Here is a 72089-nt window from a genome sequence, read left to right on the forward strand (position 1 = left end):
GGCTCTGTGTTCCTGTCTGGCCTGCCCCGAGAAGATGTTTACTCTGAGATGTGCCTCTGTCAGGATGGCTGAGTATCCCCATACTTGCTCGAAATGTGTGTACTGGACCGTGCTGAACCTTAAGATGTGTGACCTCACAGTCAAGACTGGCCCATGTCTCTGCTGCCCATCCACGGGCTTGTTTCAAAGAGGGCGTCGAGGCTATAAGTAGGTTCATGGAGGTTATAAATAGTGCCCTGGGCTTAGGCCAGCTCAGCCTGTTTATGTTTTTTGAGTTGCGCTGCAACCACTGTTGTAATTATAGATGCGTGGGCGAGGATGGGTTCTGACTGACAGTTCCTCCCCCTGCTTCCTTCTTTATTCAGGCCAGCACTTGGGGGTATCTGAACTCAAAATCCCCATCATAAAGTCCCTCCTGCCCAATCACTACTATACTTCCTGGTTAAACTGAAGAAACAAAAGCAACTGGAAGACTTCACTAAATTTCCTTGATCATTCGGATTGCCTCTTATGTAGTCTGTATGGCCTTTAAAAGACATTCTCTTATGGGACACTTAAAAAAAATGTTGCTCTTTGCTGGAGAGATGGCTCAGTCACTAAAGTGATTGTCTCACCGGTACTAGGACCAATGTTTGATTCCCAGAACCCACTTTTAAAAAGCCAGGTGTGGCGGCAGGTGTTTTTAACCCCTATACCGGGGAAGCACAGACAGGCAGACCACTGGGGCTTTCTGGTCAGCCAGTCAGGCCTACTTTGTAAGTTCCAGGCCAGTAAGACTTTGTCACAGGAAAAGGCAGACAGCACCTGAGAAACAACATGAACACACACACACACACACACACACACACACACATACACACAGACACACACATATACACACACTCAGACACACTCAGACACACACAGACACACAGACACGTACACACACACAGACACAGACACACACATAAACACACAGACAGAGAGACAGACAGAGAAGAGAGAGAGAGACAGAGAGAGACATAGAGACAGAGACAGAGATGCTCCTATTCCTCCTACCTGTACAGAGAACAAGAAAGATTTTCTACCCCCATGGCAAAGCACACGTCCCATGATCTTTTTAAACAGGTTTAAACAGGATTCATGGATCTGACCACAGCAATGGTTCCCTTACTCCATAAGGTGTGACATGTATATTGTCTGTACATGAATCTAGTACATTGCTGTGCTCAGAGATGCAAGCTTAGGAAGGGTTATTATGGTCTACATTAGTACTTCCAATGTGCCTGCCATCTTTCACCAGTGAGCAGGGTGGGGTCCCCTCTTCCTACTATGGTCCATAGGAGCCAAAGGACTGACCACAGCCTAAGAATATTTCCTGGCTAGGCAGATCCAGCTACCAGAACAACCAGGAAGATCCCAGCCTCTACCATTGAGACACCAGGGGACTAGATACAGTTGGAAGACATCAGGAGGAATCTGCTGTCTGTGGGCTTAAAGGTACATACATACTCCTGAGGGCAATTTCTCCACTCCAACCACACTCTACCCATGCCTTTTGACATCAGTAAAAGTGAAATAGAAGGAAAGAGACACTGAAGGTGTCTGAGGGGGGCTAGCCCATGCTACCGTCCTGTCTTCCTTTACTTTTGTTATCTAGTTCCAGGGCTATGATGACTTAAGTTACTTGGGGTTTGGGCTGCCTTGAGGGTGGGAACAGTCCAGTACAAATGATTTAAGCTTATCCTGGACTGTCTTACAAATAAAAGATACTCAGACTATGGTTATTTTACATGTTTTTGACAAATTACTGGGGAATAATCCTTAATCTACTCTTCTAACTGCTGGCCTGGCTGCCTCCCCAGCGGTGTACCCCAGATACTTGCTGTTTCTCCTGGCCATGTTCTCATGGTCTCTCTCCCCTCATGGTAGCTCCTCCACCTCCCTCCTCCTTTCTTCTCCTCTTCTCCCCCAACCAGGTCACTCCCAACTCACGTATCTCTAATCCCCCCAGTAATTAATTGGCTGTAGCCAATTTTATTTAACCAATACTTTAAATTAAGGAACAAGGTTTGCACCACAAAAATCTGTAAACAGAAGTCACTTGTAGGCCTAGGCCTTCCTTCCAGTATAGAATTTAGCAGTACAATACACAGCAGCAGACCAAACCTCGACAGAACAGCACAGTGCAGGAAGTCAAAAGAGAAAATAATCCAGTGGTATCCACAGACATGGACCTGAGGTGACATAAACTTGTGACGGACCATTCACAAAAACTACAGATTGGTGCAGCTGCTACAGTGTTGGCCATAGAAGCACGAAGACCTAATTCGGATCCCCTACAAATCCTCATACAGAAAGTGGGGCACAGCATTCATGACCCTCTGATCATGCCTCAGGATGTCACGTGACTACTTCCTTCAAACTCATAGCTCCATGACTTCCCTGCAGTAACTGACAATGATCTGGAACTGTATGCGAAAATAAACCCTTCCTCCCCAAATTGCTTTAGAAAAAAACAAAACAAAACAAAACACAGGATATCCTCTCACAGGAGCAGAAATGCAAGGATGGATATGGAGGTTTTCTGTATTTCCATTTGAGGAGGTTCCCAATCAAAGGCAGAGTCAGCTAGCTACTGGAGCAGGGGGATAGTTCTATTAGGAAGAGTACCAATGTTGCCCTGTGTTTCTGCAATCGAGAATGAGTGTCGGCCAGGTCCAGATCTAGACGCGATGATTTTAGACCCCACCCAGCATTTCAGCGTGATCTGGGTTCCCTGTTGCGCTCTACCCCAGGCTCTCAGCCCAGGTCCCACCCTTGGCCACACTGGAGCTTGTCTGCTGGGATTGATGGAATCATCCGTTTCCTTTCACCACACGTAGCTAACTCCTACTCCTCAGTCGTCTGTTCACAAGCTTTCTACAAGTTTTCGGGCCACTCTGAAATTCTCCCAGCGTTCCCTTGATCCTTTATTTATACTTGGCTAATCCATTCCACACCCTGTATGGGATTTTCTAGTCTGTGTCCACTGGTCTAGGTGCTCCTTCGGACTTATTAGCATGTCTCACCACTCAGCTAGCTCCCAGCTCCTGATGCATTGTGAACAGAGGGGAACTGAAGCTCTTCCCCGTGAAGAAGAACAACAAAAAATATTGGTGCTGACTGTATTGACCCAAACACTATTCCAGTGACTTGGCTAGCCCAGTAGGGATCAGGCGGTAAAGGGCTAATTTTGCTTTCCCCAAGGCTGAGCACACACTGGGTATCCTTAAATGCTTCCTAGACTGACCAACTTGTGATCCTCGACTTTCATGTTTGTCTTAACTGCCCAAACTTCTAATGCTGTATGCCTTCCTACCTCTAAGTTGTCTTCCTGTACACGGAGACCAGAAGTTCATTCATCCGTTGCTCAAAGAACACTGAAAGCTCGGCATCATGAAACTTTCTCCACGGCAGTGCTGTTCTGTCTTGGGATCAGGGAGCTGTCTGAATATTTGACTGCATTTTAGTGAGGTATAGAAATAAAAGAAAAAAGTGCCAGTGTAGACAAAGTGCCACATCACAGTAGAAAGGCTAACGTAAGTCAGAGAGCACTGGTTGTGCAAAAGTGGGCGGGTCTTTATGCCCAGTCTGATACCCAGTTAGGGCTGGGATGGTGTGTGTTCATTAACAAAGAACAAAAAACAAATTAAGAGATGTTGAGAAATTCTGAGAATATACGGTCAATTATAGTATACAAAAGCCATGGTTAATGTTTGTTTGTTTGTTTGTTTTAAAGCTTAGCTTGGGACTGGAGACATGGCCCAGTGATTAAGAACATTTTAACGCTCTTCTGAAGGTCCTGAGTTCAAATCCCAGCAACCACATGGTGGCTTCACAACCATCTGTAATGGGAGCTGATGCCCTCTTCTGGTTTGTTTGAATACAGCTAAAGTGTACTCATATTTATTTCTTAAAAAAAAAAAAAGCATAGCTACCATTTTGCCATGTGTGTAGATGCATATGTTCCTCTGTGTGTGTGTGCGCACACACACATACACACGCATGTGCGCACGTTCAAGCATGTGTATGCATGGGAACATGTGCATTTGTGAGTTTCAGTATATGGAAGCTCAGGGCTAGCCTCAGCTGTGTGATTGGATGGGTGGGGCTTTGTAACAGAGCACAGAACTTGCTGATTTGGCTAGATGGGCTGGCCTGCAAGGCCCAGGAATCCTCCGGGCTCTTCCTTCTCAGTGTTGGGAATATCTATAGATATTGCTTCCTTGCCAGATTTTAAGTGGGTTCTGAGGAATCAAACTGGGATCCTCAGATTTGCACGGCAAACACTTTACCGAAGACCAAGCCCCATTCTTAACCTCCACGATTAACATCTTTACAATTATTTATAAAATTCTTGGAAGTCTCCCTACCCCTCAAATAGAAAATGTCTCAGTGTGTAGCTTGATGTTCCTACCGTTGGTTTTCATGTTGGCTGAGGTTTGGGTTCAGTTGTCATGGCTGCTCCTGGTCTCTGGTGTGTTTAGCGAAGGATGGAGAACCACTTAAGAGAGGCGAGGCCTGTGAGAGACAACTAGGTTCTGGGATTGCTACCCTTGGAAGGGACTTGTGCAGTTCCGCAAAGTGATCAATGTTTATAAAACATGTCAGTCCACATGCTCATCTCTTTCTGCCCAAAGCTGTTCACTTCTCTCCCATGTCATGGAATTCGTTAGAGGTCAAGTGGATAGAGTCACGTGATCTTGAACTTCCAGCCTTCCACAACTGTGAACAAAGGAAACCTCTTTATAACGTACCCCACACCAGTCATTCTGTCACATCAACACGGGACCAATATCACGTGTACACGAATCTAACATTCAAGTCAAAAAAGAAAACGGTGTGTGTGTTATTAGAGTCTTAAAACATTTTCTAGCCTTCTTTCCTAAATGTCTTTGGGAGGAATAGCACTTTAGAAGAAATAAGAGGTCACAGCCTTTTTGTCTCTGCGTCTTCAGCATCCCTGGCATGGGGCTCTGAGCATGGAGTACGGAAAGAGCTTTGTGTCGATGAAGGCAGTTAATGTGGAGATTCCTATCTGGCCAAAGACCTAAAGTAAGTACTGATGAGCCACCTGGCCTTAAGCTGGGCATCCGTACCCCCTCCCCCCATCCCTGTCAGACCCGGAGATCATGAAGGACCAGGAGGAAAGAATATGACTGTAGATGTTTTAGATCCGACATTACCTTTGCAACCACGAGGGTAGGGCAGCTATGGATGCCTGAACACTACCCTCTAAGGTCCCCATCTTTGAATCATGGGTAAAGAAGGTGCCTAGGGTGTGCTATCCTTTCCAGAGAGGCTCCTGACTGTTAACGGCTGCTCGAAGAAAGGGTGTCATTTTCCCTCATGGTGCAGGCACTGGGGGATGGAGTTGGGGGCTAGATTGGGAGGAGAGATGAGAAGGGAAGAAACAGGGTCCCAGAGTGTAATGGGGCATGAATCAAATCACAATCTGCTAAATATTTGTGCGAAACTGTCCAATGTATAGGAGAAAGAGCAAAACTATTAGGCCGTGTCATTTGCCTGCTGCCTGTTGCCTGTTGCCTGTTGCCTGTTGCCTGTTGCCTGTTGCCTGTTGCCTGTTGCCTGTTGCCTGTTGCCTGTTGCCTGTTGCCTGTTGCCTGTTGCCTGTTGCCGATTGACTCGGAACACACGGGTGACATAGGGACAGCTAGATAGACATTGTGGGGTTTTTTTGCCATTTCCTTGCGGTGCCTCTCGATGAAGTTATTCACCAATTTCACCTTCTTCCTCTGGGAAATGAAGACCTAGCAAGATCCATCCCAGAGGCTGGCCAAAGAGTGCGGGAGGGAGAGGGAGGATGCTTCTGCATTTCATCCGCAGGGCATGCTACTCTGCACTCGTGATGCAGAAGCAGGTTTTCTAGGAACCACGGACACAGAAGAGCTTGGAGGGATAAGGTAGCTGTGACTCCACCTGCTGTCCGAGATCCCGCCGGATCCCGAGCGCTATTAAAAATCTCAATTCGGAAATACCTACCGCTTCTGTGACTCTACCCCTGACCTGCCCACCGGGTCATTCCAGCTGTTGCTGTGGTGAGTGGGTGAGCTCTATTTGCTCACCTCACGACTCCTCCCAAGTTAGAGAAGTTGGAAACGCTGACTACCGTCCCGTCCGCTGCGACCTTCATGTCACCCACTCTGTGCTCAGCCAGGCGTGTCTCCTGTGAAGCTGTCACTTCTGCACATGCAGAGTCTTCAGTTGCCTCGGCCTCCTCACCCTTTGAAGTCGGGGCTCATGACTTGGCAACCCGACGATCAGAAGAGGCTGCGTTTGGAATGCGCTGTCGCCAATGGCATGGGGTCGGACTACTACGGCCACCAAAGCGCACGGATGACCCAGGACCACCCCAAGCCTCTGGAAGTGAGTTTGTTCCTCTTGGTGTGGCTCTAATTCTATCCCATTTCCACGTGACAGTGCACTTGTGTAGGCTTTTCAGAGGCTCTCGGGGGTTTCATGGCATTACCTGCTGCTGACTAACATTTGTTTGTGAGTGCCAGCTTTGAGTCTACAAGACCCTCAAGAGCCTCGCATCTCTGTGACTGTGGGCAGACGACCTCGAGGCTGTAAGTCCAGCTAGGCAGGAGACAATAGTCTGAACGGGGAGGGGAGAATAAAAGCAAGACCAAGGAGACAGCACCAGAAGGACACAAAGGCGACTCATCTGAGCCTAGCACGGACAAGTCTCAAGAGGAGAATTCTACCCAGGTTCTATCAAGCCACTCTCGCCTCTTCCGTGGTTAAAAAGAAAGCCAAAACAAACAAGCAAACAAACAAAACCCCAAACAAACCAAACAAAAAAAGACTAAACAACAACAACAAAGACAAAGACAACAAACAAAACCCCCACAAAACCAAAAATCCTTTCGGAAGGAGTCACCATTCTACATATTTGCAGACTTCTAAATGATGCCTGACATCTCCCGCGTCCTTGAATCTGAGCTTTCTACCCAGCGTCCCTCTCTGACGGTCCTCCTTCAAGGTCACCGGCTGCTTCACCACTGCCTTTCTGCGAATCTCCACCTCACTAGTCCCCACCCAGAACGATGCCAGGGACAAGCCTCTCCATACTGAACCCCGTGTCTCTACTTTCCTCAGCTCAGTTTTCTCCCCTTTGTTCCCCTCGTGGGTTCCCTCTCGAGCCTCTCTCTCTTTGTTTTAAGTTAGTGAGATAAGAGGTGTGTCTTTGGACTTCCATCCTCTCGGGCCATGGCTGCCTTCTGCCCTGGAGCGAAATACCACTACACACATCTCCCACCATCTTTGTAGATCTTTACGGGCTCAGCCACATAGTTTCATATAACAACTATCTCTGATTATGGCTTCCAGGTTCTCAGTTTCTGGTAATACAGCGTCTTAAATAGTACATGGTCAAAGCAGGATGCAATCGTGTGTTGCCCTGCTCCCCCCACCCCCAGACTGTCAATCACTCTTGCTCAAACTGAGACCACCACTGAGCCACCCTACCCCCTGAGCCAGGCAGACTGGCCTGCACACTCAGAACAGCTGCTCAAGCCCATGCCAGGTCAGAAACCATCCAACCCACAGAACAACTGTCATTTGCGGCTTGGAAGTCAACAGAGAACCTGCCGGTAGGGTAACCTTTGTCTTTGCCCTCATCCCCGCCCCCTCCAAACTGTGCCACTTAAAGGTCATGGTCATGGGCAGTCCTTATCAATCAAAGCATCAGGAAGAAAGAGAAAGAAAAAAAAAATCCCACTTTGGGATATGGCTAGACGTGTGGGTTTCAAAACACTACAGATTGTTAAATGAGTAATGCGAGTGTGATCTTGGCACGGTAAACACACCCCCGAAACGGTAATAATACTGGTAAGCAGGCAGGAAAGGTAATGTTTGCCTGCAAGGACTTTGGGGGAGAAGTCCAGGCTGTAACTTGTCCTACCGGAGCAGGTAAACTGAGTTACCCCCTCTTCCTCCCCCAGGACAGCATGCCATGCCCACTCTGGGGGAAGGGTGTTCGAGCTGGGGGAAGTAAAGAGAAGACTGAACATAGAGGAAGAAAACAAAGGCCTTCATTTTCTAGTCCAGTCACTGACTCTGGTTGGGCAAGAGTTTCTCAAGAAGAGTGAGTGTCTCTCTCAGGAAGTCGGCTTCATCATTGGGAGGATACTCGGCTGCAGGCTTGCCCTGGATTGGTTTTTCCCTTCTGTGGTGAGGAGATAACTCTGACCAGGCATGGCACCTTTCCCAACAACCAGAGAATCATCTGGATGTACCCAGCGTCCACCTAAGCCTGCCCACCATCCTCCTTGCACGGTGTAAAACTGAAGATGGGTTATGGCAAATGGGAGAAGTCTGCAGCTTCTAAGTGTGTATAGAGGCTAGTCAATGTCTGCCACCTGAGATGGTGTTAGGCCAAACTGAAGCAGCCTTCATGGCCCAGAATATTCTCATCCCATTAAATAACAAGTTTTCCTTTTCGCCCATGGCTTGCTTGACTTCACCTCTTCTTTCTCTGAGGTCTGGTGCCTTGTCTAAGACCTTTTCCCATCATAAGGGCCTCTTCTCCTCATTGGAAAACAATTAGGCCAATGGATTCATTCTAGGATATTGGGTTCTTTTCATTTTTATTGACATTGCATACACATTTGGGAGAGAAGTAAACAGTTTATCTGGAAGATGTATTCTCTAACGGTGACGTGTCTGTCTTGTCCAGATGAGATTCTTTTTACTTTCTAGTGCCCAGAACTCCTACTTGGTGACCACCCATGATGTTTATGCCCAAGCGCAGTGAGTGCCTAGACCCAGGTCACTGTTCAGCCACAGGAAGCGACAGGCAACTTTTGTCAAACGTAACAGGTTGCTTTGGTTCAGTGGCCACTTCAATGTTCAAAAGCATTACTCAATAAATTGAGTGTGATGGCGTGTCTTTGCCCCTGGCCCAAGATGTTTAGCATCTCCCAGCCCTACCCAGGCCCAGGCTGAGAAGGAGTGAGACCATGAAGCCTCGAGTAACATGGGGTAACTTGACAAAGGATGCTCGGAGGCCCTGGGTCCCCCCCATGAGCTCATGCAGATGCATGCAGATGTATTAAGCTCTACAGATGCACCAAGGGACTCAACAGCCAGAGGCCCTGCAGAGATAGAGCAGAAAACTGGAAATGGTTCAGGTTACTTCTGTTTATCTGTAGAAAGCAGAACTGGGGCCTGTGGGCAGCGGACCCAGGAAAGCGCATTTCTGTTCCAGATGACATACAACCAAATATGGAATGCTCGAGGAGCTCGCTTTCCCCGCAGGAGCCGCATCCAGATCTGCATTTGAGCAACTGCCTGAATGCTTGCTGCAGAAGATGCGTGCATGGGACCGGACCAGAACTGCTGCTCTCTGTGACTCTTCGCAGCTACGGGGACAGATGTTCAAACCAAACTAAAATCTCACGTGCACTCCAATATAGAAAGGAGTGGGGCCTCTGCAGCCAAAGGGGGAGTTTTCTTATATCATCCTTCCAAACCCTGGATACCCAGAGCACCTGGATAAGGTGACCAAGAAGTTTCCTCCCATCCCAATGTCCTCTGGGTCTGTGACTAAGCAGGATGATATAGGATATCCTCAGATTCCTTCTCCTCCTTCCTCTCCTTCTGTCTTTTCCCATGACACAGCCTAGATCAGTGGCTCTCAACTTTCCTAATGCTGCAACCCTTAATATAGTTCTTCATGTGGTGACCCCTAACCATAAATCTACCGTTTTGCTGCTACTTCACAGCTGTAATTCTGCTCCGCTATGAATTGTAAATACCTGACATGTGACCCCTGGGAAAGAGTTGCTTGACCCCCCTAAAGGGACTCCACCTACAGGTTGAGAAACAGTGTTCCAAAAGCAAGCAGAGGAAGGAGGCAGAGGCTGTGGCCTGTACAAAGACACGTCAAGATCCTTAGCCGGTTATGTCGGGATAAATCAAAGGCAGCATCACTCTGATGTACCTGGAAGTCAGAAAGGCTCCTTCCGTTCCAAATGTTTCAAGGATCCTGGACTGTAAGAAAAAGCGAAGAGATCAAAAAGGCCATAAGGACCTCAGAGGAGGAAGAGGTAAGACCACAGAGCGAGGAGGAGAGGATGCTCGCAGGTCCCGAGCAGTCAGGTACAAACATGGATCGTTACCAGAGAGCCCAAGCGTATGTACGGGCTTTGTTGCTGGTTTATTGGGGGAGGTTGGATCGTGTTGGTTTGTTAGCGCTGGGGATCTAATGCAGAGCCTCAGCCACACTGTGGAAATGCTTTCTTTGCCACGAGGCTGCACCCTGCACTATCAAGCTTACTTGAAAACAGCGGACTCTCTCCTTACAACGAAGATGTAACAGCGGTGAGCGTAGGATCACGGCTCGTTCTCCTGTCTGCAGCACGGAACTGCAGAAGTGGTTTCCCATGAGGCTCTGCGTCACCCGAGTCCCGCCCTCGCCGGGCACATTGTACTTGGAGAGAGGACAAGGCTTCAGCAGCCCTGAGTCCTTAGAGCTGGAAGCTGCTCACTAGCTTGGAACTGGTAAGAGGAAGGAAGACAAGACTGGGAAGCCCAAGATCTCTCAAAGTAAGGAGAAGTCATACAGTTCTCCAAACCGCCCGCCATGACCTTGCAGCCATACTGACCTTCAGATTGCCCGCCATGACCTTGGTGTCACCCTGAACCAAAATGATAGGGGGTCTTCCCTCCTTTCCTTTTCTTTCTTCCTTCCTTCCTTCCTTCCTTCCTCCCTCCCTCCCTCCCTCCCTCCCTCCCTCCCTCCCTCCCTCCTTTCTTTCTTTCTTTCTTTCTTTCTTTCTTTCTCTCTTTCTTTCATTATACATCCCGAATGTTCCCCCTTCTCCCCCAACATGTCCCCTCCCCATCTCCTTCTCCTCTAAGCGGGTGAGGGCCCTCCCTGGTACACCAAGTCTCTGCAGTGTTAGGTACACCTTTTCCCACTGCCACCCCAGATAAGCCAACCCAGTTGGAGAATGGCAGGTAATAGCTTTAGGGACAGCCCCTGCTCCAGTTGTTGGAGGACCCACATGGAGACTAAGTATGTGCCGGGGGTCTCGGTCCAGTCTGTACTCTTTGGTTGGTGGCTCAGTTTCTGAGAGCCCCCAAGGGTCCAGATTAGTTGACTCTGCTGATCTTCCCATGAAGTTCCCATCCCCTTCCGAGCCCTCAACCCTTCTCCCAACTCTCCCATAAGAGTTCCCAGGCTCTGTCTAATGTTTAGCTGTGGGTCTCGGTATCCGTTTCAGTCGGCTGCTGGGTGGAACCTCTCAGAGGACAGTCCTGCTAGGCTCCTGTCTGCAAGCAGAACAGAGTATTATTAATCATCAGGGGTTGTTTGCTTGCCCTGAAACAATGTTTCAAAGGTTCCAGACAAGTGATGACTGCCAGGCTCAAACTTTCTAGTTCCATGGTCCCTAGAGTTATAAACCGAAATGGGAGAATAAGTTGAGTCTGCTGAAAGCCATGGTTTCTTTTAGCATCTGATGAATGTGAAATTGCAAGGTTACATGATGGTTGAACTCTGACTGGTACAACTCTGAGTAAGTCTGGTTTAAAATAAATTAAGATGATCTTCTTCTGCAACACTTTTCAGAGGCTTCAAAATACTACGGCCATCTAAGAAAGGTCTAAGGAATGGAACGTTTCTTAATTTTATCTGATTCTTTAATTTTATCAAACAAAACAAAACAAAAAAACCAACCACTTTGAACATGTTTTCTCATCGGACAAAGCTTTTTCCTAAATTGCACTTTGGAAGATGCTGTTATAAGTCAAACATGACTTAGGGGACGGATGGGATAGTAAAATGCTTGCCCTGCAACCCAGGGGGCCTAAGCTTTACCCCTGGGTAGAGGTAGGGAGATTGAAGCCGTATGTAATGTGTGTACTTGGAATCCCAACACTGGGGCATGGAGACAGGGAGATCTTACCAGATCAGCAGCAAGCCAGCCTCTTCTAGATTCTGTTTTCCAAGCCGGTGAAAGGTCCTGTGTCAAAAAAAAGCAAAAGTGGACGGTCCCTGAGGAGGCATGCTTGAGGGTTTTCCTGAACTGTACGTGTGCATGCATACATACGAACTTACTTAGGCACGAATCCACCTGAACACTAATGTACACACACATAAATACATGCACAGGCATACAAAATAAATGAATAAGACAAGCATAAAACCAACTCCTATGAACTGAGGAATTTATCAGTGCCCACGATAGTGGGACAAAGTGTTCCGTGGAGGTGAGATGTCACACGCCGTGGGGCTTTATTCACGTTAAGACAATGAAATTGCTTTATGCCAAGCGTCTTCCAGAAGAACGTCACACGTTTACACGTTTTATTTGGATGTTCTATTCTAAATGCTTACATTAAGAATGAAGCAATAGTGGGCTGGTGAGGTGACCCTGCGGATAAAGGTGCTCGCTAAAATGCCTGATAACCTGAGTTACCCGTTTGACCCCCAGAGCCACTCCTTCAGATTGACCTTTGACCTTCACATACAGACTGTGGCCCACATTCAACCCCTGCCAGGTATACAAAATAATAAAAAAAATGAAATAAGTGAGCAGAGGAAATAATATACTCCTGAGTCTAAATATGCTTACTTTTCAAACCTTGAAGATTGCTTGAGATTGGGTTTTGACAATTGTATTATAATCTATAACAATAAATGTCAGTCAGTCATTACATACATGAGATAAACTTGGTGAATTCATCTTATTAGCAAAAGAGAGCATCTCTTTTCTTTTCTTTCTTTCTTTTCTTTTCTTTTTTTTTTTTCTAAAATAATTGTTTCTCTTTGAAACTTCATAGCCAGTTAAATGATTAAAGTTTCTTAGAAATCTTCCCAGTGGACAGTCTAAAAGTGAGCTGGGTAAGATAAAGTATAGGAAGTTTCTGGACTCTTGATCTATGTTACAAAATTCCCTTCCAGAAGGTTTGTAGTTCACATGGTGATAATTTTTTTAATGTATCTATATGCTCATTTGATAATTGCCATCTCGTATTTTCTTTTTTTCTCTTCCTGTGCATTGGTGTTTTGCCTGCGTGTATGTCTATGTGAGGATTTTGGATCCCCTGGAGCTGGAGTTTCAGAGAGTTGCGAGCTGTCATGTGGGTGCTGGGAATTGAACCTGAGTCCTCTGGAAGAGCAGCCAGTGCTCTTAACCACTGAGCCACCTCCCCAGCCCCAACACTTCATTTTTGATTGCCAGTGAGTTTGATTATTTACTGAGATAAATTCGTTAGCAATAATTTAGCTATCAATAAACTATATATGTAAATATTGAGGCCCTCTGCTGAAGCCTTAAGATTTTCCTCACTGATTTCAATGCACTCTGACAAGCCTAATGGGTGACTTATGTCAATAACTCCTAAAACTTAATATTTACCAGTGTTTTTGTTTCACAATCTTCTGCTTTATCGCACCACACTCCACCAGTGAGCTAACACTCCAACCTCTTTTTCACTTTCAGTTTTGAGACAGAGTTTTGTGAAACTGTCCAAGCTGGCCGTGAACTTGGCTCTGTAATCTAAACAAGGCCTCAAATAGAGTGACCCTCCCTCCCCAGTCTTCTGAGTAGCTGGGATTACAGGCTGGGGCTACCAGAGCCAGTTTTTAAGATAAACTATCATATCTACAGACACACACACACACACACACACACACACACACACACACACACAAAGGTTTTCCTTTTTAAAATTGTGTTGCTGTTTCAGATGTCAGGCCCACCAGAGTTTTCTCAAGATGTGTTTTAGTTTCATTTTAAAAACTGTTTTTAAAAAAATGATATGTTGCTCTATTTTTAGCTGAACTAAATGAGTTGTTAATGCCTTGGGGAGGGTCATGGGTTTCAACAGTGTTTAATGTCCTGTGCCATGCCCAGGAGCCACTGAACAGGGCAGGGGTAATTTCCCCATTCTGTGCCCTTCATTCTTCTGTGATTTGCCAAGCGCCCCAGCTGGCCTGGACTTCTTAACACTGAACCTGTATTTTAGGTTGAGCTCCTAATTCTCATTTCCTATCTGGACATTGACTTGCCACTCAGGAATTCTTGCTTTTCCTCACTTCACATAGCACACAGGCAAACTCATACTCTTAAAGAATGTGTTAGCTGAGCCTGGATGGGGAAGCCCATCAGTGCATCCTCTCGAAGACGCTCCCTCGGAAGAGATCTCTAACATGACTGAGGCTGCTATCAGCTGACCTTGAGATGTGGAGATGCATCGAGATTATCCCATGAGCCCAATGTCATAACAAGGGTCCTTACAAGTGAAAGAGGAACACAAGAGAGAATCAATGTCACTGTGTTCTGACATGACTAGTCATTGAGGCTTTTGAGATGGGAGACCACAAACCAAGACATACAGACGGCCTCCACCACAGGCTGGAAGGCATCCTGAGGTAGGAGACTCTTCCTTGGTCCCCTGGCTGCCCTCAGTGAAAGACTATCAGTCAAGCATTCAGCAGAACCACCCTCATGCTGGCACCAGCCCTTGTGACACTCAAGCTACCGGACAACCTAGCTGCTTGCTGCTGAGGCACAAAATCCAGCTCCTCAGGGTACTGTCTTGATTGGGAGCTTTCCAAGTAGCCTGTGATGAATGCTCTATCCTCCCAGCCCTCCTTAAACACTAGAAGACATTGGCCCCTTGGACTAACCAGAGGGCAAGCATCTCTTGGTGGCCCAGTAGAAGGTCTATGACGGATGTAAACGCAGTCCTTCGTCTACATGACTCAGTAAAAAGGCTTCTCTCCAGTGGTCTTCTCTTGCCTACTTTTGACTTTTGTCAGCCACACATTCGTCTGAGATGATAACATGAAATGGGGAAAAGAGGAAGGCAGAAGGTAGCTATGCAACACTGAGGCAATGGCAGACGTGCCCTTGTGTTATGTCCATGGCAATAAAGACAGGAAGCCACCCAAGGAGCTCTAGACTCCTGGGTGGCAGTGGTTCTCAACCTTCCTAGTCCTGTGACCCTTTAATAAAGTTTGTAGTATTGGGCTTACCCCAAATCATAAAACTATTTTCATTGCTACTGTAATGAAACTACTATTTTGCTACTATTATGAATCAGAATGTAAATATCTGATATGCAGGATATCTGATATGCCACCCCTATGAAAGGGGTCACAAGGGTTGAGAACTCTTGCTATGGTGTCTAGAAAGTCTTCAGGGCAGAAACACCAAGGAGCCAGGCAGCCTCTAGACACTGGAAGTTGAGAGAAAGCAAGAGCGGGAAGAAGGATGAAGCTGAAGAAAAGCAGAAGGCTGTTACCTGAGACAGGAAGACCCCACCTAAACGTGGGCAGCATTCCTCTCTGACTTGAGTCACAAACTGAGTAGAAGAGAAAAGGAGCCAAGGACCAACGTTCACCTCTCTTTGCTTCCTGACTGTAGATGCCCCGTGACATGCCGTTTAAAGGTCCCGTGGCCACACCTTCCCTGCAGTGGTGGAGGGTACCCTCAAATTGTGAGCCAAGGTAAGCCCTTCCTTTCTTTAGTTTCTTTTTTTCTCTTCATTCAGGTGTTTTGTCACAGCGGTGAGGAAAAATAACCAACACACACACTTTACATCTCTGCTCCCGGAACCTAAGTGAAAACCGCAGGGGCTGCTAGGTCCCAGGGCTCATGATGACTAAACGCCCAGGATAGTGAACCCAAACTGAGCATGGAACTCTGAAGTCTCTGACCCCTAAAAGATTTGGAGCTGGAACTCCCAAGTCTGCCAGGGGAGTTCCCAGGGGCTGTGCTCTTTCTCCATATTGCCAGCCCTGGAAGAGCTTCTCTTCGTGGGTCATTACAGCCCGTGATTGAAAGCCACAGCAAGCTGGTTAGTGACCGTTCTAGACACCTTGATGAGTGCTCTTCTGGCTGCACGGCTTTGCTTCCTCCAACACCCAGATATTTCCGAAGTGTCTGGAAACACAGCCTACGTCTAGAGCTGAGTCTAAGTAAGATGCGAGATTATAGGAATCTCCCCCAGCAAATCAAGTGGCAAAGACTCGGGCAAAGGGTGAGATAGAAGGAAGCTGGGGAGACGTTCTACTGAAACTTTTTTTTTTTTCAAAGAAATCACAAGGCTGGACCTTCTGCCCAGTGTGAAAAGGAGATAATACAGGGCCTTGACCCCTGGGTTGGGTGAGACTATTTAACTGCTGTCTGCACTGGGACAGATAACCGTCATTGGCTCTTGGGTACCTGCCCCCCTCAACCACATCTCTAAAAGACTGAATAGTTCAAGAGTGTGAACTGAAACCACTCTTAGCTGGAGTTATTGAGCGTTGGGATGGCAAACTACTCCCGGATAAGATATTGTGCTGCCCAAACCAGTCAAAGCTGCTTTAGCCCTTGTCTTAGTTAGGGTTTCACTGTGTGAATGGACACCATGACCAAGTCAAGTCTTAGAAAGGACAACATTTAATTGGAGCTGGCTTCCAGGTTCAGAGGTTCAGTCCATTATCATCAAGGCAGGATCATGGCAGCATCCAGGCAGGCATGGTACAGGAGGAGCTGAGAGCTCTACATCTTCATCTGAAGGCTCCTAGCAGAATACTCACTTCTAGGCAGCTAGGACTAGGGTATTAAAGCCCACTCCCACATTGACACGCCCACTCCAACAAGGCCACACCTACTCCAACAAGGCCACACCTACTCCAACAAGGCCACACCTACTCCAACAAGGCCACACCTACTCCAACAAGGCCACACCTACTCCAACAAGGCCACACCTACTCCAACAAGGCCACACCTACTCCAACAAGGCCACGCCTACTCTAACAAGGCCATGCCTCCAAATAGTGCCACTCCCTGGGCCAGACATATTCAACCACGACAGTCCTCAAGAACTGTGTTCAAGTAAGACACTGAGTGTCAGGAAGAAGTTGTCAGCTCTAGTCAGGGGAATCTGCCTCAGAAAATGCCCTGGGCCTTTGTTCATTGGCTTGAGAGGATCCTCCTTTCTGCATGTCATGACTCTTCAGAGGGGACTCTGAAGAGAAGGTTCTCCCTGTCTTTAATGCCTGTCACACTGCATGGACTACATAAGAGGTGATCATTGCTCTGAGAATGAATATTCCAGGATCTGCTGTTATTACTAAAGTCTACTAGGTACCTAGCAATATAAACGCAATATTCATACTTTTCCAGCTTTTACTGAGATGATGAATTCCCTAGCTCTAGGTCAAGTTCATGCAAAAAAAATCAAAGGGAGTCTTTTTCAGCAAGAATAGTTTTCTTTTTTGCAAATAATATATATATATGTATATGACTGTTCTATATGTTTTATATATATGGTTTTATATATATGGCACTGGAAATTGAATGCCAGTGTTCTAAGTTGTTGAGCCATTTCTGTAGCGCCTCCCACTCCATGCCAGAAAGTATCTTTTTCACCTTAAAAAAAAATTGGCAGGGTTGGGGATTAAATCCAAATCCTGAGGATTCTGTGTGTGTGTGTTATGTGTGTGTGTGTGTACACATGTGAACATGTGTGTAAGGACCAGAGATGGACATCAGATATCTACCTCCATTACTTTCCATTTCTCTCTCTCTCTCTCTCTCTCTCTCTCTCTCTCTCTCTCTCTCTCTCCATCACCTCATTTTAAACCCAGCATCCACTCCACCTATTGGCTAGGCTTGCTGACCAGTGATCCACCTGCCCCCACCCTCCTTCTACACCGTACTTTGTCCCGGATACTGGAGATCCAAATTTAGATCTGCACCCTTACGTGGCAGACATTTTGAAGACTGAGCCATATTACCAATGCCATGATGTATTTTACTAATGCATTAGAACGTTTTCTCCTAAGAGAGAGAAAACACTGTGTTCTCTGAATTGTAAGATTTGAGGTGGTGTTTGAGGAAGAAAAGCAGAGCAATTAAAGGTAAAATAGGTTAAAAGTTATATCGCAATGCCATAATTGAGTCCATGGTTTTAATAACAGTGTGCACAGGGCGTTGTGTGAGTAGAGCCTCGTGGAAACACACTCAAGATCTACTTCCTGGCGTCCCTGTTACTCTGCATGGCTGTCCGTTCTTCAGTGATGGCGATGCCGTGCTTAGAAGGGCTGGGGAGATGGCTCATCAGTGAAGAACACACACTGCTCTTCCTGAGAACCCAAGTTCAACTCTCTTTAGGTGGCTCCCAACCACCCCAATAACACACACCCCCGGGGGGGATCTGACGTAGCCGGCCTCTGTGAACACTTGCAATCATGCGCTTATCTCCACACGATAGACACATAACTACACATGATGCAAATGGAAATGGAAAACCAGATAATACATCCTGCGAACACACTCAGAGGAGATCATAGTTTTTAACACCCTAATAGGGTATTTGGTTTGATAGCGCAGAACAAAAGAGGGTGGTGGATGAACTGATTCTGCGCAAAGAGCAGCACACTTTCGCAGAGAGGGAGTTCCTCCTAACGGAGCTATTCTGAGTTTTAAAATGGTTTTATTTATTTACATTCCAAATACTGCCTCCCCTTCCTGGTCCCCCCTCCAAAGGCTTTTCATCCTATCCCTCTTCCCCTTTGCCTCCGAGAGGGTGCTCTTCAGACCACCCACCCCCTTCATCTACCCACCCCCACCTCCCCATCCTCCCTTTTTAGGCATAGCCTCTCCCACCAAGGCCAGACCAGACAGTCCTTTGGTGCATATATGCAGGGGCCACCAACCAGCCTGTGCATGTTCTTTGGTTGATGGCTGAGTCTCTGGGAGCCCCCAGAGGTCCAGATTAGTTAACATTGTCGGTCTTCCTATGGGGTTGCCATCTCTTTGAAGGCCTTCAATCCTTCCCTTACTCTTCCATAGGGGTCCCCAACCTCGGTCCAATGGCTGTCTGTAAGTATCTGTCTCAGTCAGCTGCCAGTAGAGCCTCTCAGTGGACAGCCATGTTGGGCCTAAGGAGCTATTCTGAATCCCCCCACACACACCATTAAAGCATAGTTCCTCCAGTTGACATTCATATTCACTTCTGATTTGTAGCACTGTCTATTTATCGTGGCCCATGTAACTAAGTCTGGATCAATAAGCTCGATTAAGGTGCTTGCACAAGGCCCGGAACCATGAACATGATAGGACAAGGTGGCGAAGAGATTGGGTATGTTACACAGCATCGACCAGGCCAACTCCCAAGAGCGTACAGAGTGTGCTGTCAGAGAAACTGCGCTGGTAGAGCATTACAACTGATGGGCAGCTCTCCAAATGGACAAGTGAGTAATAGACTGATGAGAAGGGAACTTCTCGTATCCCTGTCTCAACGCAGTGTGGTCTGGTCTGACTCCTATAAGTTTGTGTGAAGCATGGTTGAGATAATCACCCAGCCCGTTCGTTACCCATTGGGAAGTGTTGCAACTGTTTTTGTAACCCCCAAAAGATGAGAACAGAGTGTCCTTGGATGCATCAGGGGTTTAACTGTTCCTCAAACCTACAAAAGAAGCTTCGAGAAGCATACGCAGACATTGGTCCGCATGCACAACCTACTCAACTGTGCCCAAAGCAAAGTGCCCAAGTGATGAATAGGTAACCACTCTAGTATGACCTCCCCTGCAAAACGGTTGCCTTGGTTGGGTTTCTTAGAGGCTCTCCCAGGGTTCCAGTGTTTCTTGCTTGGTAGTCTGGTATCTTTGTGAGCTTCAGAGTAGGAGAGAAATTTTCCTTGTCTACATTCTGGCTAGATCTAGCTTTGACCTCTTTATAGGGGCTAAGTGAGGGCAAGAAGATCCTAGAGGCCTGAGAAAGAGAGCAGGGCTCTGTTGTCAACCAGACGAAGATTCATTCAGACTTCTGTCACCTGCCACCTAAACAAGGGGTTTATATACAAGAGGGCTCTCCGCCTCCATGGCCACACCTTAATAGGTGAGAATAGACTAAGATGGTCCATGTAAAGGGCTTACATGGTACATGGGTGCTCTACCGATGCCAAATGTAACTAGTAACAATTTGCCAGCCAAATTTCCAAGATTATAATTTCCTGGGCTTGCAGCTAAATCATCTTCCATCAATGGCACATTGTATTTATTACTTTTGTTATATTGTGACAAAAATAACCTGGGAACAATTTGCCTCGTAGGTGGAGGACAGTCCACCTTGGTGGACCAGGCAACGATGCTGGAAATCATCATTTCATGGTGGGCGGGAACCCATAGTGGAGACTCCTCATATGACGGCCAAATATGATTGAGAGTCAGGAGTGGGTGTGGCCTATAAATGCCCCTCCCCTAGTCACCTACACCCACGCTCCTTAGGCCCCGCCAACCAAAGAATCTATAGCTTCCAAAATAGTGCCATCAGTTGGGAGGAGCAGGTGTCCAAAAACATGAAACAGGCACCGGGTCCTTCCCTGCTCAAACCTGTTCTTTCCATCACTGTCCAAACCTTCTCTTGCACACACGAGACTCCAGAGGTTCGCCAAGTCGCCTAGCTGAAAAGGACCAGATATAAACAAGGCAGTGGCAAATGTACTTGCCCTGAGGATTCCCCAGATGCTTTTTAAATGGTTAATATAGAGAGTAGAGAGAGGTTTGGCCTTTTAAAAAATACTCTACAGACAGACATTTTGAAACTGCGAGGGAGGGGGAAATAACACCACCCACACTCCCCATTATCTGAACATTGTACCATTAGCCAAAGGAAAAGCCAGACAAACACATCCATTGCCTGTCGGCCTCCCCTTGGCTGTGCTTACGCTACCCTGGCTACCTTATTTAAAGCTACAGCGACACAATTATTTCTTTTCCCTTCGTCATCTTCCTGTACCTTTAGAACCTCCTCACCTTCTACCAGTGTGGCTACTGATTAAGCCCACCGTAGCTCTTCCTTCCTCCCTACAGTGTAAGCTTCTCTCAGGAAGTGAATCTTAAGTGTTTACTTTTATACCCATCTGTCTAAACAGCCTGGGATCCACTGACAAGGATGAATGAGTCAAGGAATAATGTCTCTTAAAGTCTAGATGGGTGTCTTTCGTGAATGTCAAAAGTGACTATTATTCACATAGTAAATATATATTCTCAATTTTTATGTATGTGTATATGTTTCTATATCTGTGTATGTGTCTGCCTGGGATGTGAAGACACCTTTGGAGGCCGGAAGAGGGCATCAGGACCCCTGGAGCTTGAGTTAGAAGCTGTTGTGAATTGCCCAACAAAGGTGCTGAGGACCAAACTTGGGTCCTGTGCAAGAGCAGCAAACACCCTACCCATCTCTCTAGCCCCTTGTTTTACAATTATATGCATGATTTGTATGATAGATTTTAGGGTGTAGCCTCCGTTGCCCAGGTAGTAATGATCTGGAGCTGAAGTGTAGGCAAAGATAAGATAGAGTTCTCTTCTTTTTTTTTTTTGGAGCTGAGGACCGAACCCAGGGCTTTGAGCATGCTAAGCAAGCGCTCTACCACTGAGCTAAATCCCCAACCCCAGTTCTCTTCTTGAAGGCAAGTGTGTTGGGGTTTTTTTGCTGGACTCTTGAATGTGTTCAGTGCCCTGGGACCTCTTGAATGACATCATGGCGTCATTTGACTTTGAGTCAGGTCAAGAGACTGGGATGTTTCTCTCCCACTTTGGGCTTTCAGAGCTAGGTCATGGCAGTTGACTGTGTCTTTTTCTGGACAAAGCCTCTCTGTCTTTCTCAGGACCCCTACTCTTGCTGGGTTGTGTTGTTGTTGTTGTTGTCGTCGTCGTCCTTGTCATCCTTGTTAGTGGTTTGGGTTTTGTTTTAAGCTGCTTCTATACTTATCCCCTGGAGTAGAGTGAGGGCTAACAGCTCCCCAGTTATTTTGCAGGACCCAGAACCCTTCACTTCCTTGGTGGCTCTTCCTTTCCCTGCCCACACCTTTTTTAAAAATCTCTCTCTCTCTCTCTCTCTCTCTCTCTCTCTCTCTCTCTCTCTCTCTCTTATCTTTATTAACTTGGGTATTTCTTATTTACATTTCGATTGTTATTCCCCTTCCCGGTTTCCCAGCCAACATCTCCCTAACCCCTCCCCCTCCCCTTCTTTATGGGTGTTCCCCTCCCCATCCTCCCCCCACTACCGCCCTCCCCCCAACAATCACGTTCACTGGGGGTTCAGTCTTAGCAGGACCAAGGGCTTCCCCTTCCACTGGTGCTCTTACTAGGCTATTCATTGCTACCTATGAGGTCAGAGCCCAGGGTCAGTCCATGCATAGTCTTTAGGTAGTGGCTTAGTCCCTGGAAGCTCTGGTTGCTTGGCATTGTTGTTCATATGGGGTCTCGAGCTCCTTCAAGCTCTTCCAGTTCTTTCTCTGATTCCTTCAACGGGGGTCCCGTTCTCAGTTCAGTGGTTTGCTGCTGGCATTTGCCTCTGTATTTGCTGTATTCTGGCTGTGTCTCTCAGGAGCGATCTACATCCGGCTCCTGTCGGCCTGCACTTCTTTGCTTCATCCATCTTATCTAGTTTGGTGCCCTGCCCACACCTTTAATAAATATCCTTCCGTGACTCGACTGAGCATGCACTAGGCTCCTTTCCAGGTCTCTAATACAATGGAGAAATACGCTGCAAACCCGAAAAACCTGGACTCTAATGCCAGTCTCATCTATGACTTAGGCAAAGCTGGGCACCCACTGGGCTCCATGTCTTCATCAGAAATGTAAGAAAATTGAGCAGGGTGACCTCTGTCATCATGTGATCTGAAAAAGGCCTTTTCTGTTTAGGGGAGAAGTAAACCTTTGGTCTACTTCCCCCCATTGGCTAGAAAGTACCAATTTGATCCATGTTCTCAAAAATCCTTGTCTTCCAGGAACTCAAGCCCTCTGCACCCCATTCCCCTAGAAGCTGCTTAGCGGACTCACTTCAAAGCTGATGTCAGCAGTGACTGAAGGGACAGGCACCAGCTCCGTGTTTGCCTTCCCTTCAGTTTCCAGTCAGCAACTTCCTAGAAGTCCCAGGTTGCATTGAAAAACTATTATTAGAATGTGAAAACATTTTTATGATAGGAAAACAAGAGCACACCACTACTTATCCAAAGAGATGCTCATTTAACTCTAGAATTTACAATCGATGTCTCTAAACTACTCAGTCTTTTGCTGAGCCATTCCTCCCATAGATACTTAGTGAGTACCTATGTGTACCAGACTTTTCCAGGCATGCAGACACAGGGATAGACTTTCAGTGTTGTGACATGTTTAGTCAGAACTCTGGATACCACCTTAGCTGTTCCCTTTGGCCAAGTATGTTAAAAATTCCTAGAGAGTTACATATTCTCTTCTCTTCTGTGAGGAATTCAGAAATAGGATTCCTTGGGTCTTAGAGGAGTAAGTTTTGTCCAATCTGTTAAAAACAAACCAGACCCTACCTTTGACTTAGCTTTTCTATCTCTGGGTGTGAATTACCAACCCAAAACAACAACTGTGAAATCTGCTAGAAGATAAAGGACATTTCTTGTGAAATGGGAAGTGTCTGACCAAATAACACCATAGTTTGTAAGGTAGGTGTGTGTGTGTGACTTACAATCGCAGCACTGGGAAACCAGAGACAGGTGCATGCCTGGGGTTCACTGGTTGCCAGCCTAGGCTAAGCTGTGAGCCTTGGGTCCCGTGAGAGACTGTGTCTCAAAAATGAAGTTGTGTGGTTTTACACACACACACACACACACACACACACACCACAATTTATATATGTAGTATATGATATGTGCATGTCTATATGTGTATATTACACATATATGTATATATTACATATGTGTATACATTACATACACATGTAATATATACAAACACACACATACATGCATATACATATGTGGTGTTTTGAAAGAGAATTCCCTTCCCCACTTTGGTAGGCTCCGGTATTCAAATACTGAGTCACCAGTTGGTGGCGCCATTTGGGGAAGTTTAGGAGGAAATACGTCACTGGAGGTGGGCTTTGAGGACTTACGCCATTTCCGCCATTTCCGGTTTCTCTGCTTTGTGTTTGTGGTTGAAGAAGTGAGCTCTCAGCTTCTGAAGTATTCTAGCTGCTGTTCCAGTAGCTTGTTGGTTGCCGTGCCTCCCTGCTGTGATGGTGATGGACTCTTAGCACTGTGTAACCATAAGCCAAAATAAACTCTTTCTTCTTTACGTTGCCTTGGTCATGGTGTTGTACCATTGCAGCCACGGGGAGCGGGGGTGGGGGGGGCAGAGAGAGAGACAAAGAGAGAGAGACAGAGAGACAGAGAGAGAGCAGCACTGTGAGCCTCATATATTTGACACTAGGAGCCTCTAAGGTTGTGAATTTACTAGTTCTACTTTGTTGAAAGCTGTAGACCTTTGTAAATATTTAGTCTATGATAACACTCATATAATCTATAGATAGATACATGGATAAACACACACACACACACACACACACACACACACACACACACTCTTACTTGATATTTACCTCATCTTAAAAAGAAATTTCCATGCAAAAGTAGAAGAGAATGAAGTGGAAATCCTCCCTCAGATTATAATGACTTTTTGTTTGCTTTCTGTTTTAATTTTGCGGTAAGGGGTTTTTTGAGTTGAAAATTAAAAATAATTATAAGCCTTATTGTAAACAAAATTGCAAATAAAAAACATCCCATGTGAAAATGAACCAGACCAAAAGTCTCTACATCTCAAATAACTTCTACACGGTAGAGTAGCCATTCTGAAGACACAGGGCTTCACGATGGATTCTAAACTTTTACTATCAGGTGCATTTTTCATACACTTAACTACCACCACAAATGAAAAGCCTTTAAAATTACATGCGCATGCATGTCTCTGTGGTGGTGAGATGTGAGTGCAGGCCTTTGAAGGCCAGAAGAGGGTGTGGGATCCCCCAGGATCAGTGTTCGAGGCAGTTGTGAGTTAGCCATTGTGACTGCTGGGAACTGAACTTTGGTTCTCTACGAGAGCAGAGCTTGTTCCTAACGTTTGAAACATCTTCACATCTGGAGATTTTAAAAAAAATTATTTTTATTTAGTGTTTAATGCATTCATGCATACATTGGTGCACATATACCCAGACAAACAGGTGGGAAGACAGTGTCAGGTCCTTTGTAGCTGAAATTAACAAATGAATCAACAAAGGTTGGTTCTGGGAACCAAACTCTGGTGATCTGGAAGAGTTCTTAACTTGGCAGGGGGAGGCACGGGGGTTGAGGTTGGGGGGAGCTGGGAGGCATGGTTAAACATAGAAGGTGACATGGACTTGGGGAGTGCACACAAGGGAAGCTCTGTGGACCCGCAGTGACAGGAGAGACTTTTTTAATGAGTGCTCAAGCAGAGAATGTGGTCCGTCACTGAGCCTGCCAAATGGAACAAATTGCTATAAGACAGTTACCTTGAACTCAGGAACTGCGGCTTTGTCCGGGGGGGTTTGTTCATGAGAACTATGATTCAAGCTTAGTTTGTCACATTTCCTGCCTTTACACAGATAGCCCCCTGTCATTTCGAACACACAGAGTGACTGCGACCCCAACACCTGCTCCTTAACATTCTCACCCAGATCAAACCGTCCCCATCGTATATAGCTAATTCTTCAGCAACCCTGGGCTGAAGGGGCTGGGGTGCAGTCATCAGAAGACAGAGCAGGAGCGCAATGGGCCTCATGCATTTGACACTGGACATTGTTGAAGTTACCTTTTCAACTGCGCTTAAAGCCATACAGCACCGCACTGAGAAGGCCTTAGACAAGGATAATGAGAGGTCCACAGATTCTAACCAGTTCAATCAAAGCCGAAGCTCAAGGTGACAAGGCTTCAGTTTAGTTACCACACCGGCATCTGTGTGACTGGCCTTGCTAGATGTCTGCGGAGCGTGATCCACTCATGGCGAGGAAGAGGCATACACTAAATGAGCCAGTTGTTGGCAGTTACACTGACCAAGGGAAAAGAACTGGTGGTTGTAGGTAAAGCATGTCATGAAGAAATAATGACATCTGTTTCATGTCTGAGGGATGCCAGGTGGAAGATGGAGATGTTCCTCTGAGTTGTGCCTCTGTTTTTGCCCACGAGCATGTTACACTGGCGGGCCACTGTAGGACCTGGACGACTCCTCAGTATCTCACGAGGTCATCTTCCGAAAAGGTCAACAGTGTGATAACCCACCCACAGTCTCTTCTGAGGGGCTCCACCCTGCCCACACTAACGGGGCAGGCCTTGAGGTTACCTAGTGCCTAGCCCTCTCTAGTGACAGGGTTGGCCCTAGCTGAGCAGCCCAAGCACATGGTAGGCAAGCCACAGACTGCTCAGAGAGTTACAACCTACGCTGAGAGATGGCCTGGCCATGTTCTACCTTGGGGCTCTGAACAAACAAGGCGTCAGTTAGTTACAGAAGATGGGATGTGTTGCTTAATCCTAGCAGAAACAACAACAACAACAACAAAATACCCAAACAAGCACACAAACAACACACACACACACACACACACACACACACCCCACATAAGTTTCTCCTGAGGAAGGCATAGAAGTTACTTGGGATATGGAGTTATCTGTCTTGAGGCCAAGATTTAATATGCTTCCTGCTCTTGGGGAGGAATAATAACTCCTTTTCATATATATATATATATATATATATATATATATATGATGTACATTTATATTCATACATATCATATATATGCATATATATCCAATAGAGACACATCATATACAATACACATATACATATATAGTCAGACATAAGATCCATGGTTTTCAGTTGCCCTGAATAGACTTTGTAAGTGTCAAGAAAACAAGCCCACTGAAACCCATGGGACATTGAAGTCGGCTCCCAGCTGAACTGCTGGGCCATAGGCCTTCTGAGGAAACCAAAGGAAGCACACCGGTAAACTGGTAAAGTCTTGACCATTACTAGGAAGACAATGGTACCCAAAAAAAGAAAAGGGGGAAGTGAAAGTCTTTCAAGATGATTTGAAAAGTTGGTGTGTGCACCTCCCTATTAACGGTGCAGCCTTCATTGAGCCACGACTTTCGGAAGATGGTGTGGCAGATGAGTGATTTCCCACACACTAACAAACACCTTTAAGATAGAGCCCAGATAGATGGACTGACTCCTGCTTGTAAGACAGGCTAGGCACACTGTAAGCACAAGGGACCAATGCCGACTTAGAAGAAAACAACGATACCCAACAATGAGTCAAAAAAGCAGGTGCTAAACTCAGGGTATGCCTGTAGGGTCTATATTTATTATTTTCATTCAGATTTATGGAAAACATTACTCTCTATTTTAAAGTGTATATCCTTGTATGTGTGCATGCTAAGCGTGACTAAATAAAACATCCTTTCTAAAGCTTCTCAAATGGTGCTACTCTTGGTCAAAAATACTTCACGGTTCAAAGCTCAACACAAGGTGGCCTCTGTAGAAACATCTGAGTTTAGAAGTGGAATTACCCTCCTGTTCAGTGCAGAAAAACATCCTACTGGTTTGAGAACTAGAACTGGTCATTTACCGCTCACAGGAACTTTCCCGTGACGGTGGGATGATGAAGAGATGGGCTTTGGAAACAGGTGGGTCTGAATTCAAATCCTGATCCCAGTTGCTCCATTGTCATGGAGCCTCAAGCAAGGCCTTCCCACATCATCATCATCACCACCATCGTCAGCAACACCACCATCACCATCACCATTATATTCTAATACTTTTAATGTTGAGATTATAATACAGTTAAAACATTGCCCTTTTCCCTTTTCTTCTTTCAAAGTCTCCTACATATACCTCCCCGATCTTCAAATTCACAGTGTCGTCTCTCATCGCTACTGCACACATATATGTAAAACATCCCTGTACCCAACATCTCAGGCAATCACTGTGGAAGATGGGGCAGAAAGATCGAAAAAAATGAAAGCGTCAGGGACTTGCAGTGAGATGGTGTCTCCTAGCTATATTGCAGGTTGTACTCATAAAGTATCACCAGCATGGCCACCCAAAGACAAACTGAGTAAGGTCAACCCCAGAATATGCCTAAGGGATTGGGGACAAGCCCAGAGTCTTCAACCCTACCTACACAAAGAACTATAGGCAACTGAGAAAAGCTAGCAGCTGGAGAGGCGGCCCTCCCCAGGGAAGGGCACGCAAATCATTTGTCTGGTGCCCCATGGTCAGCCTTGAAAACACACATACAAGAAGTAGACCAAGTAAGATGTAGAGCAAATGGGTTACATACCGCGTCTTTATTCTTAAAGAGTGGTGCTGAATAGCTCACGGCCCACAGGGCACTGTAAGGATTCAATAGTTTAAGATATCAATGGCTGTGTAACAGAATACAGTGGGTTCACATTAAGGGGGTACACGAAGAAAAATTCCAAGCAAACCCAAGAGATAAGAGTAGAGAAAGATGTATTTCCTGCAGCAGGGAAGGAGTGTGTGGGAGTTCTTCCCAAAGCAATGCTCTGCTGCAACAGAGGAAGCATGGAGATTCGATAAAGGGAACCGATTTATAATCAGAAGAGAGAGCAAGGGTAGGCCTATTCCTGAGCATGCTCAGTCGGGGAGGGGCCCATTCCTGAGCATGCTCAGTCGGGGAGGGGCCCATTCCTGAGCATGCTCAGTCGGGGAGAGCATTTCTGGGTGTGCTCCTAGTTGAAGAAGAAAAACTGTCAGACCAGACAGGCTCTTCTGCCTGTTTATCTCAAGGACATTAGAGTCTATTAGTCAAAAGGGCAAAATGGCTGACAGGAACACCGTTGGCCGTGCTTAGCTTACATTATAAAGATTAGTGAATAGGGCATCTTCTGGGCATGCTCAGTTTTTTCAAAACAAAACAAAACAAAAACTTGTACTGAAGCAAAAGGCACTACACTTTGAAAATCGTGTTAATATAGGAGTGTTCCCCTAAAGCTGTCCGGCTCTTTAACTACTAACAATGCAATGCTAGACCTGGATGATATAGTCTACAAATGTTTGCTGTTAATGTGCAATTTCTTTCATTGGACTTGCAAAGTGTTAAGGCAGACTGAGTCAATATTCTGCAGAGCATGCCTTCCTGTTATCTTGTTGGAGAACCACACCAGAAAAGTATCAATTATTCCGATTTTTACAGTGGCAGAAGTGAGGCCAAAAGTAAAAATTTTTAGGTTAAAATTCTTATTTTTATTAACAAATTAATATCAATAAATTAATAACAAATTAAATTTTATTATATTTATTTCTTTATTCACTTTATATCCCAACACCAGCCTCCTTCTCCTCCCAGTACCCCCTCACCCAGATCCTCCCCTGTTCCTCCCTTCCCTTCTCCTTTAAAAAGGGGAAGCCCTCCTCTAGGTATTAGCACCACCCCTCTACTCTCCACCTTCCTCCTCTTCCAACCCTCGCTGCCAGCACATAAGTCACTGCGGGACTAGGTGCTTCCTCTCTCGCTGAGGCTGGACAATGCAGTTAAGGGAACAGGATCCACAAGCAGGGGACAGAGTCAGGGACTCTAATTTGTGCCCTGATCAATAAAGCGTGGAGCTGGGATTCATTCATCCATTTTGTGCGTTTTTATTGAGTACTGGTTCTGACATTGGAGTTAGGTGTCAGAATACTCTATGGTCCCAAATCTTTACCTCCACAAAGGATATCCTCAGTCAGGGGGACAGACAAAAAGCCAAGCTGAGTCAGTAAAATGTCGAGCAGTTTGCAAGATGGGCGCGCTAAAGACAAAACTAAGTAGGGAAGGGAACCAGAGAGATGTAGAGAGGAGAAGGAGTCAGATCATTGTTTCCAGAAGGGACGTTTGGGGAGCAGTATAAGAAAACGGGAAGACTCCAGACAGAGCGGGTAGAGAGAACATGACTACCGCGTTCCGGCATCAGCAGAGGAAACAATAACGAACTGGGTCAAGGGGACCAGGCCCTGACTGGACGGTGTGTGTGAGAGCCCCTCCTCATGTTCTTAATGCCTCGGGCCAGCACATCTAAAAAGACTGCAGACAAGAAAAACACCCCACTTCCCTACCTTTCTCTCTTCCAGGGAAGAAAGCCCAGCCCTTGGCAGAGGTATTTTGTCAGAATCGGACTCTACCTAAGTAACAAAGGCGTCTGAGGGCAGCCATGATGTGTGAGGCAGTCCCTCCCAGCGCCCCTCTGTGGTCCCCCTGAGCTCATCACCACCCCTTCTTATAGAGGAGCTTCAATTCAAGGCCACTTTAGGTTCCTCTTTAGCAAACTTAGAACAAGACCTACTCAGGGGTAAGAGTTGTCAGACCCCATGGGACATTTATTTTCCGCTTGGTGTTTCTTTCCTCATCTACACTCAGTGTGGTAAAGGTGAGCTTGTGTGGCATTTCCAGCTGACACTTTAAGGAAGGTGACATGAGCATATGAAGCTTGTCACCCTGTGTTGAAACCTCCTCTTGCACCCAGGTTGGTCTAAGCACATGAGAGTCAGGTTACCTGGCTTCGAGTGCCCATCCCATCCAGTAGAATCTCTGTGACCTGAGTCAAAACATCCCAGCCGTCTGAACCTCCCTCTTTAGATTTTTCCCCAACGGGGATGGTGTCCGCGTTGTGCACAGACCGCAGGACTAAATGTGTCTCTGGATATGAACACATGGATTAGCTCCTCCCATTCTGGGTGGAGTTTGCTTGCTCGCTTGTTTTAGTTCTACAAATGAGGATGGTCCAGACACTGAAGGTAGGTGTCCAAGGGACGAACCATCTCTGCCATTCTACTCAAGCCCCATCCAGTATTTCCATCTTCCGTCTCTGGGCTGGGTTCCACCGTCTCTGTCTGGGTGGTCCCGGCCTCTCCCGATGACCAGCTTCTAGAATCCATGAGAGTCTCTTACTGCGTGTATTACCTTCCTGCTAGGGGCAGAGACAGAGCTTTGTGGACCTCACATCGCACTGGGAGAAAGGTTTGTAAAGCCTCCAGGGGGAACAGGCTCTCTTGCAAATGAAGAGACTTTTATCAAGAACAGCTGCAGTGGTATTTTCCCCCTGTAGCTCTCATTCTCCATGGGTGGCTTACTTAGACTTTGGGTTTTGTTTCATGACCGTGGCTTGCTAAAAAACATCCTATTCCTGTAGAAATGAAAACTGCTACTGTGCGACACGGGTTAGAAAGCTCTGACTGGGACACGATCAGCAGTCAACATGACCGTTTAACATCAGCAGAGACCAAAAATCATGTGTCAGGAATAGTTGCAGTATTTTATAGGATTAGCCAGAGCAACTGTCTCAGGCTCACAAAAAAAAGTGTCTCTAACTCAGTGATAAAAAAAAATTCAGTCACCTATTCTTAGTGACTCATATCACTGTGGTCCAGTGAGTTGGCATGACTCCAGAGTTTCTCTCAGAAGCAGAACCCTTTCAGGTAATGATCTCAAGTTTCTCTGGTCTGCTGTCGCCATGGTCTCTGACACGTGGCCTGGAAATGCACTTAGAAAAGGATTCTCACGGGCAAAGAGACTGGCACAGCGAGAGCAACTGTCCCTAGCTTACTGACTTACCTACCTCATTTGTGACTGTAGGTTGAGGTGAGACAGAGATGTGCAAAGAATGAAGAGATGGGAAGACAAGAGAGCTAAGCAGGAAAGACATGCCACGCTCAGTGTGAGCTCAATACCAAAGACATGTCTGCCAAGGGACACCACTGATAATACTCATAATGCCCGACCTGGAAACAAATGAGTATTCGACAACGTGTTCTGAGTGGTTGTGGATATAGGTTCAATGGAACACTCCTCAGCCCGGGACACATTGAAGCACAAAACTACAACAGCTAGAATGAAACCAGATGCAAAACGCATCTTACTTGATTTTGAAGCATTTCAAACTCATTGATGGAGATGGCCAAGAAGAGGACAAAGTTTCCCTACCTGGAGACAAGAGGGTAGATGCGGAAAGGCACAAAGGATTTGCTAGAGCTCCATAATTACAGACTGAATACTGGTAGACTGCATGTGCCCTGTAGTGTGCTGGCTGCTGGGGTTGTAGCTGTGAGGTAGACTCCGTCGGTGAGGGAGGGCAAGACTTCAGAAGCTACACACAGACTTATACCATTTTGAGACGGGACACTCAGTATAAGAAGAAAAGCTTCCTGGAGATCGTCTAGGGGAAGGCATAAGAGAAGGGCCTGATTGTTTGGCTGGAGACAGGAAAGTCTCCAAGGATGTCACAGGGGAGCACAGATGTGAAGACTGGGCTGGCCATGAGGATGAAGGATGAGTGGATGGGGTTGGGGTAGGTAGCCTTGCATTCAGATCCAAGAAGCAAGATGAACTCTCCTGAGGTTCAATGTAGGGACAAGGGGAAAAATGGCCATCCTGGAGCTGAGGCACGAGTGTGCAGGGCTTTCCAGGCCTTGTCTGGGCTTCACATCAAACTGAACTAAGCAACTGTGAATGTCTGAAATGAAGGATAGATGAGCTACACTCATCAACTATTAATGTCTGAAATGAAGGCTGGATGAACTATGCTCGTCTGATCATTACCCCTTAGATACATCACACCAGACTGTACGAATATGTCCAATAACTGCAGGTCAACTAAAAACAAAAGAAGTCCAGTGGAGACTGCCATAATAATCTAAGATGGGATAGCCTAGGTTAGGATGGCTGTAATAGGAGAAGGAAATAGCTCTGGAGGTGGAAATAGCCTCTCTCCTCTTCCTGTGACCTTTCCCCTCTTCCAAAGATGGCTTCTCTCTCCCTCTCCCTCTCCCTCTCCCTCTCCCTCTCCCTCTCCCTCTCCCTCTCCCTCTCCCTCTCCCTCTCCCTCTCCCTCTCCCTCTCCCTCTCCCTCTCCCTCTCCTTCTTCTTCTCCTTCCCCTTCTCTGTGTGAGATGAATGTTTCCAATTTGTTACTCATAGACTATGAAGGAAGAAAGTCAGACAGAGGCCAAGACTGTGCCATGTCTGCAGGTGATCGATTGGAGCAGTTGAGGCTAGGGAACGGTTAGATGCCTACCACCAACCGTTGGACTTGCTGCTGTCCCTTTTGACTCTCCAGTTTCTTGCATATTTCTCCATTGTCTGGTCTTCATCTGAAACCCCACAAGATGACACTTAAGCCCAAGGCTGTAGATAGCATGAGGTAAAAGACAGTGCCTACTCAAACTCTGTGCTTGACTGCAACTCTGGCCAGACTCTTACGTAGAAATGCTCAATGTTTGGGATTGGAAGGGTGAGGGCAGGAGTCAGTTACTAAACTCTTAGTGAGCAATGGCTGTGAAAGGGTCTGCCATGTTCCACTGACAGTGGCAACCTGTGAGCAAAAGTAGCCATGCTTTATTTTTATTTTTATTATTAATGGCATTGGCATTAGAGTGTGTAGTAACTTACAATTTGATAAACATTCCCACGCAGACTTTGTTTTTCCTCTTCTTTCCTTCCTCTTTCTTTCTTTCTTTCTTTCTCTCTTTCTTTTTCTTCCTTCCTCCCTTCCTTCCTTCCTTCCTCCCTTCCTTCCTTCCTTCCTTCCCTCCTTCCTTAAGATGGACTTTCATATCTCTGGAGATAACCTTGGACTTCCAACCTTCCTGCCTCTGCCTCCTCAGTATAGAAATACAGGCCCTCCCTCCGTACTGTGTTCAGCTTTTACAGTCTCCTTTTGAATTGCACACTATTCCCAAGAGCTTGCTCGGACCTCATGTTAACTAATCTCTGAAGCCCATAGAAGTTAACAATTTATGAAAATAGAAACAAAACACACAACTCACCAACTGTGAGGTCAACGTGACACGTGAGACTTTCAGATTTGCAATGTGGAGGTCCTTGGAAGGGGTGAAGTTAATTTACCTGGGAGGTGCCCTTAGTGTAGAAGGCACTGGGACACAGCTGCCTAGAGGACGCCCTGTCTTGTTGCCGAGACCTATTTGGGAGGACAAGGCCTTTCTGAGTTGTTTTCAGTAGCTAAATATTCCTGACACTTGAGTTATTCTGAGCCAGACAATGAGCACTTTGTAAGGAGACTTCATACATTTCATTCAGTTGGATGCACTAAGAACAATCTAAGTGAATGCATTGTGTGCATTCCCTCAAAAAAAAATCACCCAACAAAACAGATATTGTTGTGATGGAAACATCCAGGCTTGAAAAGCAGGAAGCACGAGCACAGTGTCTTTACAAACCTGCTGGATTCTTTCACATCTGCTCAGCAACCATGGCGTCTCCCATTCTCCCATGAGTCACAGCGGGCATTCTGTAGTCATAGAGCTTTAAACTTTCTTGTGTCATCCTGTGTGCCCCCATTTCTACAGTCTGATTGGTAAGAGTCAGCTGGGTATCACCGAAAAGATAATAGACTCAAGACCAGCCCTTGTGGATATGCGTCTTCATTTAAAACTAAGAACCTTGAAAAGGTGATCAAGATGAATTGAGTCTTACTTCAATCCAATTGATGTCCTGGGAAATGGGGGTAGGAATGGGGATCCAGAGACGGACAAAGGATGAGTGCGTAGGGACATAATGCCCAAGGCTACTAGAAGTTTAGAGAGAGGCCTAGACTCAAGCTTCCCTCACACGTTCATAAGGGGCAAAGCTTGGAGGTAACTTGACCTTGAGTTTCTGACCTCCAGGGCAATGAGGCTGTAAGTTTCTGTCATCTTGTGGCTCACGTTAACAGCAGACTTAATAGGCTCACTAAACACACATGCACATGCACACACGCATGCACACTTATACCCAAGATGTAGCCAGAAAATGGCAGGGTTTTATTATTATTTTGTGTGTGTGTGTGTGTGTGTGTGTGTGTGTGTGTGTGTGTGTGTGTGTGTATTGGAGAGAGATTTGTTGTTTTCTGTGCTGTTTTGCAAAACTCAAGACTACATTGAATAAGCACCCAATGGAAGTGGCTAGTGGTAGGCACATTCCGAGTGTAATAAAGACTTGAGGTTCCTTTTCCCATCTTAGAAGAGGTTATCTGTAAAGGGGAAGAGATGGTGTTTACTCTATTAATTAAGCATTGTACCAGTTTCCATGGCTACGTTAGAAACTATAGCAAAGCGAAGAGTCTTAAAATAACAACCGTCACTTGTCTCTGTCGGTTTGCGTGGATCAGGAGTTGGTAGTGACTGTAGTTGGGCAGATCTGAGCCAGGGACTTTGCTATGATCACTGTACCTGAGCCTTCCTCAAAGGTCTCTCTGCTCACCTATCTGTCCCCTCATCTGGGGCAACTCAAGCACCTGGAGCTCCTTGGCTGTCTCTCTGTCCCTTTCCTATCTCTTCATGTGATTACTGAAGGCTTAAGGATTGAGGAACAGACTCCTGGGAGGAGAGAGAGAGACGGGGGTCGGGGGGAGAGGCACTTATTTTTACATCTGAATAGAGAAAAAGAAAAAGAAAAAAATCATTTTCTATCATTTCCTGTGACCTGATTTTAGAACCCAAAGGCTTCATTTCTGTAGCACTTCTTTATCCAAGTAGTCCCAAAGTTCTCTTGGACTCCCTGGGGAGACCTAGACTCCACCCACAACAAAAGAGTGCTGTGTTTCTAATGGATACATGGGATTGGAAAATTGATGCACTCTATCTATTCAGTATTAGCAAGTGCTACTTAAAGCAATAGTACACTACAATACTAGTACTTTCCAAGTGTGTCATATACTAACTGACTGGGTGAACTGGGTACTCACCTTCATTTTATAGATGGTAGACCCTGTCTGTACCCCACCTATATCTCAGTGACCCTTACCCTGTCAGTACCTACCATCCAAATGCTAGAACCTGGCCCACAATCTCTCACTGGGCTTTTCAGATGAGTATATTCTTATATGCTCAATGTGTTGGAAAACAAATGACCTCCAGGACTAGACATCAAGACATCAACAAGTAAGATCTAGTATTAAACAAAGGTATGCACGCGCATGCAAACACACACACACACACACACACACACACACACACACACCTACCTTAGAAGGATTGGGGAATGGGGGATTCCATTCTGAAGCAAGTTCTAAGGCTTATGCTTGCCCCTGGCCCCAGAATCTTAGCAGCATAAGCTCCAGTAGCAATGGCTGTAGGCTATAAACAGACAACACAACTTTGTCATCTGTCTTTTCTGTCTCCAGACAGGTGTTTTCTGACCTCCTAGATGAACTATGCGGATTTGAATCTGTCTAGGACAACTCATATTGGGCTTTCCTGACTCTAGATCCCACTGTTAGCAATGTGAACTTACATTGTAAGTCCAGATAACTTTCAGAAGTTCAAATGCAACGAGGCTAGAGAAAATATGGTGAAAAAGACCAAAAAGTCCCAGATGGAGAGTTCTGTGACATACTGGGGGCCTGGGATGCCCCAAGGTTTCATGTGCCAAGCACTTACTGAGCTACTAGGAGCCAGGCACAGAGTTGGCTCTGAGATTTATACACACGAAAGACTCTACCAGCTGTGATTGACGTCTTGGTGACTTCAATTACGATGAGTCTTAATGAGAAAGAGCTCTTCTGTGGCAAGTTGTGGGTAGCCAGGTGTGCGTTAGCTCAAGCCTTTAACACCATTGACATACTGGGGGTCGTCTTCCGCCTTCCATCTCCTCCCCAAGCCCAGAGCTGGTTTCTCAGGACTCTGCCGTCTCTCTTGTTCGATGACCTTCCAGCTGATAAAGGCTCCAGGTAAAACGCCTACCGCTGTGGCTGAAGAGTTGTTGCCTTTGTGGCTGCTTGTTTCATGACTGTGGGAACCAAAAGCCTGACCTTGGGCCTTAAATAAGAAATCCCAACAGATTAATCTAATTTTGCTCTCATTTCTCTATTTTTATAGGCAAATATAAGATCATTGATTTTTAAGCCAACCGAATCCCTTCTGGGTGTGGAGTACTATGCCAAGCACCTACCATGAAGCTCCACCTCCCAGAAATAAAGATGAAAATTCAGTAGAAATAAGCCTACTGTCATGGAATCATGAATTTCATTCACCTGAGCTCTCACCTTGGAGAGTTCCTTTATTGAACACTGGCAGTTCCCCGCTTGAGGTGTCTGCCCCACTGTCCTTTGCTAGTGGGTGTCTCTGGGACCATCAAAAGCCACCACCACAGTGAATGGAGAGAGAGAGAGAGAGTAATAGTGGGTGGATAAACAACAGCCTCTCCCACTCAGGTGGATGAGTGTGAGGTGAGTCAGACAGTAATTTTTGCACACTGTAAACCAGATTTGACCAATGTTTCCTATCAGAGATAGCCAACATTTCAAGATGCACTTCCTTGCCTTACCATCCCCCTCCACTGTTCTGGGGTCCCCTCCCACATCCCTGCACTCAAGTCTTTAAGAGCTATTCCGCATAGTCAGCAAATGCCCCTCATATTAAACACTCTGCTATCCGGTGCTGGCACCACAGGTATGAACACTGGTAATGTTTGCATCTCTAGAACACTTTTGAGAGCTGCCTGACATTACCATATGTGAGGGAATATCAGCCATAAAGAGTTTTCCTAGAATGCTAAGCCTGGGAGCAAAATGGGGCGACAGCAGTATCCCAAAGAGGTTCCAATAAAAACACAGGATCTTCAATAATTGGTCAAACAACTGAGGACCAAGGACTGGACAGTTATTTGAGCTGACAGCATGCTATGTGTCCTGTTATGGTTCAGTGGCGAACACTAACTAGATAAAAGTCAGTGGTGGGAATGGCTGCCCCTGCCTGAGCTGGAGATGGGAGGTGGAATAGCTGTTCTTCTTTTCAATCAATGCTCTGCTTTTGCCATTTGTTGAGACTGACCAGAGACCCATGAGCCACTTAAGAACGGATTCTTCCACACAGATGCGGACGCAGGAAGACGTATCTATAACCCAAGATTTGCATTTACCTAGAGTGATCAGACAGCAAGTTGCTAAGTCTCCAGAGTCATAGGTACCCCCTGTGAACACGGTACAGATGGTGTCAAGAGGTTGCGGACCCAGTGATCTGGTCACATGGTCTGCAAATATGTAGCAGAGAAATAAATATAATTAATAAATTGAATAAATGCAATTCATCTTTCTCTTTGAGATAAAGAACAATTTGTTTTCAAGCCTCCTCCCCATAATAATGATAAATTAGACATCAGTAGCCTGCCTCGTGGGCTGGAGAGGAGTAGAAATATGCATGGTTGTAGCCTTCACTGGACTCTGGAGGATGATCGTGTTTCCGACAGTTTTATGGAGCATGGTCCTGACCTGCAGAAGAGGAGATGTGTAGGATGATGTCATACAGGTGAAGACAGGTACAAGACAGAATGAGGCCTGCCACTGGACAAGAAGGAAGGATGGGCAGGAGAAAATTTGAGGGAAGAGGAGGAGACGAGAAGGAGAGGAGGAAGAGGCAGTGGAGAGAACAGGGAGGCAGATGTTAAGATTCCCCTCTGCACATTTACAGGTTGTGATGAATATTCTTAAGGGGTGGATGTGTACAGGGCTTTGTGTGTCTAGATGAGCAATTATATCTTATCAATTGGATGAGAGGTTATCGTGTTGTGTGTTCTTTCATGTGGCGAATTAAGTTCAAGAGAGTGTGTGGTGGTTGGAGACACTAGGCAGCCACGGAATTGGGATGGGTATTTCTGGCATGGTGGCAACCTGCCTTGGAAACTGGATGGGTAGAGAGATTGCAGAGAGAAGCCATCGGCAGTGTGATATGGGATGGAGCAGAGCAGGTGAGACGCTTTGCTGACTGAGACAAAGATGTCTACCAGAGATCTTGGGGCACCACGGTGCCAGACCTAGTGCCTGGTAAAAGACAGCTTCATTTTTTTTATTATTTTACAGCATCAGAGATGTGTTCAGGATGTTCAGTGACACAGGAGTGTAGGCATAAAATTTTTCTCAACCTACTTTAATAAGCATTCGACTTCCTCTCTAACCAGCCATCCATCAGAGATAGTGGAAAAGAAAAATTATTAGAATACAGGAGAAGTGGACCTGTTTAGAAATAGTTTTTTGGAGCGAGTCCAATCTTCATTGTTCTCACTCCAGTCCACTAGCAAACACCAAACATGAATCAGCAGCCCAGTCCTCTTGGCCAGCACCACACACAGATCAGCAATGGCAGTTCAATCCAGAAGAAACCATGAAGCACACCAACCAGCCCAGGTGTGCCAAAGGTGCGAGGAGTCCCAGGAACCTCAAGAGAAGTTCTTCAGTGAGTTTCTCTCTATCAAGCCACTAACGGCAAAGCTCACCACTGCACTGTAAGGTAAACCAATACATGTGTGCTGTCAGGGAAGAATTGCAGGGCAGAGCAGAGCGAACCGATGCAAGAGTTCACACTGTCTGTGGGGTCATATTTATATTCTTTCTAAACATCATCTGTCCTTCCACGTGTCTGCTGTAGCAAAACATCCACTCTCCTGGGTGCCCCAGGAAAACATCATTTGACAGAACAGACTTTCCAAGCAAACCAGAAGTTTCCACTTCACAGGAGCACAGGCACTGCATAAGGATGCTGATGTCCACTGCTCTGGAAGACGGACGGAGTGGAAGGATGGGTTTGGAGACCTTTCCCTTGTGACAGTAGCAACTGTAGCTTTCAGTTGCTTAGTTTCTTTGGCTCTGATGTTGACCTTCCTTGCCTGTGACTGTGTTTCAGATTCTGAAACCTCCCCCTCCATAGCCTTGAAATCAGTTCTTCCTCCTTTTCTCTGTATTCTACCCTCTAATCTTTCCCTCTTTCTACCTCTCTTTGTATGATAAGCAAAGACACCAAGACGCCATCCCCTCACAGCAGTTCCCCTGGAAATGTGTCTTACCTGCTGTCCCAACAGCACCACTGGATTAACACGTCCCATCTCAAACTGTTCCTTGGGCTTTCTGTGCCCCTATGTGTTTGAGCAGCAGCATAAATCTTTCATCAACACACTCTCGAAGCTTGGAAGGAGAAAACTGAAAGAAAGAAAACTTACAAATGACTGTTAGTCAGCTCCCGGATGTTGTCACACTACCTCATTGAATCCTGAGGACTAGCAAGGATCTAGACCATGGGGTCTCAACATGTGGGTCATGACCCCCCTTGGTGACCCACCATTTCCAAAAATGTATTTCCTTTATGCTTTAATTTTATGGTTGGGGGTTGGGTGTCACCACAACATGAGGAGCTGTATTAAAGGGTCACAGCATTAGGCAGCTTGAGAACTACTGGTCTGGACCATATGGACCACATGAGGACAGAAAAAGAAGTTCAGAGAGCTTAAGGAATATGCCTGGAAGTACAGATAAAGTTAGCTTCAAAAAGATGGAGTCTTTGTCTTTAAATTTTGTGGTGTCTTCCAGAAGGTCTCGCGTCTTCCCCCTTAACTATCTCTTTCCCTTTCATGTTTCATTATGCTGCCCCCTATGCTACACCCAGTGGGAGAGCATCCAATAGACACATTGCCCTAAGAGAGTCAGCTGTGTATAGACTCTGGCCTCAGACAAATTTGAAGAGATTCCTACTGGTTTTGGGGGATGTGGGAAAAAGTCATTTCAATAATCCCTCCTTAGACACTAAGGGGTTTACTTTTGTGTGAAGATCAGTGGAGGAAACGTCACCAAGGGGATGGTGGGAGGAAAGTGAGACAAAGGGGTGGGAGGTGGAGAAGGGAGGGGAGGGGAGGAATAAGGTGTGGGCTACAGATGAAACTTGCCATCTCAGGGTTTCCATAGAACCCATCCACTGTCCATTCCAAGCCGGATTTTGTGCACTGCCACCTCACTTCTCCCTGTGGTCCAGGGTGAGTAACCACAGTGACACATTGTAACTCTCTCTTACCCTGACATAGTCTTAAGCACACAGCTAACAGCATGAAGAATTGCCTTGAAGGGGTGGGGGTGGAGGGAAGAGATAGGAGGTGTAAACCTCGGTTCTGTTCTTAGCTGTGGTTGTTATACTCTTACTCATGGGCCCGAGTCTATGCTAAGCCTCCTATGATATCAGTCCATGTGACAGCTACAGGGCAATTTACAGATAGGTAAGGTCAGCTCATAGAGCCCTGGATAGGGTACCAGGGTTGAGATGGATAAAGGCAAACTCCAGAGAGCCCAGCTCCAAGACCTTGTGATCTATAGTACCTCAAAAAGTCACCCAAGTATATCCCTGAGAGAGAAAGAGAGGGGGGATCATTACAAAGAATGGGTAAATCAAATAATTCATATAACCACACTTTCTGAAATAGCCTGAACTGACCTAACCACTGTTACCACGTTGACACGTTGATGCTCACGTCCCCAGATATTTCTGTATTTCTGTTTCCTATTCTTCAGTAGGAATGGAGGATAGGGTATACACAACCGTGAATTTATTTGTGACACTAATTTCATACATTTATTTTTATTCCCTAAACCAATTTATGATGTGCAAGGTCACTTAAAACCCCTCATTCCTTTGAAGGAATGTGGCAAAATTCATTTCAATAGTCCTTCCTTAGACTCTGACTAAGATTTGGTTTGGTTTGGATTGGTTTGGTTTTTTACCTTGTAATAGAAAAGTCTGTGATTGAAGGCTTCTGGTGGGTTCCACGACCCTTTCAGCTGTCCACCCCCGAGTCTTCTGACAGGCTGCTCACATCTGGAAAGACCAGAGTCATAGGCGGTGACACTTCCTGTCTCTGAATCTTGCCCTCTCTACCCAGTCACCAGCTGGCTTGGGCTGTGTTATGGTTATGGTTGTAAGCTTTGTAAGATCTCAAGTCAGCTAGGAGACAGGCCTCTAAGCACGCCTGTGAGGGAATATTTTACTTCTGCACAAACCTGAGGAAGTATATTGATTGGGTTGACTAGGATGAAAAACCCATCCAAAGGGCATTCTCTGGGCTCTGGTCGTGAACTGGATGGTAGTAGGGTTGGGGAAAGCACAAGTCAACCAACAGCTTTCATATCTGTCTACTTGTTTATTGATAATGTAAAGGGACCAGCTGCTTCCAGACCCTGCCACTTTGGCTCCCTACCATTATGATCCATACCCTCAAACTATGAGTAGAAATTAACAGTCACCTAGAAGTAGCTTTCATCAAGGTATTTTATCTCAGCAGCCATTCTCTTGGGTCTCAGCCAAAATGCACGTCCCTCTAGGAAGCCTTCAGCGAGTTCCCAGACTAGATGAGGCCCTGTAGTCCACTGTCCTCATGACCTTACACATTTTCTTCTTGGAATTTATGCTTAATCATGATGAATTCATGGAGCGTGGCATTGTCATCGAGGGATGAGATTCGTGGGATCAGCATCCACAACTCTGCCACAGTTCACTGTTAGCCTCAGGTTCTAGCAAGGCATGTGTTGGGAGCTCACTGTTGTGAGATAATTAAGTAGGAGTGGAAGAGAGAGGTAACTTAAGGGCTGTGAGCACTTGCTGCTCTTCCAAAGGGTCAGAGTTTCTTTTCTAGCACTCCTATTAGGTGGCTCACAACTCTCTGTGGTCCTAGCTGCAAGGGATCCAAATACATCTGGCTTCTGAAAACGCCTGTACATATGTGCACATACCAACATGGAGACATACACCTACATAATAATACACATACATACTAATACATACTAATACACACATAATTATTATATAATAACATAATGACTATTTAAGTAATTGAACGAATAATGTTAACATTAGATGGACAAATACAAGGTTGTGGGCATATATGACTCTTCCTCAGTTAAGCTTTTGGAGTGAAATAGCTAAGTTAAAAGCTTTTAAGATTTCCCACAGAGTGTCAATTGCTTTCTAGAAGTGATTTCACTCCATCTGAGGTGTGCACAGGATGAGGCGCCCTGTCCTGTCTGTTGCTTATCTTTAGAACAACAAAGGACAATGGAATGTCTGCCCGTAACCCAGATGGGCATCCAGGGAAGCTGTGTGAAATCACTGTTTTATAAATATGCCTTCTGAAGTCTCAGAGCATGGTTAGAATCCATGATACTCATGATGATGGGGAATGTGGCAGCAGGCAGGCAGGCAGGCACTCAGGAGCAGTAACTGAGAGTTTACATCACAAGTAGGAGGCAAGAGAGCTAACGGAGAATGTTGTGGGAGTCTGCCCCATGCGGCACACCTCCTCCAAGGCCACACCCCCTAATCCTTCCCAAACAGTTCCACCATCTGGGAACAAACAATCAACCATATGAACCTATGGGTGGCACTCTCATTCAAAATAAGGCATGTAGTTTGAATCACTACTCTCAGCTCCTGGGGCTCCTAAGCATTATTATGGTGAACCCTATTGTTTATTTACCTGCTGTTTGCCCAGGATCTCACACTGCAACTGGACTTGGGTTCTGTTGCCCAAACCAGTGAGCACAGGCAAGAAATGAATCTTTTTTTTTCTTTTTCTTTTTTCTTTTTTTTTTCTTTTTTTCGGAGCTGGGGACCGAACCCAGGGCCTTGCGCTTGCTAGGCAAGTGCTCTACCACTGAGCTAAATCCCCAACCCAAGAACTGAATCTTTAAGTTGTGCTCTGTTCAGAGAACCAGAAGTCTGAGAAGGCAGGAGGTTAATACCCTAAACACTGACCTTTTATCTCATCTCTAGCCAGCAGTTCGTATTGGGAAGGAGAAAGGAGTTGTCAGTCTTTCCAGAACTCAGTCTGGCCCCTCAGCTCAGGTGCCCAGACTCTTGATTTATCATCTTCTGTCATCCAGTGGGTGTCTGGGCTCTGACACATCTTTATTTATTTCATTTTATTGTATATGTGTGAATGGTTTGCCTGCATATGTATCTATGCACCACTTACACATCTGGTACCCTTGGAGGATAGAATAAGGCAGTGGATCCCCCGGAACAGGTTACAGACTGTTGTGGGCCACTGTGTAGCTACTAGATATTGAATTTGGGTCTTCTGCAAGATCTGTAGGAGCTCTTCAACACTGAGCCATCTCTCCAGCCTCTCCCACACATTGTAAAACATAGAGATCAGTTAGTAGCTACTGGTTCAGACTTTCTATTCCTCCCTGAGCACCTGGGCTGGGACAAAGAAGTAACTCAAAACAAAACAACAACAAAACCCATGAAAAGTATGCACCTGTCAAACTATTAAAAGCCTCACAGGCATATAGATTCCTTTCTACAATATTGAGTAGAAATAGGACTTTGAAATACAAAATATCAAAGCATGTCTCTCTACCCTTCCTGTTCTCATCACTGAGTTAATCCCTAAATACACTGTATCTGTACTTTTCCTGTTTTGCCTCATTCAAATCAAACACAACCATAATGGGAGAGGTAACATGATCACTCACAATGCCTGTGCTCGCTACATTTATGTAAACTTGACATGAACTGTAATAATCTGAGAGGAGGAAACCTTGACTGAGAAAATATCTTTACAAGGCTGGGCTGTCAGCAAACCTGTAGAGCATTTTCTTAATTAATTAATTAATAATTTCTTAATTAATTAATGAGGGAGGACCCAGCCCATTGTGGGTGGTGCCATCCCCGGGTTGGTGGTCCTGGGTTCTATAAGAAAGCAGGTTGAGCAAGCCATGTGGAACAAGCCAGTAAGCTTCACCCCTCCATGGCCTCTGCATCAGCTCCTGCCTCCAGGTTCCTACCTGGCTTAAGTTCCTGCCCTGACTTCCTTGAATGATGGGCTATGATGAAGAAATTGCTTTGGTCATGATGTTTTGTCATAGCAATAGCAACCTAACGAAGACAGCGGCCAAGTGAGTAACTGAGGCACAGAGACGTTGGTAGCTTACTTGAGATTTCACAGCTAGCCATGATTGAAACGATGTCTGGGCACATGCAGCCTTCAATCTCAAGCCCTGTACCTCATGCCTTGGGACTCACATCAACTTGGTTTCATTGTCTTCATTTCAGGACACCTTTGGCATTTCTGAGATGATACGGTGAGACCCACAAAGTTACGAAGCTTGTCCACACAGCCGAGAAACAGCAGAACCAAGAATTGGAACCTACATCTCCGACATATTGTTCATTCATATATAAATCTGTTAACCAAAATAAATAGAAGAAACAAGAAATGTGTCTGCCAGGAAAAGCACTGGATGGGGTGGGGGGGTTGCGAGTGGAAGATAATTGTTTTTTTGAATGTTGCCACCGATCTTGCGATTTTATGCCTGAGAGAAATGATGAGTTCTGTAGTCACTTTCAGCTCTAATCCTGTACCCTCTGTGAAGTGGAAAGAACTCTGCAAGCTGGAGCAAGGGAAAGGCTGCAGACTCGAACCCAGGAAAGTTCTGTTTCCAAAGCGTGCGTTGGCACTTTGTGGCTGATGGGTTTTGGTCATGACACTTCAACATTCTGAACTGATTTTTCTCATCAGGAAAATGGGCCGGGGCTGAGCCGGGCTGAGTCAGTTCTGTGGTTTCTTCTGTTAACCTGCTCGACACTCTGTCTTGCTCCACATAGAAACTGCACACACATTCATTGGCAAGCATTGCCCCATACGTGCTCATGTATGTTTGAACTTTCCAGTGACTAGAAGGCTTTGCAAACTATCTTAAGGCTGACCTTCAACGTATGGAAATTCTGTAAATGTACAGTCAGTGTTGTGTGACTGTGACTGGCCTTTTTTTTTCCTCTTTCTCTCTCTCCACTTTTTAAAAAAATCAACCCTGAGGCATTCCCCTTGTGGGTGTATGATCTTCCAGGGGCAGAAAAGCTCAGGTGGCTATAACCACAGCTCTCAGCCTGCTGCAAATGCATGCACAGTAGTTGCAGAATACCTAGCATCTTGCAGGCTGGGTTCCCAGCTCTGTCTGGGGGCCTTCTAAGAAACAGCTGGTTGAGCTTTAGAGCCTGTAACTTGCTCAGAAGCCTGGACTGTACAATTAGCTCCTCCTCCCTGGGACAAACTGGTTCTGGGAGAACATTTGGTCAGATCTCAACAGCTCAGGCCACCAAAGTGAGCCGGAGAACAAAGACTGCCCCCACAACAGTGTTCCACCCAACAAGGGTACCTTTGTCAGAGGTTCAACAGGAAAATGCATCTGAACATCTTACATCGGTTTCAAGAAAGACCTGGCTAATCATTTCAGAAACAAGAGGAGAGCGGCAGAAATTCTTTTCTGCCTGGTAGCCCTTAAATGCTAGCTGTTCTTCAATATCACAGCAAAGTGGGCGAGAAATGTGGGGGAAAATACATTATCTGGTCTTCATATCAAGGTCAGTAGGTGCTAGGCATTGTCTAAGCAGCCAACAATCTGTATAGCCCCAGACAGGAAGTAACACTGTTGCAACTGTTGTTTTCCTTGTTACTTTAACCTAATTAAGCAAATTAAGGGAGGGAAGGCTTTTTCGGGTTTAGCTTCAGAGGGAGACCTGTCCCTTGGGAGAAGCCATGATGGCTGAACTTGAGTTGACTGGTTATATTACGCCTGCAGCCCGGAAGCAGAGAGCTGAATGCTGGTACTCACCCTAGTTTCTCCTGGTCAGTCAGTCTAGAACTATTCTCCATGAATGGCCATCATTGACTCATTGACGTATAGGAAGGGTCTTTCTTTTTCGCTTAGACCTTTCTGGAAACAGCCTCACAGACACAGCAAGAAGTGAGACTCCATGTTGATCCTAAAGTCTGACCAGTAGACATTCATGTTTAACCATCATAACAGCTTTGAAGATTGGGAATATGAGTCTGAGGGGTTGACTAAGTCCTCAAAGTCACATGGAGTTTGCATCCATCCAATAGCCTGTCTGCAAATGCCACAGGACACCAGATCTCAGGAGAATATGTATGCTTCCTGTCACCTGGGACCAGGAGCTGTGGTCAACAGGTGTGCTTGAATGCTGGCAGAGTGTACACCTGCCATTGTAGAAAGGTATTTTTTTCTGTCTCTTAAAATGTAATCTGTGATTTGGGCAGGCTGGCACAAGCCTTTAATCCCACAACACTTGGGAGGCAGAGGCAGGAGGATCTCTGAATTCAAGGCCAGCCTGGTCTACAGTTCTAGGAAAGCTAGAGTAAGTTCTAGGACAGCTTTGGCTACACAGAGAAACCCTGTCTTTAAATATATATATTTAATATTTATAAAATATAAATATTTATACACACACACACACACACACACACACACACACACACACTAGCAAGATGGCTCAGAGGGAAAGGTGCTTGCCAACAAGCCTGGTGACCTAAGTTCAATCCCTAGGATCCACATAGTAGTAAGAGGGAACTGAAAGTTGTTCTCCGAGCTCCCCAGGTGTGCTTTGGGATGCTTGTGCTCATTCTCAAACAGGAAGTAAGTGAATAAATGAATTTTTTTCTTTTCCTTTTAAAAAGTCTTTGTTTTTATTTATTTTAGAAAGTTTCATACATGGATACAATGTATCTTGATCATTCATATCTGTGTCCCCCACATACACCTAACTATCCCAGGATCCTCTATCTCATTTCCTCTCAACTTCGCTGTAACTTTATTTTTGGCTCCTTTATTCAGTTCTTTTTCCTACCACCCTTTCAACCCCCAACACTAGGTAGGAAAGAAAGAAGCTTAGGGAGGAAAAGGGACGTCAATCTCATTAGACTACTTCCTGCTGATAAAGGGCGTTCAGGTCCTCGGGGCAACTTTGATCTTTACTGACAAGATATCCAATTTCTTCTGATCTTTTTGCACATGACTACTGGAAAACCCAGCAACTAACTGCAGCAACAGCGACAAGCCACCTGATCATCCCCTTCTATCAGGGTTCAAGCATTTTTATACACAAGAGTCCCCAGAGTTCCAAATGTCACAAACCAGCAGACACTATATGCAGCTGGCAAAATCACACCCTCACCAGAGCATGAGGCAAATCACAGTCACCTGCTGTGGATAATCTAAAGCAACCCCACATCCCACACTCAGGACAAAAACAAAAACATATTCCTGTACCATTCCAACACTTTTAAAGAAAATGTAGGAAAATTTGCACTATTTTTCTGGTCCTTTTATAGTGTTTATTCTTTGGTATATGTTGTGGACTTCCCTTGCTCCAAGATTCCATACCCAGTTATTTCCTTGACTGGAGTGCTCAAACAACTTCATGGACAAGGATGCTGTCCCATGTTATGGGACTGCACACGAGAGCCTTGAGCCCTGGATGGGTCACCTCTTGCAGAGCACTAGATCCCCAACTATTTATAGGAATGTACCATAAACACTTAGCTGAAGAATGACAGCTCCAATTCCTCCGGTTTGCAAGTAGGAGGTCAGTAGTGCTGGTGTAAGTTGACATACATTTTGTAGAAGCAAACGCGAATCAGAGAGAGGCTCTGATGTTCCTAAGCCCTGAGCACTGGAGAAATGGCCTCCACGTACTGCATGACCTGAATTTCCTGCTCAGGTTCTTTTGATTGGGGTCATTGAATGGGAGACTCCATCAGGTCAGAAATGGGAGTAAGAACAGGAGAATTTATTCCCTGTGCCTCCCCACTCACCATTACGGCATCTGACTGTGATTTCAGTAGTGGTTGAGATTCCCCAAAGGAAGCCCAACTTCCAGGCACCGGCTGTTTTCAGGGATGTGGTTCAGCAAGGGTTTGGTAACACCATCCTCTCTCAATCGCAGAAGAGGAGACAGGGTTACTGTTGCCAATTCCTAGATCCCATGCCCCATTCCTCCCATTCACTTACATTCATGCATACCACCTTGACGGAATAACCTTTCACTGGAGCCCTCGAATGGCCCATGCCTTTTCTCCAAACTCCTCAGTAATTCAGCCTCAGATATCATGTCCTGTACATGAGTGCTGAACGCCTCACAGGGAGGGCAGCATCCTAACCACCATCTCAGGGAGGCAGTGATGCCACCATTAAGGGCTTAGTTCTTTTTTTTTTTTTTTAAGTGACCGAGAGCTAAGATGTAACACATTCAAAGCAAACTCTTAAAATTAGGTCTCAGAGGGAAAAAGCAGCTTGAATTAAAATTGTTATTTCTCTAGAAAGTTCCTAAGAATTGTATCTAATGAAGCAAGGCGGTGGGCTCAGAGAGGAGCTGAGGCAAATGAAACTGCTTTTCCTTAGTTCCTTACATCTCAAGGAAGGATACCCTCCACCACGTGGTCTCCAACCTGGACTGGTTCATCTGCAGTTTCATGTCTAACCACCATGCTGGCCCATATCTCCCTATATACCCCTCATTTCGCCTGCCTTGATCCAGGTCCTGACCTTTTCATGTCTGCTTTGGAACACCGTGATGAGTGGCTCGTATCTTCCCTCATCTGTGCAGTCTTAGACTAGCAGAATATGAACGGGTCACTCGATAAAGGTTGGTTGTGTGCAAAGCTATCAGTCACAGCAGCAGCCCCGCCCCTTCCTCCCCCAAGCATTCTCCCCTCTTCCACTTAACCCACTAAACCATTACTAGTGCCGAGTCATGGTTATATTACTGATGTGTTGGTTATTGTTCCCTGAGGGATGGGATTTGGAGTCACCCAGGAGACACACCTCAGGGGATGAGTGAAGCTGTTGCCAGAGAGGTTGAACCTGAGGAGAGAAGGCCCACTCTGAATGTGGATGGCACCATGCTGTGGGGTGGGGTTCTGAGCTGAATAAAAGGACAAATGAGAAAACAAGACGAAGGACAGCATTCAAATCTTTATGTTCCCGGACCACAAACGAAATATGTCGAGCTGCCTCTTACTTCTGCCACCACAGTTGGAACAACTCTCTCCACCACACCCTCCCCACCACAGTATACCCTCAAACTGTGAAACAAAATAAGCCCTTCCTTTCTTAACCCCTCCTTTCTTAGCCCCTCCTTCCTAAGCCGTCTCTTCTGGTGTTTTCCTCTGATGACTCCACTAGGACTCTCAGCCAAGGCAGTTCCAACTTTCTCTGTAAATGGAGGACAGTTCGAGCCCTGTTAGCCTTGTAGCCTCTGACGCAGCCACTCGGCTCCTGTGATATAAGGTAGCCACAGATGATAGGTGATAAATGTATCCTGTTTGTGTTTAAGAAAAGTATTATTTGCAAAGACAACAGACTAGATTTGATCCAAAGGCCAGTTTGCAAAACCCTGCTCTTAGCAAGTTTGTACAACAGTTGTATCCATGTAGTCCCTTTTCTCTAACACTCCTCCTCCTCCTCCCCCTCCTCCTGTGTAGCTGTGCCCGGAGGTCACTTTGCAACCCCTCACCTGTGGCACATATGCTAAAGTATCTGTGATGTGTCACTTGCTACTGGCTCTGCTGGTTGCATGCTTCTGAGACACTTGTCTTTCTAAATTCCCTGCATTAAAGTTTTTCCCCATGATTCCCAGTGTCCTCTCTAAAGTCACCTTGACCTCCTGTGGACTCTGTACCTGCTCCTGCTCTTCTGCGTTGTCAGCTCTGGTTCGCCATGACTGTTGATGCATCTGTCTTGGGTTGGAAGGCGGCAGTGCCTATTGAGAAGTGCTTAGGAAACTGTCGCCTGTTCAGTTGAAACTAAGGTGCTTTCAATAGGGGGATTCCAAGCTCATCTGGAGCAGTCCCGATCTTGTCTGCTGCCCAAACAATTAACCATGCCCTTTTCACTCAGAGGTGACTCTGTGTGGGTGGTGGAGTATACTCTTGCCCTACATTTGGATTTTTAAACTCTAATTTTAATATTGTAGCGATGTGTGCATCTGCATGTGTGTCTGTGTACACGAGTCCGCTTCCCATGGTGTCCAGAAGAAGGCATGGGATTCTCTGGGGCTGGACTTCCAGTGGTGGGAAAATTCCTTGCATCTTCTGTAAGAGCAGTAACTTAACTGCTGAATCTTTGATCTTGTCTCTACCCTATTTTTTTACACCCTCTGTGTACCCTGCTACATGGGATCTGCACAGAAAGACATATGGTCCCTTTCAAGCGCTTGCCCTCTTCCCAGTATTGACTGGCAAGTCAGTGACCCTGTTTTCCTCAAGAGTAAGGTTAAATAGTTATCAGGGCAGATCCACTTTTCTTTGTCTACTTAGTCCAGTGGAAAAGAGCCAGTCAGGATGCTGAATACGGTACACATTAAAAAAAGTTCCAGTTCTGTTGGGCCACTTAACCTTGCTCTATTCTGTGATCCCAGAACAACTCTGCCTGAAGACAGCACAGAGAGGAAACAATGGGATCTTCAAGATCAGTACTAGGAATTTCCAAGGCTCAGTCTTCACCAGGGACAAGCCATTTGTGGGGTCTCCATGGCCAAGGTTGGTATATCTCATCGGAACAGCCACAGAAGTAGCCTATGGATGAGATGCTCAGGAAGAGGAGAGGCACACGACTTTCCTTTCACTATACCTCCCCTACCGGTTAGAAGAGCTTCCCAGTTGGCCTAGCCTCTTCTCCAAACTTCCTCCCTCATCCTCTCCATCTTGGACAGAACCTCTGTTTTCTGGGTCCCTCGTAGGAATCCGGAGTGGCTGCCTGACAGTAGGCTGCATAAGGGGACTGACTGGTTCCTGGAAAGCAACAGCGTATCTGGAAGTCGTTCCCAAAAAAATCTTGAAGCTCTGGACTGAGCAAAACATAACTGGATGTGTTTGTCAACAGTGCTCCCCTCTGTAGGATCCTGAGTATAATCTTCAAAGTCATCTCCATGGCATCACCAAGGGTTTCCCTCCTATTACTATTTCTGAGAGAGCTGTGTCCCTCCCAACCCCAGGGTTCTAACACGTACACGACCTTGAGTCCATGCTTCTGGGTTTTTGTTCCTTGTCTTTTGAGCAACCTTTGGAGAACACCGACACCAGTCCCAGCAGCTTCCATTGTCCTGAGTAGACATGAGTCCCTTGCTGTGCATCAATCAAATCATGATTTAAAAATACGCCAATGGAGCCAGTGAGATGACTTAGTGGGTAAAAGTGCTTGCCACCAAGGTTGGTGGTCTGAGTTTGATCCCTAGAATCCACATGGTTCTCTCGGACTTCCACACATGACGTGACACGTGAGCATAGAGCCCACCCACCCTGCATGCACAGAGAGAATGAATAAATGTTTAAAAAAATATTTTTAGTATGTCCATAAGCAAAGCGTCAGGCTTAGACAAGGAATTCCTCAAAGACGTGTTAAAAGGTACATTGCGTGATGAGAATCCTCCAGTTTCTTTCGAAATTGAAGTGTGCTGGGTTCAAATATCTGAGTTCTTAGTGCAAAGGCTTCAGGAGATGCTGCCAAGTGAAGATCACCTCACTCACAACAGAAAGGGGAAAGTTGCATCCAAGAAGCAGCGTGCTTGTCTTAGGATTTTACTGCTGTGGACAGACACCGTGACCAAGACAACTCTTGTAACAACAACATTTTATTAGGGCTGGCTTACAGGTTCAGAGGTTCAGCCCATTATCATCAAGGCAAGAGCATGCCAGCATCTAGGCAGGCATGGTGCAGGAGGAGCTGAGAGTTCTACGTCTTCATCTGAAGGCAGCTAGGATCTTAAAGCCCACACCCACAGTGACATGCTTCTTCCAACAAGGCCACACCCACTCCAAAAGGCCACACCCCATAATAGTGTCACTCCTTGGGTCAAGCATATTCAAAGCACCACAGTGCTCTTTGACGTTCCTCATGTGCAACAAGCCGTAACTTTCATAGAGAATCAATGACAAAGTCAATTGCATATGGTGCTAAAGAACATGTGATGTGGAAACATGGACTGTGAATGAAATGGATCACTTATTACAGAAAGTACTTCATAAGCTCAGACCTTGGGAATCTTACTGAGCGTTGTTCCCTTTCAGTAATATGCCTCCCATTCCAGGGAGAGATAACAAAGTATAAAAGAGCCTAGAGCAATGGCTCAACTCTTAAGAGCACTCCTTGCCCTTTCAGAGGACATGGGTTTGATTCCCACTGAACACATAGCAAACCACAATGGTCTAAACTATAGTTCCAGGGGAGCCAATGCCCCCTTGGGGCCTCCATGGACATTTGTTCTTTGTACAAAGACATACATGTAGACAAACACCCTACACGTAAAATAAAAATCATAAATAAAATGTTGTTTTCAAGAGAAAGTATAGGAGGAATTCACACAGGGCAGAAGTGAAATATGTAACCTTAGCCATTTATGTGAGCTAAGTTGTAAGTTAGTGTTTAAGATGGGAAGTAGTTGCTGCGTAGAATCTTGACAAACACTTCAGAAGGGTGATTGAGGTGAAGGGTGTAAGGCTGGGATCCCAGACTGAGGTTGAATTTTGAATGAGCTTTGATCCTCCCAGTTGAAGGGTGCTCATAAGGAGCCCCCAAAGGGTTTTTGATGCGAGCAGAAGTCATGTCTGTTATATTTTAGGTACATCTGTTGGGGAATAGTGATCCTCATAGGTAATGGCATTAGAAAGTGAAAGCCTGTGGCAGAGAACGGCAAACATGGCATCCACAAGTTTTGCCTTGTACCCTTCCCACTCTTGCTAAATCCCACTAGATCACATTCTCAAAGCTATCCACCAAGATCTGTTGCCTCATTTGGCCACTTCTTCCTCCTGAGGCTGAGCACCAAGTCCAGCTCCCAAAGGATTGAAGTCCAGCAATCAAAAACCCTCTATTGACTGCCGTAATTAGCCTGTTCAATCAGGATTAAACACCTCATCCTAACATGGGCTCCTCCCTCTTTTTCCATATAAATTTCCATTTGCCATCTCCCTTGCCCAACGTTTCCCTCCTCGTTTGTGTGGTACTCCCTGCCTTTGTCCCACTGGAAAATAAATTCCCTTTGTGCTGAGAACTTGGTCTTGGTGTGTCCTGTGCTGACTCTGATCTTTTCAGAGTCTAGATAAGAAGAAGGCCTCACCAAGCTCAGAATCTAGAGCAAACAAGCCAATGGGGGCAGATGGGAAAATCACTTTGTAGGGAAATTGGCAGGCCCAATTTCAGAGAGAGGGAAAGATGGAGTTACCTTTCAGGGACTCAAAATATCTTGAACTTGGATGTGGATGCAATTTTTAAAAGCTAGAACATGTAGGGAATAAAAAGTCAGCCAAAGGCAAAGGCACAAGGACACCCACCACTCTAAGGATTCTATAAGGGAAAGGTCCTTGAATGGCAATGAGTCCCCGAGTCATCATCTGTGAAATGGGAACATGGGTGTACTCTAAAGCTTCCACCAAGAGCTGTCTTATTTCCAAATTTGGACTTCTTGGGGTCTGGAGTTTCATTACTCATGATTCACTGTAATTTGAGGAGTAAGAGTATGAATCATTCTTTGATTCTAATTATATTTACTCCAACTTTGCTAGGCTGACTTGAGCCTACTGGGGAAGTCTAACTATTGGCCCAGTGTTCCTATGTTGGAAACAAGAAGGCAAGACCTTATCTTTTGCCAAGTCTTGGGACAACAGTGCACAAGGCTCCACCCAGAGTTTCTGAGACCTTTCAGTGTCTTGACACATTGGATAAAAATTAGAATTCAGTTTCCTTCCGTGTATCTGTGGGCTTTCCACCTGTGGTTCAACAAACCACAATCAGAAATACTTAAAGGGCTGGAGAGATGGTTCAGCAACTGAAAAGATTTTCTCCTCTTGTAGAAGAACAAAGTTCAGATCCTAGAACTCACAGCCTCCTGTTGCCCCAATTCCAGGGGATCCAACATCTTTTCCTGGATTCCACGGATACTTGTACTCATGCACATATCCCACACAGACACACACAGGCATAGACACACAATTTAAAGATAATAAAAATATTTTTAAATCATAGGGGAGGAAGTGAGTTGTATGTAAATACTGCGTATTTTATATAAGCTGGCCACTGCAGATTTTGGTATTTCGGGGATCTTAGTACCAATATCCATCCTATGATGCAGTGAAAATGTTTAAACAAGTCAAGTAAGAAATATAAAACATTTCCATAGGGAGAATCTAACAGTTTAGATTCCCTGTTAGTGTGAGGAATCCTAGAGAAGAGAATCCTCAGAGCAAGCTGCTGGCTGGACCCAGAGAAAAACATCAAACTCCAGGGGAGACCATGCCCTAATATATAAGGTGGAAAGCAATTGAGGAAGACACCCAATGTCAACCGCAGACCTCCAAGGGCATACATGTGCATGTGGAACTACACATATTTGAACATGCATACATGAGTGCACACCACATGTACATGTATATAGAGTTAACACCTAGTAAAGGAAAGAAGGAAGGAACAGAGGGAGGGAAAGAGGAGGGAGGAGGAGGAGAAAAACAACAACTAAGGTAGGAGGGAGAGAGAAGAAGGTGAGGGAGAGACAAAGGAAGGGAGGAAGGGAGAGGAGGGCAAGAAAGGAGGGAGGGAGGAAAGAAGAAGAAAGGGAGAGAAAGGGAGGGAGGGAGAGAAAAAGGAGGGAACGAAGAAGAAAGGAAGGAAAAAAGGAAGGAAGTCATCAGAACTTCTGGTTTAATGGTGGGCCCCATGGACAGGGTTCAAGCTATACAGGAGACAGGCTCAGTTAATGCTGCTTTCAGACGAGCTGAGAGAGGTTGGATCTGGAAACACCAGGAGAAGCCATTCTCAAACCAGCTACCAACACTGAGGCAGAGGGGCCATGACTGGGGCAATGCTGACATGAATGGCCAAGGAGGACCTGACATGATGTTAGCTAACAAAGAGGAAAGCAGGTTTCAGAGTCCCGAGTCACCAGGAGAGTAGAGAGAGGGAGGTCGGGGGGTCAAAACCGCCAGCTCAGTGACTGATAGGATGATCTTTTTATAGCACATGAATGAAGAAATACCACATTTTCTGAGCCAGCAACCACAACATTACAACAAGTGCTAGGAGTGGTGGGAGACAATTAAACACTCTCCCATAGGCCTACAAGGAAAAAAAAAACACCAACAATGAAGGGACTCATGGGGGTGAAAGTTAGAATAGTAGTTTCAAAAACTGAAATCGGCCCACCCTGACAAGACCACCCATAACTCCCATCCCCTTCAAGGAGCCCAAGAGGTACACAAATAGAACACAATGAAGGAAATACCAGGGAGGAGATACAATGCCTCTCCCTTGATTAGTTACCCAAGCTCAATCTTAACCCACTTGAGTGAGATCCTCTTACCAGCCTAGAAGAAGCAGACCCTGTGTTATGAATTGCTCATGACATACAGGACCTAGAGTGTGGGCTCTTGCTTCCTACCATGTTTAAAGTTGGCAAAGGTGTGTAACAGGCTAACTGACCATTGGGCTTCTGGGAATCTCCCATCACTACCTCCCTTCTTACCATAGGGGTATTGGGATGGCAGACACAGGCTACTATACTGGCTTCATGTGAGGACTGGAGCCCAACTCCTCCCACTTGTGTAGCAAATGCTTCAGTCACTGATTCTTCTATTAGGTGTGCTTCATGGTCATCTGTCACATGCTGTCTTAGGATTTTTCTGCTGTGAACAGACACCTTGACCAATGCAACTCTTATAAAGGACAATATTTCATTGGGGCTGGCTTACAGGTTCAGAGGTTCAGTCCATTATCATCAAGGTGGGATCATGGCAGCATCCAGGCAGGCATGGTGCAGGAGGAGCTGAGTTCTACATCTTCATCTGAAGGCTGCTAGTAGAATACAGGCTTCCAGTCAGGATGAGGGTCTTAAAGCCCACACTCACAGTGACACAGCTACTCCAACAAGGCCATGCCTATTCCAACAAGGCCACACCTATTCCAACAGGACCACACCTTCTAATAGTGTCACTCTCTGGGCCAAGCGAACACAAACCATCACACACGCTATAGTAATTTGTCACTAGGAAGCTCCTTATTCTCCCTCTCCCATCTATGGTCAATATGGGCCTCTTAAGGAACATTTAAGTATTTTTCAGTCTTCGAGATGGCAGACTAGTATAGAACACAGAAGTAACCAGGCGTTGCCACCCACTGTGAGGAGTTCAGATGGTCGTGAGCCTGCAGGCTGTCAGAGCATGCCCTGAATGGGAGCACAGGGGGACCTTTAGAGGAGGTCTTAGCACAAGGACAGTTACTGTTAAGGAAATGTCTAAAAATCGAGGTGGCTCTCTACTGTTCAACTTTATAGCCTTCCTTCAGCTACACGATGTGGACCAGGAGTAAAAGCAGTTCTTCCTCAAAATATTTCCTTCCCTGAGTTAAGCTCACATGAGAGCATCTAGTTGAAAATCCAAAATCCAGAAAAAAAAAATTTTTTTAAATGTGTGCTTGGACTTGCTACATCTCTGGTAGAGATTAGATTAGCGATTGTTTCTCTTAATAACCAGCACTTCCTCTCACAACTGTGCCCAAAGCAACCCTAAAAAACCTCTAATTTCGTGAAACGTGTCATTTCCTCTTCTCTCCAAGACCCCATTTTCCTTCCTTCCCCTGGGCCTCACTGGATTTTTTTTTTTTGTTTCTTGACTGCAATGCTTGAGCGTTTGAAATACTACTCCTCCTTGGCAACCGATACAATAAGAGTTTCCATTTGGGAGGAGGGGTGTTTGGTGATGCCGAGAGTTTTGATCCCAGCCAAGGTCCCACGCAAGGTCAGAGACAGCAGAGCTGAGATTAGACGCCTCGCCCCAGGAGCCTCAGCGTGAGACCCACAGCAGTTTCCCTGTCATCTTCTGAGTTTGGAACGGCCTCCCACCCACACAAGCCTTCCTTCTCTGGTACTTCCTTCCTTTCCCTAACTTCGCTCAATCACCCAGTGTCCACACTGACTACAGGGCCTGCCTGTGGTTTTGACCAATTCCGCATGCATGCTACTCCGGAAAACTCGAAGGCAAAACCATGGAAGTGAGAAGTGGCCTCCTCCCTCGTGCACCTAGTCCAAGCTGAACTCAGACTTGATTGCCCTGACCCGGGGAAAGGACCCAACAAAGGAAAAGACAAAGGGTTGAAGGAAGATGCTCTCAGCGGTGCTCTGTTTGCCTTGAGTGTTGGGGCGAGTACATAAGCCCCTCCCTCTCCCATCTATTTCACACCAGGTTGACTCTCATGCCAATCAAATGTTGATCCTTCGCTGGTCATCCTGGGAGCTGTTTGGGGGTGGGGGTAGGCAGCCTTATCTTCATAAATTCTCTAAAGCACATGTACTCCTCCCACAGGGAGTATAATTAGGGAAAAAAAAACACTGCTCCACTTCAGGCTACCATCTCATTTAAGGTGGGCTATTAACTTTTCAGAGGGCGTGAAAAGCTACCTCGCCATTTTAAATAGAGCAAATGTGGAGGATCTGCATTTAAACTTCTAAACCAGCGGCAAGCGCCCACCACCACCCACAGACCTAGCAATTGGGGCTTTTCTTTCTCTTTTCTTTCATTCTTTTCCCGGCTTGGCCTATTATTTATTTAGAATCGGAACTAATTCCTTTCAGGAGAACGCAGCCATCCAAGCTGACATCTGGAAGCATCTAGAAGGAAGTGTAACAGTAACCAACCCCGAGGTAGGCAGACTTGCAAAGTCATCAGTACTCATCTACCCATAATCCCCTCCTTCTCCCCCTACATTGCTAGACCTGGCTCAGAAGAGACACACCCGGTTTAGATGTAGGGGCAAACCAAAGTAGAAACAAAAATAAATTCAGATTCCTTCCAGGTAGAGGGTTCCTTGCCACGAGACCCCCGAGTCTTGCACTCTCTGGTAGCCTCAAAAATTGCGTTGAAGCGGAAATTGTGATAATATTCGGTCTGTCTCACCTATGTGGAGATCCTGGGAAGGGGTTTGGGAGGGGGAGGTGTAACGGGTAAAAAGGAAAACTGTCTCTCCTTTAAAAAAAAATACAATTGAGTTCAAAAATTAAAATTAAGTTGAAAAAGAAATTAGCTCCGAGAGAATTTTTTTTTCCTTGAAGAGTGACTTTGCTGTGTGTCAATTAGGGAGCCTGTGCTCCGGGGAAAGCTTCTTCAGAGCCAAATCCTCAGCCTCCCACACAGATCTGTGAAATCAATTGTCTTCCCCAAACATGTGGTAACCACAGTGCAGTGAAATGACTAAAACGGCTCTCAGAGATGACATCGCTCCTCTAGTCTTCTTTCCTGGGGCCCAGAAGGGACCTGAGGGGGGAGCAGGGGCTCCTCCTGAGGATTGAGGATTTTTTTTTTATCAGTGAGTTTCAGACTTTCGGTTTAACCTACTTATTTGGGGGATGGAGAGTGTGTGCGTGGCGGGGGAGGGGGGACAAAAGCCAATCAAGTGAGGACTGTCATTGCTGACATACTGACACCTGCATGTCAATGCCAAGGTGGGGGGCTGCTAGGGCTCCCCCGGGAGGCCCACATGACCCCTCCATGTGTTTCTCCCATCACCCCACCATGGTGCAAGACTACCATGGAGGGTAGAGTGTCTGGCATACTGAACCTGCCATCCTGTGACATTTCTCTGGAGAAGGCAGCTCAACCACAGCCGCAACAATGCCAGGAAGACAGGCGAAGGCCATCAGTCTCCATTAGGGAGACAGGGTTATTCTCTCATATTATCCCCCTGTCATGTCCCCTTTAGTCTCCAAAAGGCAAGGCTGTCTCATACATCATCATCAGTACGGTCTCCTCACAAAGATGGAGAACCCCACGGAGGGGTCCTTTTTTTGCCCAAGTCCCTCCCGAGATAGCCAAGGGCCTTCCCCTTGACAGGAAAGATGCTAGACTGCCAGCAGAGACATCTGCATCTTAATTAAATGCTGGGCTTTGAAGAGTGCCAAGGAGGGACCTGACCTCCAGTTTGCAAATCAGAAGTTTAAACAAACTTCCACAGCCTCCACAGGCGGGGAGAGCACCCCTGTCGGGCCAAGAAGGGAAGGGGGGGAGGAAAAAACCCAGATCCAGTTCTTGGGAATCCAGCTATGATTAAGCTTGGCACGTACACAGTCCTGTCACTGGAAAGTGACACACTATTTATAGCACTTATATTTAATTAAGCCGCAGATATAACATTTTATTTAATTCTTCCACCAGCTTCGCTTTCGATTTAAAAGACATATTTTTTTCCCGGAGACAAATCCGGGAGCTCAGAAAAGCAGTTTTAATGAGAAGAGATCGATTTTGACTGATCACAGACATTGAATTGGTGACTGTGGTGTGTTAGCTGATTGGATATGAAACATTCTAGAATGCTAGCGTATGTCCCCGATGACAACGTTCTGAGTTGCCACCCACTGAGACTGACAACAGGTCTTATCCTTGTTCCACATGTTTCCACCCTGTATGTAGTCTCAGTTAATTAACAGAGGGTGGGCATTATCTACATTTCCTAGTTAGACATGTTCATTAGAACTTGGGGAAGGTATATAACTCACTAAGTCCTCAATGGGTAAATGGTAGTTCGAATGCAGTCTTCGGCACTCAGGTGTCCATACTTAGCAACTTCATTTAGGTGTCCTTACACACAGCAACTCCAAATCCAGATATTTTGGGCAACAGGCTAAATGGACCCAGCAGAAAAAGCTAGCTGAGTGGTATGGCCTATCCCTTTAATCCCAGCCCCTGGGAGGCATAGGCAGGCAGATCTCTGAGTTGGAGGCCAATCCGGTCTACAGAGCAAGTTCCAGGACAGCCAAGGCTACATAGAGAAAGTCTGATTCGAAAAAGCAAAACAAGAAAAAGAAAAGGCTACGCTCTGACCACCCCCCCTCACGTGGGCTCCTCACCAGTCTCGGTCTGGGAGACTCAGTTGAAAATGGACTTCTTGGGACCCCCTCAAAGCGTCATGAAGCACCATGAGGGGAAAAAGTGAGGACAACGCAGGCCTTCCTTGGTCAACCAAGAGAGACACAAATTCCACTATTGAATCAGCCACCAGCACTCTCTGTCCCCGGAGCACTGCCACACCAGCATGTGCTACCCTGGGCTTCCTGCGAATAGTGAAGGTTAACCCACTTTTAGCCCTTTCTCCATTTAGTTTAGCGTGGGCTGTAACATTGACCTAAGACTCTAGCTATTCAATTGCCTGCCTCTATTGTTTGGAATGTCACCCACAGGGTTAGGGAAGGGCTTCTGTCCTGCCCCAACATAAGGTGGGCAGCATCAGAAATCCTAATAGTTCCCAGGTTCCCTGTTGATGTCCTGACCCCAGCTATCTCTTTTCTTTCGGTGAAAAGAACCCTGGTTGCTTGTGGTTAACTCCCCTCTTCATAGCCAAATGTTTTATTAAACCCAGACTGCTAACTCCTTGCCCTTAGCTGATGGGAGAGTCTGATGCTGTCTCATGTTGACTTATCTGTTACAGCCGGTCAGCGGCCTGTGGGGGTGGGGAGGGAAAAGCTTTGGAAAGGTTCCTGTGTAAACAAAGCAAGTAACAAGATGTACCCAAAAGAAAGCAAGTATCTTTTTCTCCTACTACAAACCATCAAGGACGGAAGTGACACCCGGAGCTGCCAGTCTTGTGCTTGCCAGACACTTCCCCCGGAAGGAGGAGGACAGTTATGAAGATGGAAAGACTCTGAAGCCATCAGAATGCTGGCAACCTGGAGCTGTCCGATTAGAGTATTTATTTGACTGTGTAGGGTAATGTATTACTCTCATTTGTCAACAAGAGTTTGGTAGAGAAAATACTAGCAGTGTGGAATGTGGAGGCTACAGCCCGGTACTCCATCCAGCGAGTGTGTGGGGAGTCATGAGCTGTGTCTTCTCCCTTGCGGAGCCTGGAAATGAAGGCAGCAGTTTCTGGTGACCTAGTTCAGGTCTTCGGAGAAGTTGCAGAAGCGTCCTCCCTAGTTCAGGTCTTCGGAGAAGTTGCAGAAGCGTCCTCCCTAGTTCAGGTCTTCGGAGAAGTTGCAGAAGCGTCCTCCCTAGTTCAGGTCTTCGGAGAAGTTGCAGAAGCATCCTCCCGCAAAACAAGGCTACTGAGCCACGACAACCATGCAAGCAAAGTTCAGAGATTTGATGAAAACTGCTGTCTCATCTGCAAAGCTTCAAACCCACAAGAAAGGATACAGTTTAGAGCAGTTCTGTGAATTTCCTAGCCTTCTTCATTGATTGAATCACAACCAAATGCTCGGTGGCCTTCTCCTTGTAGATCAAATGCGTTAAGGAGAGAAGCAGAGCTATCCCCCTGTCCACTATGTGCACCTTATATGACACTGGTGCCTTACAGGTGCTAAGAAAAGGGTGTGATTTATAATGGGGTCCCAGCAGTTGGTTTTGAAGCCTTAGCATTTCTCACTTACGGCTAATTAGAAGATTCTTAATTAGCAAGTCTTCTATCCGTTGTGTTAGACAATGAGGGTTTCCACGTCTACTGTCATGGCTTTTTCTTTATCTCACCTTAAGAAAGCAAACTATAAAAACGTTATTGATAACTATAAAAATGTTATTGATAAGGATCTCTGCTCACAGCCTGTGACCCTCAGGATGAGACATCAGGAAGGGTGACGCTATGTAGAATCTCATTTCTTTTAACACCGACTTCCTTTGGGACTAGGGCAATTCACAACCATTGAAATCTCTTTCCTTTTATATGATCTATTACTTTTTTTAAAGTATGTGTATGTGGACTTAGGGATATGCAGGGATAGATGTCAGATGCCCTGGAATCAAGAGCTCCACATGGTTGACACTTTCAGCATAGGTGTGGGGTACAGAACTTTGGTCCTCTTCAAGAGAGGGAAGCGCTCTTAACTGGCTAGCCCTCTCTCCATCCCCTTCTCATGAATGAAATGGAGTTGAGTTAGACCATCATTTCTCAACCTTAGCATTGCCAATATTTTGGACCAGAAAATTCTGTAGATGTTTGCAGCATCCCTGACCTCTAGCCAGTGACATCTGTTTATTGTGTTATGACCAAACATGTTCGCACACATTGCCAAAAATCCTACCTAGTGGGGTGAGGTGGGGGTAGGCATAAATCACCCTAACTAAGAACCATTGAATAGGTCAGGACTTATAAATACCGAAACACATCCAGAAGTTATGGATATGAGAGATGTAAACCATTTTTTAAGGAAGTAAGCAAATTTAAGAGTTAAATATTCGGGGTTGGGGATTTAGCTCAGTGGTAGAGTGCTTGCCTAGCAAGCGCAAGGCCCTGGGTTCGGTCCCCAGCTCCAGAAAAAAAAGAAAAGACAAAAAAAAGAGAGTTAAATATTCTCATCGCCTGTGGACTTTTGCCATACCTTGTGTGATTACATATATGTTCATATGTGTGCAGGCACTGACAACCGGGAAACCTCAGCTCTCGGTTCTCAGATCCTGGAAGACAGTCTCTCACTTGCCCAGAACCTGCCAAGTTAGATACTCTGGGTTGTCAATGAACCCCAGGGATCTGCCTGTCACTGCCTTCTCAAGTGCTGGGATTACAAGTGTATACAGCTAGCTTCCCTCTGTGAATTCGGGAAACTCAATGTACACGTCCTTGTCTGTCAAGCACTTTACTAGCCGAGCCATCCCTCCAGTCCTCTTTCTGTGACCTACACTTATTCAAGAGAAAGCAGTGATTCCATGGTTACGTAAAATCCCTTGGCTCTTAAAAAAATGCCGGCAAATCATTTCTTGCTGCTGACAGGGAGGTGAGCTCTGAACTTATGCAGTCCCGGTTCAAATTTCATGTCAGGTCTGCCTCTTAACTTCAGTACCGGGGTAGCTCTTTAATAGGTCTTTCTTTTCATATATACAAAGTAGCAGTAATGCACTTTCTAAGATTATGCCCGACTTACACAACACAGCGCCCATAAGAGACCCAGGAAGGGGCACACAGTAGGTACTCAGTAAATAGCACATGTTTTTGTTTTTTATCCCAAAGCTATAAAAACACTACAAGTCAAACTAAAAATGTCTATGAGCCAGGTTGAGCCCATGGGATAGTCATAACACTGGACAATGGGATTTCAAGGGTCCTTTCAATTTTTCTAAGGTTTCCTGGTTCTATTTTATGAAACTAGGACACCGTTTGCCTCGTACTACTTGATATAAACTACTTGAGGAGATTGAACTCTGGTGCCTGCCAAGACCAAGTAGTCAGGCTAGACTTGTGAGCAAACACCAGTGGCAAACCGTGTTCTTGACATTCACGAAGGAAAGATGGACACCAGCCCTACTCTTCATTTAAGAAAAGGCTACCTATGTGTAATTGGCACATGCACTTAATCCTCCTACTTGGATGGTAGAGGTAGGTAGATCTTGGTGAGTTCGAGACTAGCCTGATCTACATAGGACAATCATAGCTACACAGTGAGACCCTATCTCAAAGAACAAAATAAAAAAAACAAACTAAGGGGCTGGAGAGATGGCTCAGCGGTTAAGAGCACCCGACTGCTCTTCCAGAGGTCATGAGTTCAATTCCCAGCAACCACATGGTGGCTCAGCCATCTGTAAAGAGATCAGATGCCCTCTTCTGATGTATCTGAAGACAGCTACAGTATACTTATATATAATAAATAAATAAATCTTTAAAAAAAAACAAACTAAAGCAGGCTAGATTTTACTGCTCTCAGCCATGGTCATAGATGCTTCTATTGGTAAGGGAGAAGCTCTTAAGTGTCTGGTGCCCATCCCTAAATACAACATCTATATGACCCTCTTCCAAGGCTCGACATCATGGAAGAAGGGGTCAGAATGAGCCGGTTGGAAGGAGTACTGTGCTGCAAGAAGAGCTATTCCAGACATGATATGACTGACGCATCTACGAACTCCTAGTAGCAGTGGTTCCCTGAATAAGACTGGGCCCGTCAACTTTCCATCACGCTTGGGGGTGGGGCTTATAAGTCTCCGCCCCTCTCCCTGAAGAGGAACGGACTTAATGGAGTTAGTGGTTGCTCAGAGAGGAGAGGACATATTCCTGAGTGTTGTAGCCGCTGGCAAGTGGCCCTTGCTCACATAAAACACTCCTCCCCCTCATTGAGGCAGGCGACACTAATGAAATACGATGGTGATGTCCAGACAGACAACAAAAGTCAGCATGGAAGTAGGGGAGGAACCCGGTGGGAAGAAGAGATTCACTTGAGCGAGAGAAAAATGTGATCTCTTGTCTCTCTTTTAAAAGGAAGTGCCTGAGATGGGGGCAGGGAAGAGTATCAACCTGGGAAGCCACCATCCTCAACCTTTCCTTCCGGAGAAATGACACGGAAGTGCAGTGCGCTGCTGTGTGCTTTACAGCTAAAGTAAATCGACAAGCGGAAGTTGGTGTCAGTCGGGTCAATGGCTCGTCGGTGGGCCTGTTGATGAAGGCAATAATAGATTGTCTTGTCCAACCTGATCCTCCCACTGGAAGATAATGTACCCACTCGTGATCAATACTTTGATCTGAGCTGCTTATAATCCTGTCAGACATGCGTATCCGCTTCACTCCAAGGTGCAAAACTAAGACTGTTTTTTAATTTGCTTTTTGCAAAATTGAGATCAGACATTACATGGCCTTGGATGAGCTGCATTGTGGTCTAGAACCATATAACCAGATCAGCGAGATAGAGGATTAGGAGGAGCTAAGGGCTTAGCTACAGTAAGTGTCGTCCCCCCCCCCCGACCCCCCCCCAGACCTTTATGCCATGGGAGCTGGGAGGATGGCTCATGCTGAGCAAACATGAGGACCTGAGTTCAAATCCACACCACCTATGTAAAAGTAGTCATGGTTGCTGCACTTGTAATTTCAGTTTGGCATGAAGTGGAGATACGGGGATCACTGGGGATTGTTGCTTTAAGAAGCCTTGAGATGGGGCTGGAGAGATGACTCAGCAGTTAAAAACACAGGCTGCTCTTCCAGAGGTCCTGAGTTCAAATCTCAGCCACCACATGGTGGCTCACAACCATTTGTAATGGGATCCAAAGTGTTCTCCTGGTGTGCATTAAGTCAGGGTACATAAAATAAATAAATCTTTAAAAATTATTATTAAATCAAATTATTAATTATTTTTAAAAAGCCTTAAGCCACTGGGTACTGAACTAGGTTCCTGAAGGTCTATCCCACAGAGCCACTGGGTACTGAACTAGGTGCTTGCCACATAGAACTAACTAGCAGCAAAGGTATGCCTCTCCCTCCAGTTAAAATACAAACATTATAGTCAAGAGAGAATTTCGTACAAACACCATAAATGAGAATCCAAATTCTGTGCCGCTGAGATGGCTCAGGGGTGGGAGTAGGGTGTGTGTAAAGGACACCAAGCATGATGACCTGAATCCAATCCCCAGGCCGCACATGGGAGAAGAAGTTATCCCCTGACGTCCACCCACACACAACATGTGTGCAACTGCTCACACACACACACACACACACACACAAAATCAAAATTTTAAATATAAAAATCCAACTCTACATATTATCTAGATCAATGGCTTTTGCAACATTTTCAAAAATAGGATATTTTTAAACAAATATCTTTAACAAACATATTGAAACAAAAACTGTCTTGATGTATAAATGAATGAACATTTTCAGTAGTGTTACTTTAAGAACCCTAGATCTAAAACTACCTTCACCTAATAGTAGGTTGAGTATGCATGGGTCAGCTAATAAATAATTTACTTTTAAATCGGCAGTGATGTGTCTATGTCAGTAACCATTTTTGTAAGTTGGACAGAAGTCCGAAGTGCAGACAGGATCAGTGTCCAGTTACAATCTTCTTATTCAGTGGCATCTGAATGACACGTTGAAATGTCCACGTAAAACAAAGGCAGATGGCAATTGTCTTCGTGTGCAGGGAGACCACCCCTATATGCAAAACAGGCAACACCCAGGCAGCTGAATCTCAGGAGGAAAAAGGAGGAAGCAGAAGAAAGACCCGAATGCAGAGTGGCTGAGATTTTTGCAAAGCCATTGAAAGATGCAGGATCAGTAACCACTGAAGCAGCTAAAGAAGTGGTTCTCAACCTGTGGCTCGAGACCCCCAATCCTTCCCGGGTGTCGCCTGAGACCATCAGAGAGAACAGATATCTAATTATTGTTTCCCCCATTTTCGGTTTTTATTGGATATTTTATATATTTACATTTCAAATGTTATCCACTTTTCTGTTCTATTCCCCCTCCCATCCCCCTTCTATGAGGGTGCTTCCCCTCCCATCCACACACTCCCACTTCACTGCTCTGACATTCTCCTACACTGGGGAATCGAGCCTTCACAGGACCAAGGGCTTCTCCTCCCACTGATGCCCAACAAAGCCAACCTCTGCTACATATGCAGCTGGAACCATGGGCCGCACCATGTGTCCTCTTTGGTTGGTGGTTTACTCCCTGGGAGCTCTGGGGGGGGGGGTCACCAGGATAGGCACATGGTAGTCAGCCCGTTAAATAATCAGGGAAAAGGTAGTTAAAGCAGAAGGGAGCAGGTAGGTGCTGGCTGGTGGGGTGCGGGGATTATTCAAGTACAGGGAAAACAGACGACAACTAAAATAAAACCTTCCAGAGAACCCTACAAGTGCTGGAAGCTGGCAAGCCCCATTGTACTACAGTGTCAACAAACTGAATGGTCCTGAAAACACAGAAGATCTAGAAAGATCCTTCAACTGCCCTAAGAAATGGCCTAATAGGTATGCTCAGAACACTGTGCACATCTGGTAGTTCTAGCCCCTGGTGGTGAGGAGGGTGTTTCTCTGGTGTAAGGTCCTTTGGAGACTCAAGTTCTTAAAGTCCCTTTAATCCAGGCACCTGGGAGGCAGAAGCAGGCAGATCTGTGCGAGTTTGAGGTCAGTCTGCTCTACAGGGGGAGTTCCAGGACAGCCAACCCATCTCAAAACTCCGTCTCAAAAAATGAATGGATGAATAGAATCTCTGTTTTCTGATCAGGGGTACTGAAAACGGGCTGTGATTAGTAAGAGATCACCATCGCTGACATGAAATCTCCTGGGAACTGTTTCATGTCTCATAGGAGTCAAAAGCTGTGGTCTGGAGGGGTAGGGGGCACAAGTCTTAAAGACTTCCTGTAAACAGAATGTGTAGATTTTAGTCCCTTCCCTTTCAGCTTGGAATGACCCCTATTCCTAAGGAGGGGCCCTCAAACATAACTGGTACACTTGTGCTCAGTAGCATCCACCCGGAATATTGTCCAAGGTCACATTTGTCTTTCTCTTCTAATTAAAATCATACCCGTGGCAAGATAATGACAGCAGAGAGAGGAAGGCATGGGCAGTGGCTTGTCTGGTCGATAGGGAGAAACTCCAATGTTCTCACAATCCTTTGGAATTCATCGGGACAGTTCATCTTAATCCCTTCTGTCTTCAGGTATGTCACTCGAGAATCGGAACGGGAGAAATGAATGACTGAGCAATCAAAGGCCAGCTCGAGTCTAAAGTAAATAAATTACTACAAGGAAATGCAACACGAAGGAGTGGGCTGGCGTGGGGAAATTAGCCCCACCCTCCCGATGTTTTGAGCAGGGGAATGAGAAACTTCGAAGGGCGAGAAATGTTGGTGCCAAAGTGGCAAAGAGGGAGGAGTGATTAGCTCCAGGTGGCTGTCAGGGGACCTCCAGTCTCTCCTCACTTGTGATACTTCTGTGGATTTTTTTTTTTCTGGAGGAGAGCTGGCTGTCACCCTTTGGGAAAAACCTTCTCTCTAACTCCTTTTTCTTTTGATGCCTGGGGAGCTTAGCCATTAAAATCTGCCTTGGGCAAAAACTCAGCAGGCAAATTTCCAGTCCAAGAGAACAGCTTTGACAAAACTTTAATAAAATTTAATAATAATAATAAAAAAAACCTAGTTCTGATTGGCACCAAGAACTCAGAGTTAAACAAAAGTTTACCTGTATATTCAGATAGGTGGTCTGAGGAGAGCCAGTCCCTTTTGCAGGATGCTCTATAATGAAGCTCTCTGCTAGCATTTGTTCACAACTTCCTGAGTCCTCATGGGGGTTGGGGGAGTTTCTTAGGCAGCCTTAATGCATTTAAAGGGAGAATTTTAAAAAAACTTTCATATTATGTGACAGGAGGCTGAAGAGGGTTAACACATAGGAGATAGCATTGAGATTACATTTCATTCAAACACACACAAAAGAGCAAAGTGCTTCGAGACATTTTACCAGCCCATCCAACATGTCTGCTACTCTCCTACATATCTAAGCCACACAGAGAGTCTATAAGGAACCATCTTTCTTGTCCTACTTACCAGGATGGGTAGTCACCTGCAGTAGTAAAATAGTTCTATTCTCTTCAGCTCCAGTCAACACACAAACTGTTGCCATGAACTTACAAGAGCTTGAAACTGTAGCCCTTACTTTTCTTGCTACAGTGAAATACCCAACAAAAGAAACTTAAGGGAGAAAGGATTTGTTTCAGCTCATGATTTGAGAATACGGTCCATCACAGTGGGGAAGGTATGGCGGCAGGACACGGAGCATCCATGGTTAAAAAGCACAGGTGCTGCGGCTCAGCTAGCTCTCTCCCTGTGACTTGGTTTGAGACACCAAGCCCATTTAGGATGTGTCTTCCTTCATCAGTTAATCTAACCTAGAAACTCCCTCACGGACTTGCCCAGAGGTTTGCTTCCTAGGTGATCCTAAATCCCATTGATAGTCATGATTAACTGTCACAAAAGCATCTTCTGTAACAATTTAGTTTTATCCAAGAGGTTACTAAACAGAGGACAATCTTTCGAGATATCTATACATTTTTACCTAATTTACATCTACTATAAAGATAGACATAAAGATGATATATATACATATATGTATATATAGAGAGAAATAGGTTATGATCGCTCTGCTTAATAACCTTTCATATTAGATAATATATATGCACATATATATAAAGGAGCCCTAAATGGGCTTTTTCAGGTATACCTTACAGAACAGTATGAAGTGTCAGCAAACTCTGAAAGAGCCTCACAAGAACGTCATCTTTCTGTTCTGTTCCTGTTTGTCCAGTTGCTCCTTTCAGTGAGGTCACAGAAAGACCCTGTTCTAAGAATGCTATGCAAATGCTCTAAAATTAGTGTGAGACTATTTCCACCCTATGCTGCCCACTCTTACTCTAGTGGTGAAAATGACAATAACAAAAAAAAAAACGAACCCCAAAGACCTGGTGTAAGGGAAGAAAATCTTTTTGCTAACCTCTTCCTTTTCATAGCTGGAGTCATACAAGCACCAAGCTGGCATGATCACATGGAAGTTGAGCTTTTAAAGCACAAAGAAAATCTACTGTGCTTCCTTGTTACACCTCTGTTTCTTGGGCCACTAGCATGTGGATATATGTATATGTGTATTTCCAGTCCATTTCTACTGATATCACAGATGCACTGAGTGTGCTTCAGCACTGGCATACATGACAATGGCAGAATCACATAGCAGTGAGGTGCTGTCAGGCTGACTCTCCTACAAGGACACGTTTGCTTTCCAGGTCATCTGTCCCAGCAACTTTGTACTAGCTGCTAACAAAAAGGTGTGATTAATAGTCCCTACACTGTGTCTCCATTAGAACTTTTTTGTTTTCTTTTTATTTAAGATTCATTTTGGGTTTTATTTATGTGTATGTGTTCCTGTCACTGTGTGTGTGCCCATGTCTGTGAAGGCCAAGTAAGACTTCAGATCCCATAGAGCAGTTCCAAGGAATTTGTGGTTGCCTGCTGTGAGTACTAGGAACTGCACTCAGGTCCTTTTCAAGAGCTGTAAATACTCTTAACTGCTAAACTGTCTCCAGGTTCTAGAACTTGATCATGAAGTGAATTGCTCAAAGCCAGGGGCAGGACAAAGCTTGTTAAAACCCCTTGGCTTTTTCAGAACTAACTCAATGTTCCACTCTGACAAAAGCCTGTCAATCACTTCCATTTTTCCCTATTGTGGCTTCTCAAGTGTTTGAGTCCTGCCAAGGGCCCAGGGTCACATGACTTCCAACTTAGCCATATATGGAGATAATCAAACAAAATTCCACAAAACAGACATCAAGAGGAAGCAGAGGCATGCTATTTCAGGGTATCACACAGAATGGATGTTGTTCCTATGATGTAATACTTCTTCTCCCTCCTACATTGCAGACATATTGAGAGGGTCATGCTTGAGCCAGTGTTGAATGATGGTGTGATTCCTTATCTCACATAGCATGACTTGGATTTAGTTGGGAGAGTAAGAAACAGTCACAAAAAAGTGTGACTACCAGCTCATTAGCCAGTGGGCCGAGATATATTTCTGAGAATACTTAAAATACACCATCACCCCGCTTTGGAAGTGTTGTGTGTCTAACATTTGTTGATTTTATAATGCTCAAAATGTACATATAGGTGTGTGTGTGTGTGTGTGTGTGTGTGTGTGTGTGTGTGTGTGTGCCTTCCTTCACCTCTTAATAGCTTATCATGGATCTAGTGGCCATAAACACACCATCTCTAATAATAGCTTCTCCTTCCAGTTTCAAGTCACCAAGACTAACCATGACAAGCTTCCTAATCAATAAGGTTGTTACAAATACAGTGGGTGATGAACTGGTAAGATCCCCCCAAAGATACCGTGAACTGTACACTGTCTTCATCAGGCACCCAAATCAGATACACACATACCATGCAAAAACAGAGAAATATCTATATCATTGAAATGTGATAATTGCCGTTAGCAAGAGGATCTTGAAAGTAGAGGAAAATGTGACAGTTTCATAATGGGGGGGGGACTAGAGAGGAAGTATTCAGATATGAGTAAGAGTTCACAGGAAGAAGCAGCAGAGCAGATTACACACACACACACACACACACACACACACATGCACAAACACACACTTATATGTACATTTTAAACAACATACCATTAACACACATAAAACACACAACTACAATACAAATAAACACAAATATAAAGTAAGTTTCCACTTCCAAATGGAGGGTGGTGGTTTGAATGAGAATGGTCCCCATAGGCTCACATGTTTGAATAAGTGGTCCCCAGTTGGTAGAACTGTTTGGGAAGGATTGGGAGGTGTGGCCTTGTTGGAGGAGGTGTGTCAATAGGGACCAACTTTGAGGTTTCAAAAGCCCACACCATTGCCTGTCAGCTCTCACTATCTTATCTCTGTAGGTCAAATGTAAGTTCTCAACTTCTAGAGCCATACTCTCCTGTTGGCTGCCATGCCCCCTAGGGTCATGAACTGTAACCCAAATAAAATGCTTCCTTCTGTAAGTTGCCTTGGTCATGGTATTTTGTCATGGCAACAGAAAAACAACTTAGACGAAAGCTTAGCTTTCACATTGAGGTATTGCTGTGGAAGGCTTGACCATGCTGTTTTGTAGAGAAACATGAAGACTTTGGTCTAGAAAGCAGTAGAATATTGTAATCAAGGCTTAATGAGGCATGCTAATAAGAGCTTGGAAGACAATAAAGCTAAGCGCAATGTAGACTATGGAGGCCCAGTGCAAGAGATTTCTATAGCTGTAGGCTTTTCCACCTGGCCTCTTTGTTCCCAAAAATAACAACTCTAAGACTTAATTATATGTGAATAAGTGCTGAGGCCATAAGCTTTGGCTTCTTCCCTGACTAATTTGTAACTTATTTAACCCATTTATCCTATTTTATGAGTACCATGTGGATGGTTACCTAT

General features: G+C 45.6%; 2 long non-coding RNA genes across 4 annotated transcripts in view; both read right to left on the reverse strand.

Moving 5' to 3' along the window:
• Positions 1-10885: 10885 nt before the first annotated feature.
• On the reverse strand, positions 10886-33841 carry LOC108349058 (uncharacterized). 2 transcript variants are annotated; one of them, XR_001842456.3, is made up of 5 exons: positions 33644-33841; positions 32893-32968; positions 23925-24112; positions 11958-12014; positions 10886-11322 (listed from the first exon to the last, which is right to left on the reverse strand). It is a non-coding gene; the product is annotated as an uncharacterized LOC108349058 (long non-coding RNA). The 2 variants fall into 2 exon arrangements; XR_001842455.3 differs by lacking the exon at positions 32893-32968 and having other exon boundaries at positions 33644-33838.
• A 27272-nt stretch (positions 33842-61113) lies between these two features.
• LOC120098946 (uncharacterized) overlaps positions 61114-72089 on the reverse strand; it is a 17130-nt gene continuing 6154 nt past the window's right edge. The window contains exons 1-2 of one of the 2 annotated variants that reach the window (XR_010060809.1): positions 69359-72089; positions 61114-61568 (exon numbers count right to left, since the gene is read on the reverse strand). The exon at positions 69359-72089 is cut by the window's right edge and continues 3967 nt beyond it. This is a non-coding gene — a long non-coding RNA (uncharacterized LOC120098946). The remainder of the gene's footprint in view (positions 61569-69358) is intronic. The other variant, XR_005497748.2, reaches the window with a different exon arrangement.

The sequence above is a fragment of the Rattus norvegicus genome, chromosome 20, assembly GCF_036323735.1.
Source record: "Rattus norvegicus strain BN/NHsdMcwi chromosome 20, GRCr8, whole genome shotgun sequence".
Taxonomy (NCBI): Eukaryota; Metazoa; Chordata; class Mammalia; order Rodentia; family Muridae; genus Rattus; species Rattus norvegicus.